The 72,089-nt window shown below is 33.4% G+C and overlaps 2 protein-coding genes across 3 annotated transcripts; one reads left to right on the forward strand and one right to left on the reverse strand.

The window, feature by feature from the left end:
- Nucleotides 1-11,349: 11,349 nt before the first annotated feature.
- Nucleotides 11,350-14,041, reverse strand: LOC123682734 (ATP-dependent DNA helicase PIF1-like). 2 transcript variants are annotated; one of them, XM_045621502.1, is made up of 3 exons: nucleotides 13,383-14,029; nucleotides 12,790-13,216; nucleotides 11,350-12,732 (listed from the first exon to the last, which is right to left on the reverse strand). In XM_045621502.1, the coding sequence occupies exons 1-3, from the start codon at nucleotides 13,862-13,864 to the stop codon at nucleotides 12,724-12,726; spliced, it is 918 nt and encodes a 305-aa protein (XP_045477458.1). In that variant the 5' UTR covers nucleotides 13,865-14,029; the 3' UTR covers nucleotides 11,350-12,723. The 2 variants fall into 2 exon arrangements, with proteins under 2 accessions (XP_045477458.1, XP_045477457.1); XM_045621501.1 differs by having other exon boundaries at nucleotides 11,350-13,216; nucleotides 13,383-14,041.
- Nucleotides 14,042-22,493: 8,452 nt separating this feature from the next.
- LOC123681785 (ATP-dependent DNA helicase PIF1) lies at nucleotides 22,494-59,082 on the forward strand. Its single transcript, XM_045620074.1, has 4 exons — nucleotides 22,494-23,176; nucleotides 23,343-23,769; nucleotides 43,858-44,358; nucleotides 58,125-59,082. The coding sequence occupies exons 1-4, from the start codon at nucleotides 22,695-22,697 to the stop codon at nucleotides 58,641-58,643; spliced, it is 1,929 nt and encodes a 642-aa protein (XP_045476030.1). The 5' UTR covers nucleotides 22,494-22,694; the 3' UTR covers nucleotides 58,644-59,082.
- The last annotated feature ends 13,007 nt before the right edge of the window (nucleotides 59,083-72,089 follow it).

A 72,089-nucleotide genomic window follows, 5' to 3' on the forward strand; every position in this document is an offset into this window, starting at 1 on the left:
TGAAAAAGCTGAATTGAAGAAAAGAACATCGAACTCACTCGATGAAAATGGGAAAGAAGAGGACCACCTAAAGATTTTGGAGATAACTGTCCGAAAATTTAATGAAAATGGTCATTATTTGGGAAAAAACTTGAGAGTTGCGGTTTTGATGGACAATTTATGGAGAAATATTTCCAGAAATGACGAATCAAATAATCAGTCACAATTGGGCTCTCACTAAAAAAAAAAAAAAAAATAAATACTGTGAATTGCTCCTTTTGTTCATCACGTATATGAGTTATTATGTGTCATACGAGCTCCAGCTAAGGTCATGAGGTCGTCATAATTTTATATAAAATGTTTTATTATTATGTATATATTATGAAAGAATGAAGAATGAATAAACTATATTATATATATATATATATATATATATATATATATATATATATATATATTATATATATATATATATATATATATATATATATATATATATATATATATATAGTTTATTCATTCTTCATTCTTTCATAATATATACATAATAATAAAACATTTTATATAAAATTATGACGACCTCATGACCTTAGCTGGAGCTCGTATGACACATAATAACTCATATACGTGATGAACAAAAGGAGCAATTCACAGTATTTATTTTTTTTTTTTTTTTTAGTGAGAGCCCAATTGTGACTGATTATTTGATTCGTCATTTCTGGAAATATTTCTCCATAAATTGTCCATCAAAACCGCAACTCTCAAGTTTTTTCCCAAATAATGACCATTTTCATTAAATTTTCGGACAGTTATCTCCAAAATCTTTAGGTGGTCCTCTTCTTTCCCATTTTCATCGAGTGAGTTCGATGTTCTTTTCTTCAATTCAGCTTTTTCATCATTTTCCTCTTTTGAAACGGCTTCAAATTCATCAACTGAAGAAATATAGAAAATTAATTGTGAATAGTACGAAAAATAATTATTATAATGCTGACGGTTTTCATATTCGGATTTTTCCTACAATTTCAGAAAAATTTGGGTTTTTGTAGTAGTCCCGTCGATTTTTCAACTAACGTTTCGTTTACAATTGCAGTAGAATTTTGGAAAATATCTACTGTAATAATAGGCAAAGCAAAACTCATTCGAAATACAAACTCAACTACGAAGAATTACTTTTGCAATTAATATAATATGTTGAAAAATATAAATATCCCACCTAGATCATTCCAATCTCTCTTTTCTTCTGAAAGTTTACTTAATTCATCAATGGAAGCCATTTTTGCTAATTTTATAGTTGTTTGACACTCAACACTAAAATATTAAATTGGTCCTCACCGAATGATTACTGCTTTATATACCAAAAACATGACTAAAACTACAACCTTGCATTAAGGGGATCTGATTGGCTACACGTTCCGTATATTGAAGTATTTAATTAGTCATTAAATAAAACTTATCTTTACTGCAACTAGATTTATAATTTTTGCATCAATATTTTGGCCTTAGTATTTGAAAGTCAAATAACTCAAGAAATTAGTTATTTTGATTTTTTTAAAGTAGAAGAATGACTTGAACGAAATCTATCAAATTAATTTTTCTATTAGAGTAAAAACAATGACGGACCTACATCATATGAGATAGGTATAATTTCAGGCTGAGAAAAAATATTTCAGTTATTACATCGCAAAATGGCTAATTTTGATATATTATTTTATTCGCTGTCCTCAAGTTCAATTCTATTTTAAATGAAGAGTCCAATATTTTATTTACCTGTCTTCAAAATAAACATACATCTCAAGATTATTAGTGGGTGATATTTTTCGAAAGACAGTCAACTCATAGAAAATTTGATTTATGCCCTCCTTATTCGGATGTGTAAACATATTTTCATTAATAATTCATACAAAAACATTTATAACTATTGATAACTGAAGAATAGATATGATGAGTTGATGAAGGAAGGTAAACCGTGTAAAATATCTCACTTGAGACACTGACTTGTCTCAAACACTTATGATTTAGAAAAAAAAATTTCAACAAATTTTTATCAAATGATAAAATTGAATTGAATTGAATTGTTTACAATTCACGTATTATTAAAGAACACTTAAAATTTTCATATGTTTTCTACATATATCGAAACATTCAGACTACACAAAACAAATATAAAAAAATTTCAAATTAAACAATCAATGATATACTGAAAGTAGAAAAGCATAAAAATTAAATTCATGCTTTATCGTCAAGCAGAAAAAGTGTTCTTATCTCCATTTTCTATCGATATATTACTTCAGTTGGTTTTTTTTCTGTAGAAAAACACTTTCTCTCCGTTCATGATTCTCGTTTTCTTTTGAACTTCTCAGTATTATGTGAGCACCACTAAGGTTATTTTCGTTTTTCTTTCAGTATTTCTTTATTATTTTAATAGATTCTCTCATTCGATATAGATCTAGCAAGTTGATTACGTTATATCTTACTTTTTTTAATATTTATCGAGGATATCTATATCGCTCTTTATTTTCAAATCGGTTAAACTGTCTAGTGCCAATTTCAATTCGGGACTATTATCTCTTGGGTTACTCTGATTAGTGATTGGACAATTTTATCAATAATTACTGAACAAATCTAAGACTTCAGAGTAAAATAATGATGAGACCCCCACTCATAGGAGTTTCAATATGCTTTCTCCTTCTTGAGTCTTCAGGTCATTAAAAAGCAATAATTCTGAGTAGTTTTAGAAATTGAATTCTTTCATCATTGCAACGAACTAATAAAATTTTCATTACTTACAATCTTATTTCATCTTGAATGATAATGTTCCTTCTTGAGTCTTCAGGTCATTAAAAAGGAATAATTCTGAGTATTTTTAAAAATTGAATTCTCTCAGGATTGCAACGAACTAATAAAATTCTCATTACTTACAATCTTATTTTATCTTGAATGATAATTATTGAAAAATATATTTTGCATTGATATTGTCAATGTTTTTCTTTTAGGGAATTCTGAATTTTTTAATAAGACAATAATGAATTCAATATATAAAGAATATTTGAAATGTCTTTTTTTTACTCAAAGATACTTAGCAATTCAACATCTAATTATGGAAAAGTATCATTGCAATCGATAGGTAGCTCTTGTCTTTCTATTTAAAATTGTATTCATGTTATTGATTCATAAATTTTCATAAATTGATTTAATCTTTCGATAAAACGAATGAAAGTTTGATTGAATTGGTAACATCACTATGATCTAGTGATATTCTAGAGGTAAGAAAAAGAAAAAGGAGAAATGGCACTCATAGAAAATTTGATTTATGCCCTCTTTATTCGGAAGCATAAACACATTTTCATTGATAATTCATATAAAAACTTTATAACTGAAAATATATATGATGAACTGATGAGGAAAGGCATACCGTGTCAAATATTTCACTTGAGTGACCGAATTGTCTCAAAAACTGTGCCATTTCTAAATATTTTTATAATAATAATAATAATAATAATAATAATGTCGTACTCTCAGCGTAGTGAGAGGAAGAATACAAGATGAACCGATCACTCTCGCAAATGGACAGCAAATAGAATCAATGAAGTCGGATGATCTTTATAAATATCTTGGAATGAAACAGAATCGACGAATCAACCACCAAAGAATGAAGCAAGACTTAACGACTGAGTTCATTAGGAGAACCAAAAAAATCTTAAAAACAAACCTCAACAGCAGGAACATGACGAGAGCCATCAACACATATGCATGTTCAATTCTAACATACTCATTCGGTATAGTTCCATGGAGCAAAACAGACATCGAAAACTTGCAACGTAAAATGAGAACGTTGATGACAAAAGCAAACAAGCACCATCCGAAAAGCAGCATTGAGAGGACTACACTGCCGAGAAATAAAGGAGGCAGGGGTCTTACGGACATCATGGAACTTGCTAGTGGGCAGATAGAAAGCCTACGGGAATACTTCAGAGATCAAGCAAGTACATCAGAGTTCTACAAAATACTGTGTGAAGCAGACGAATCTACACCTTTACAACTTCACAAGGAGCAATTTTCATACAACCACCAGACAAACCAAGAAAAACTGGATAGATGGAGAGAGAAGCCCCTGCATGGAAGACATTTCAACGAGGTGAACCAGGATCATGTCGACATTGAAGCGTCGAACTATTGGCTCACATCAGGTGCAATGTACCCAGAAACAGAAGGTTTTCTTTTAGCCATCCAAGATCAAGTGATCTCAACTAGAAATTACTGCAGGCATATCATAAAGGATCGAACTATTACCGACGATCGATGCCGATATGGGTGTCCAACAAATGAGACAATACAACATATCACGGGTGGATGTCAGATGTTTGCAGGAAATGAATATAAAGAGAGACACGATGCAGTAGGGAAGATATTACACCAAGAAATGGCAACTAAATTAACACTAATTCAATCTGAAAAAGTACCATACTACAAGTACCGACCGGAGACCATCCTGGAAAACGAACGCTATAAACTGTACTGGGATCGTACAGTTTTGACTGATAAAACAGTCCCTCACAACAGGCCAGATATATTGCTAGTTGATAAACATCAAAAGGCAGCTATACTCATCGACGTAGCAATACCTAATAACAACAACATGCGTCAAAAAGAGGTCGAAAAAATTTCAAAATATAGGGACCTCGAATTTCAGATAAAGCGCCAGTGGGGAATGATATCAACGAGAACTATTCCAATTATCATCTCAACAACAGGAATAGTACCCAAAAATCTCAAGAGAAATATCAAGCAACTAGGGCTTAGTGAGTATATATGTAATGTAATGCAAAAAGCTGTTCTTTTAGGTACTGCAAGGACGGTGAGAAAATTCCTAGGAAGCGAAGGACAGGTCCAAGGATCGCGTGTAAGAGGACCAGAAGTTCGACGACAACCAGGGGGACCACAAGGACCGGACACGACCGAGCTCTACCCTTCTGATATTTTAAATATCTGGGATTGAGTGAATGTTCCTCTTAGCGAGGAGTGAGAAGCCGACGGCGAGGAGAAATCCTACGCGTATAGGCAAAAGTCGATAATAATAAGTTTATTCAAAAATTTCAAATTTGAGTAAGTAATGTTTTTTACATGTCAAGTATAATTTGGTAAAAGATATTCTCTATTTTACATTGGAAATTATCAGTATTGAATAGATAACAATATACGAATTATATAAAACACTAAAAATTTTCTTTTAATGTTCAACATATCAAAATATTGAATAGATCACCAAAACTTATATAAAAAACCATCTAATTATTCATTCAAACATGTACCTGCTGAAAAAGGTACGGGACATAATAAAATCGTACAACAAATAACCATTCAAGATATATTTTTGATATGCGTATACAGTTATGAATATCTAACATTATTTACATTCTTTGAAACCTTTTTCCTATCATGAACGTATATTAAGAGTGTTATTATAATAATAATAATATATATATATATCGGGTGTCCCAAACTCGATGGCCTATTAGACGTTTCTGGAAAACTGATCATATTTTTGAGCTGAAAATTTGCATATTGGGGTTTGAGACAATGATCTTTCTCCCTAGTGTAGCTAGAGGGTATATTTGTATTTTGTGGTTTCTGTAATCTGCATTCCGTGGTTTCATTTTAAGCGTGGTTATATTCATAGATAAATACAAAAGTACCCCTTATATCAGGTGTCCCAAATTCGAAGGCCTATTAGACGTTTCTGGGAAACTAATCATAATTTAGAGCTAAAAATTTTCATATTGGGGTTTGAGACAATGATCTTTCTCCCTAAAATATTTTCAGATCTCTACAACTTCCGGTTATACCGGAAACAGACTACTACTTCCTTATTTCGAATGGCACACCCAAGATATTATTGCATCATTAGATAGTTTTTTTGATGGCAATTTCGGCACTATGCCATACCTTGGGTAAAAATTCAACGGTTCATGAGTTATTGGGATTCTTATGAAAAAAAAGGTGGTGATGAGGACTCACATCTTTTCGAATATTTCAGCAGAAAAAGCCTTTTTCCAAAAAAATTTGTTCTGTTTCGTTTACGCAAATACGTAGTATTATAAGACTGTTTTCGGCTTGGACCAAAAATGTACAGGGTGTTTATAAGAGGATCATGAACTTGGACAACTCAAATTCATCAAAACTCAAGATTTTCAAATTAGAACCTATATTTTTTATTATTTCTGTCGATTCTACGTACAAAAATAGAGGGGGTTACTTCAGCAAACCCTATACCTAAATGAATACTTCAAGAGTTATCGGGGAAGAACTTCAAATGAGGAAAAACCGCTATTTATAACTGTGGGAATAACTGTCTGTTATTTCCGTAAAACACAGAAAGAAAATAAAATTCGATGTTTCGATAAGCCACTTCTGTTGTTGATTTCATTTGTTCATTATTTCCTTCAATGTTTCTTATTCTAACACTTTTTATCGTATTGCTGAGGGACGAAAGCTTGACCCACGTGCTCTAAGGAAACCACTTTGGTATAAGGGACTGTTCTTATTTCCTTTTTTTTTGTTTAAAGAACAATTATCTATATATTATATATATATATATATATATATATATATATATATATATATATATATATATATAAATATATATATATATATATATATATATATATATAAACAATGGTTTAAGGGGTGTTGGAAAAACTTCAATTGTTACTATCTTCTTTATTTCATCAGTCGACGTTTCGATCCTTGGTTGGGATCTTCTTCAGGACTTCTATAAAACAAACAACATACAAATATAACACAAACATTGCAGAAAAGACAACATGTTAAAACGCACCGAAATGCGAAGAGTTACCAGATCTTAAGTTGCACTGAATCTTATACAGATTTGGAGGAAAAAATTAATTATTTTTGAACACAAAATAGTCTTTAATACAATAACGTCTTTGATGTCACACACTTCCTTATTCTCTTGAAAACTTCTTTTTAAAAAACTTCCTTCATCCATCTGACAACTGCGTAAAAAACGAAAGGGGTTAGGTCGGGTTCATAGAACATCATAGATCTTCAACTGACATTCGAGAACATAGAACTTGAGATCAACAACTCACTCTCACTAAGTTGGTTTGAATGTATTAGATATGAATAAATGTTGCTTATATTCTCTATATCCTTTCTGTAGTTCATGGAATTTTCATGTCCAACACCCCTTAAACCATTGTTTATTAATTACTTTAGGAAATTATCACATTCTGTATATATATATATATATATATATATATATATATATATATATATATATATATATATATATATATATATATACAGGGTGAGTCTTTGACTTGTACATATATTTCAACCGAAGATTCCTGAGGTCAATAGAAACCCTTTTTTCATTTACCATTTTTTCCGATTCGGCCCGGTTAAAAAGATACAGGCTGTTGAAAATCGATAAAAAAATGTCATTTTCCGTTATATCTCGGAAATGGTTGTATAGAAAAAAATGAATTTCGGGATATAGTTTTTCATGTATGTGATGAATCTTCTCCGTACACAAAATTTTATCCACATCTCCCCGTTTCTTCATTATGAACACTTCATCCCATAAAAATACCAGAAATTCAAAGAACCGAACTCTTAAAAGTAACTAGGACGTTCATTGAAGGATATTTAGCTAATTTGAAAAATAAAAGCATTCTTCATATTTTCTCGTATATTGAGCCGTTTTCGAGTAATATGTGTTTAAAAAAAAAAAAAAATCTGTGAAATTCAAAAAATTGGGTACTTTGGCTAATTGCAACTCTGATAGAAAAGACTCACAGAAATGAATATTTGCTACGTTGTCAGGTCAAAAATCATGGATTGAAACACTGAATTTGCATTGACAAGTGAGGGAACCAGCCGACTTAGTTTGAAAATAAAGTGATTTGAATAAGCTCACCCATTGAGAAAATTCAATCCTTACGAAAGTTCTCTCATTTGGCTGTCTCCTATTTGGAAACATCCATAAGCTTCTTTAGCTCTTCTCGCTATTTTTCCATTTGTGAAATAGCATTCCAACATATCTACCATCATCTTCTGGTTAGAATACATTCTGCTAATTTCCACTTAACACACTTAAAGAACTTCACAAACAAACACTTTACACTAAACAAACACCTTACACTAAACAAGCTAAACACACTTAACACTTAACAAGTTGAACGCACTTAGGTAACACTTAACAAACTAAATACACTTAATACTTATCATTTACATTAAACAAAGCAACAGAAATCAAAATACCATAAATTCGAATTTCAATTGTTTTCGGATCATTCTATGCGCATGACCGATCGACATAGAAGAATCTGGAATAATTGTTTAAACAAACCATCAAATTTATGAATTAATAAATTTATTTTATTATGAATTTCATTAAATGTAATAATTAGTATCATCCGAAATGTTAAATCGAATTTTGTATAATAAAATAAGTCATAATATGCTAGATTACCGTATGTGTATGTTATGAACGATTCGAACTATTGCGCATGGCCTCAGAGTTTATTACTCTATGCGCATGGCCAAACTGAAAATTTGAGAAATCTCGAAGAATTGTGGTTATGTTTGGCAAACAAATGGAACAATTCGATATATGATTCGAAAATATTTTATGTTTCAATAAGAAACAACATAGTTCGGCGTAAGTAAGTTACTAAGTTATATAATATAAATAATATATTGAATAGTTATTGTATTTTTTCAGATCTCCTAATAATTCATCGAATCATTCAGAAAAACACCACAATGAATTTAATTGGACGACGATTTTCCTACGTGAAGATGATTGCCCACTAGATACAGATAGATAGACCTGTATTTAAAGAGAATCTTGAACCCCTTCAAATTAAATCCAACCGGAAACAGTTTGCTGTGAGGTGTTCATGATTTCATAAGGATAATTTTTCCATATAATGAATGGAAAAGTAAATTGATTAATTGAAATAACCAAAAATCTAAAAATCTACAATACAATGATTCTGTTGATAAATTCAACTACTTGAATAAGTGAAGCCCTAGTTCTGTAATGAATATTTATTCAAACTTCATACTCATCGATGTACTGAAAAATAATTTCAAAGTCACTGATTTCACCATTAACGCAGATCCTATCCTATTATCTAGTACATGTACTGATCCAATCCATATGTTTCAGAATCAATAGCTATTGATATTTTAAGGCATATACATGGTTTGTAGTTACTGTCCGTGGTTTATATTATTATAATAATATAATGAATACATCTGAGATCAGGAATCATTGAGAATTAATTCGAATAATGGCAGGCCTAATTTAATAATTATTGAATGATTTTTATTTCGCACAATCCATCTGAGGCTAAATGAATCTACGTAAGAAGTATAAGAGTAAAAAATGTTAAACCTGGTTATTTATAAATTAAATGAAAATAAAGACAATTTATTATTATGGTAGTTTCTACTTCAATTCCTGTTTTTTGCTATGCATTTTTTTGTTTCAGTAATGAAAATTCTTTATTTTTGGAGTTACCTATTGGGTATCAAATTTTCAGACAGAATATTGGCATTAATGAACACTAAGAAGAAAAGGATTTCAAATATTTTCATGATAACAAATTACTGAGCTTTGGCACAGCCCTATAATATGAGGATATTTCATTAAAGTTAATATTCTACTTTGAATAATTCTGATCGAAACTCATTTTCAAGTGAATTTTCATAAACTAGGCTCCTTATAAAATAACACCTATCAAGATCTGAAATCCCATTAATAACGGCTGCTACCAAACATTACTATAATCTTCTTCCAGTCTTCTGAGCTTTCATCGATACATAACAATACATCCTAAAATTTCATTTTTACGTGATTGAATACTTCTATACATTTGCTATTCGATAATTTCATCCTAGAACATTTGATTGACATACTTTTAAGAGGGCCAAAATTGTTTTAACGTGGAAATAAATAAAAAACTTCAGTGAGTTGAAAGAAGCAGAATATTCAATAGTGGATATTCATATTGAATACCACCATTTCATTTTTAATACAAAAATCAAGATCAATAATTAATCAATGATGGAATATTGAAGATTCATGAAAATTATAAGCTTCTAGGATGAGAAAGGAAAAAAATTCAATTCCTTCTGGAAATTATTTATTCCTCCTCATACTACTGTTATTTTTAACAAGATAAAATCGGAATTTTTCCATCACAAAATTACCTCTGTGTGATACAGAGGTGATTCCATCTTCCACATAAATCCATTCATGAAACTGCCTTTTCATTTTCGAGCTAAGTTATTGTGTAGGTACTTAGATAAAGTATTCTGGGTTCATTCAATCCTAAATGCAAGCGTTCTTACACTTCTTGCTACCCTAAAAATTTAAAACTTTTCTCACTGATTCCATGATAATAAGAATTCAAATTGGACACTTTTTTGCTGACCTCTAGATAACAAAATATACTCAATTAGCCCAAATTTCTAGTAATGTACAAAACTTCAACCGTTTGTTGGGTTTCTTGAATTTTATTGACAAAACATAACATAACCTTTAAACATAACATTACAGATGCGAGATGATTGGTATTCATAGGTACATAGATTTAGCTTATTATTCTGTAGGTTTTTTGTCATTATAGTGTTTTGTGATTGTAAACTTGGCAACGTGGGAAGTCCACAGATGATTATCATGTATGTTTATTTACCAATATGAAAATGAAAGGTTATATGAATAGGTAACTCTTTTATGAAACGAAGTGAAAAAGCGAAAATAAATTATTGGATATGAATATCAGATTTAATATGGGTGGTTGCAAGCTGAATTTTTTATTATTATCGAATAGAAATCAAGAGAAAAATAATCAACATATTTATCTCCCACGAAATTGCTATAACTCATTTATTACTTATATTGAAAATTATACTTCGGTCACCAAAGGGAATGGAAAAAGTGAGTTTATGCTTGTTTTGCTAATATAGTAACCCATTTTCAAAGTTCAAATGGTATAAATTTATGCTTGGGAAAACTTCAGTGGGCTGATTTCCAGGTTCGGCATAGCTCATTATGAAAACTTAAAATGGCCATATCTTTTCAACCGAGCCGAATCGGAAAAAATGGTAAATGAAAAAAGCGTTTCTTTTGACCTCAAGAATCTACGGTTAAAATATATGTACAAGTCAAAGACTCACCCTGTATTTTTTTTTTTTTTTTTTTTTTTTTTTTTTATATATTATATATATATATATATATATATATATATATATATATATATATATATATATATATATATATATATATATATATATATATCGATATTTATTTTATAGTCCGCTAAATCAGCATTTTCCACCAAAGTATAATATGTTTCGTGAGGTCAGAATCATAATGCGAAATATGAAAAAATATCGAATTTGATAATGTAATCTATATAAATATATCGATAAAATATGGGTTGAAAATATCGATATTTGATAGCATCGGAATTAAAAATATCGCCGATATTGATCGGAAATTTTCGGAAAAAACATCGATATTTCGATATATTGATAATGCAAACCCTCCCCAAATTTACATACATTACGGAAATAACACAAAAGTGAAATACCCCTAAGACCAATTATTGGCTGTGTTCAAAGTCCTATTTACAAACTTTCAAAATACTTAGCAAATTGTTTGACTCCAATACTAGGAAAAAATGCTTACTACGTAAAGGATTCCTGGCAATTCAAAAAATTCATAGATAAAATATCATTAAAACACAATGAAAAACTGTTTTCACTAGATGTTGTCAGCTTATATACAAATTTACCACTCAACGTGATAAAAGAATTGATGATTAAAAAATGGGAAAAAATAAAAGAGCATAAAGACCTACCAAAAACAGAATTTATAAAAGCTATCGAATTATGCTTTTCATGTTCGTATTTTCAATTCAAAAACAAATTTTAATAGAAACTACATATCTTGCTTGCACACATGGGTACCGCATCTCATTATCATTGTTATTCCATGTACAGATTTTTCTACTGAAATGATTAAAGAAGGCATGCCTCTTAAATTCAATCGACATCCATTTTTCCAAAATATTATTGTTATTGAAAGACTTGTCTAAATTGTTGGTGACCCGCTATTCCGAGTTTTCAAAGATTTTAAAATTATATAGAATTTGACTACATGAGATGTTTTAATGAAAAGACGTGAAAACACCAAAAACCTCAATATTCAGTGAGTTAAAAAATGTATATTTGTAGCTTTGTTGAACCAAACCTTTTTTTTTTTTGCGTGATACCTTTTTGAAGTTATTTCAAGTTGTGTAAAAATGTAAGAAGTGTTCCATATTTATAATTTTTATATATCTTGTAGACGCCCTGAAGATGGATTAAAATAAATCCGAAAGCTTGGCAAAGAAAACCAGAGTAAGCGTAAGAGTAACTAGCATAGCATAGTATAACATCTGATGTAAACTTTTCTCCACACTAAGATTCCAAATAAATAAAAATAAATGTAAAAATGAAAAACAGTTCAAAAGAAATATCTTCAAGTTTATAAATTACTCTAAGCCATATAATATTTCAGACTATTTGACCTATTGTAGATATTGATGTGAAACTTGTTGACAGAGTCTTCCTAATGTACCTATGTATGTTTGTGAAGAAAATAAAGATATTCTATTCTATTCAATCAATATGAGAATACATGTATAGAGTCTAAATGAAATAAAGCTATTCCTCCTAAAACACACACTCTGATCTGGGATATCTCACATTTGAAAAATATGTTTGGTTTACCTGGAAGTAATCTGCTTCGATCATAGATACTTCATCTATGATGAGATGCTTACATTTCTTCCATATTATAGAAGAGGCACTTTTCATTGCCATATCAACACAAGCATTAATTGAAGCAGTGCCTAAACCAATACCTGCAAACTGATGCAGTGTGATGCCTCCTATATGACAGGCTGCAACACCTGTTGATGCAGTTGCAACAGTAACATCAGCAGGTAAAGAACCAATTATTTTCCTTAACAAATAACTTTTGCCTGTGCCTGCACTTCCTGTAAAGAAAACATTTCTTCCTGACAAACATGTTTCCAATACTTCTTTTTGTTGTATATCTAATGGAGTATCTTGAATTGTAGATGATGAAGTATAAAGCCTTTTAGCAGATGATGGTCTTGAATCAGATGATGAGTCACTCAATTTACGTTTGCGTCTAAAACAAAAATAGAGAAGTGGTTAATTAGATCCTATAGTTGTGAGGCAATTTTCAATTCACTGTATTATTGAATCATAATTTCTTTAGCCTTAAGGTTCTATAATTTCAAATTGATATTGACAAAAATTTTTAAATAACACTTTGTTATAAAAAGTAAACATACATCGGTGAAGGCGTAGTAGTAGATTTTCCCATAACGTGTTTTTGAACCCTACATAATTTTCCTTTGGTTACAGGACTTATTTCCTCAAACTGTTGTGGTTTGTTTGAGAGAAGTTGAGTTCTTAGAGAAGTGGCCTTTTCATTTTTGGGGGCATTTCCAGTCATTTTCACAAACATTGTTCTCAAAAATCCTATTAACTGAGATGGAGGAGCATTTGTCAGAAAAGCAGTACATCCAAATTCTTGAAATTTGATAGATGCTCTGCCTTCTTTCATAAAATTTTTATGAACAGACAATCTCTTCAAGGGCAATTTAATCGGTGATGCTTTGTCATATCTTATTTCCACATAAATAACTCGACTTTCATCCCGCATCAGTCTCAAGGTTGCGTTTTTAGATTGGAGTTTTCTATTTATTATTCCTTGGGAATTTGTCCATTCTAACTTCAATGAACAAGTCAATGAAGCATCGTCAGTATCCATGATTTTAAATTAATATTAAATTAATTATAACTTTGTTCTATATAATTTTTTTAGCTGAAAGATTCAACAATTTCAAACTTTCAAACGTTAACGAACTAATAACATCATAAATGGCTAACTAGCACAGATTACAGTCTGTGATAATAGGTTATGTGTAACCTTATTTGTCTATGTCTGTAACTGTCATGAGAAGCACAGAATACTATATTTAGTATTCTGTGCTTTTTAATCTTCTTATATATTTATAAGAAGATTAAAAAGTGCTAACGCAGGGCTAAATGATGGTGGATTGATGCACCGTACCTAAGAACTAAGATGCATAGAATACCTGGTGTGTTTACTGATTCGATTTTGTTTCAGACTTTTTGGGAGACTGTTGCTCTGGTGGTCTGCTTCACCAGAGTTCTGTAAGGGGGCGCTCTTCAAAAATTTTCGAATTCCCGCTATCTGCTTGGTGCTGTTTAAAAAGAAAATACTGATTTTAGACACTGCAAACATTCACAATAAATTACAATTCAGTTCATATCAAATTTCCAATCAAATGAATGGAATATAATGACAGACCATAAAATATAAAATATTATTGTTCTATACTCAAAGTTCACGACAAAAACGTAGAAATAGGGGGATACTGGGGGTAATTACACGGTGTTCCTAAATTGGAGATACAAATGAAAATGACAGATTTCCGGATTATTTTAAGAAAAAAAGTCCTATAATATGAGTCCACAAACATTTTGTTTTTGAGATACACGTGTTGAGATAGAGGTGTTAAAGTTTAAGTTTTTTTCTCGTTTAACCTTCCCTTCACAAGATATTTAATTTGAATTGGCCATAGATATTCCAGTTTAAAGTTTTCACCATTTGATATGCTAATTTTGAATGCAAATCTACAGAGTGATATTTTTTCTGGAAGGATGCCTGCTTCCTTCCTCCAAAACTATATTTTGGTGAATGGCTGTTAGTTTAGAAAGATGTAGAAAATAACAATTGGTCCAGTACTACACTTTGTTTGTTATAGTTTTGTCATATCTGCTATCGATTTCTAGAAAAAATCTCTAGTAATCCTCAAGAAAATCCAAATTATTATAAAGATCCAGCTAGTAAGCTCTAATGAATGTATTAATTATAAGTTTTGGTATTTATTTACCCAATCTGTAGCGAAGGTTAATAAATATTTGATAAACTGTACGACACACTAGAAACAACCTGTATATTGAAAGCAAGGCGTTTGTGGGCTCATATTCATAAAACTTTTTTTTCTCAAAATTATCCAAGTAATTTCTCATTTTCCTTCGTAACTCTAATTTGAGAACACCCAGTATAAGGTAAGAACAACCGAATTAGTAACAAAATAAATTATTTCAGGTAATTTGGTTCGAACTTCATTATCAAACTTCTTTTTCTAACATCACAGATATGAATAAAAGTTGCGTCAAAAATTTTTTTCCGATAATCCCCCACCAAGAAAAAAAAACTAAGCCCTTGGTTCACAAGAGTCGAGAATTGAGAGAAATGTCAAATGTAAACGATGTATGCGCCATCTGAAACAGACCGCGATCCAGAGTTGCCGTTCGTACGATAATTATCGTTTTGTACGATAATTTGCTGCTCAGTACTATGTACGATACCGCATGTACGATAATAGCGTTTTGTACGATAATTTCAGTGTACCTATCATTTGAGCTAAAGGGACCATAGATACTAAAAATAAAATGAAACTCAGTATGGCCAGTTTTTAGTAGGAAGAAATCATTTGGTGGATTTTAGTTGTTCTAAAAAATCTAACCGAGACGGTTGGGAATGTCTAGACTCTAGAATGTTCCGATTAATCAATTCATCGTTCATTGGGGTTCTACGTGGCTCTAGAAGAACGAACCTACTTAAACATAATAAAATCATAAAACTTCTTTGGTGGCTGTCGGCTGAAAATAAATACAAAGAATCATGGAATATCCGAAGGGTAGGTACCTCATTAAAAACAGATGGTGTTCAAACTTCAGTTGAAAATATAGGTACCATTATCTCATATTTGGTATTCTATTTAGTGCAAAAAATTGTTGTAACAGGAATTTCATTGACATATTTGAGTGGCTGAATATTTTAGATTTGAATATATTCATTTCACACAACAAAATCGTTTTTTTGATGACCTTTATTTAATAGAGAATTTTTACGAACATATTTCTTCGTATTTCCAATCAATTCAATTATTTGGATTTATATTATTTTATAATATGTGGCTATAGGCGAATCAAGATAAGCGCTACGCCACCTGGTGACAATCAGAGTAACTATAAATGTTGCCATGGTTTGCTATGGCTCTTACCTGAGAGGTAGTCAGACCTTTTCATTCCTCTGAGGTTCTTGCATTCTGCTGTGTTTTTGTGTGATATTCCACAAATATTTATATTTTTCTTAAATTATTTTAATAGTTATGAGTCGTTCGAATCGCTATTGTTCAGTTCCTCAGTGTTCTTCCTGGGAAAAAAAGTACAAATATCAAGTTCCATGCTTTCCCTCAAACTGGTAATAAATATCGTGTTTGGGTGAAAGGGAAATTGGGGAGTAAAGTGCTGATGGATCGACAAAAAGCTTGGCAACTGAACTAAAAATCGATAAACCAGTGACAAGAAATATGAAACTATGTTCCCTGCATTTTATCGATGATGATTATTTTTATCGAGGTAAGCACTGACAGCACGTGAAATTTTAGATTATATTTATGGAGATAATAATAATCGTTTACAGATTCCAGTTCTACACAGAAAAAATGTTTGAAAAAGACTGCTGTGCCTTCCAGAAATCTTCCTGTTGGATCTACTACCACAAAGGAAGAACCTGAATGTTCTAGTAGTAGATCTGAAAGATTGAAACAAAGAAAAACTTGTTGCTGAAATATGCTCTTGTGAAGAAATCGAACCTGCTCTACAATCTACTTCCCAAGATGGAATCAAAGCTATACAAGGTCTATTACAGCTTCTTCAGGGTCAGCCTGATTATAATGGGCCTAAAACTTTCAAGGATTTCGAAGTGCAAGTGAATACCCCTAAAGTATCTTCTTTGTATGACCTGATAACAACAGATAGTGCTCTAAACAGTTTTACTGGTCTCAATAATATGAAACTATAAGATACAATAGTAAAAGCAGTACAATCTATTTACAGTGATCAAAGATCAGATCGTTTAACAATCAAGCAGTGTATTGTTTTAGTTTCAACAAAATTGAAATGTGATCTTTCATATGTGACATTATCTGTTTTATTTGGCATTTCACAAGAATTGTGCCAAAGATACATTGTCTTCAAATCTAAGGTACCTTTACACAATATTGGAAAAATTCCTCAGAAATATTTGGACATGTACTCTGAAATTCTAAATATTTTTTTTCAGGGTACACTGATGATACTTCTCTATCACATTTTAATTATTTTAGAATAGTTGTATAATATGCTGAATATATTTTCAAAATAAATACATTTCATAAGTGAAATATTTTCAATTGAATTCTCATTATTTTTGATGATTCATTAGTCAAGCAATAATTTAATTCGATATGAGTAGTTTCAAGTAACCTAGTTATATAAATTTATTTTTAGAAACATTTTATGTAAATTGAATTATCTCTTAATAAATAAATAAAAATGGGTATGGGACTTTCTGTAGTATTCCCAAAAATATTCAATACATTAGCATTTGTAATATTTTGTTGGGACTGTATAATGGAAGGGTAATGTGAAATGATCAATTCGGATAAGTAAAAAAACCTTTCAACTAAAGTTTATTAGTCATGCAAATAACATGTAACATTTTTATTATGTGACCAGCATTTAAAACTTCTTCACCTTCATAAACACTTCTAGAAGTGTTTGTGCCTTTAAGATACCCCAAGTATTCTATTAAACTCAGTCTTGCCATTTGGACCTAAAAAAGGTACTATTAGAATCCTGTAGTATAATAATGTTGACTGAACCGTTCACATATTATATGCACACGATTTTTATTCGTTATTTATCGAAGTCTTCCATCCTTGCACAACTTTCAATATCACTAGACTGAACTGAAATAAATGATGATACCTACCGCCTTTACCTAAAATGAAAATATTATATACACAGTAACATACTTGTTCACTATAGAAGTCTAAAAAGTTTTTATATTCATTGTAAAATCAAATTTTAATAACGCAAATACACACACAACTAATACAACCAAACACTCCAATGGCAACATTTATAGTTCTACGTTTGCTCACCTTGTCGCTGCATTCTTAATCTCAGATGCCTATGGGAGCAAATGTTCAATTGTTGAAAGCACATAACAAAGACCATTAAAAATATACTGCCATTTCAATTGAAAAGGGCGTATTTGCAAAAAAGCACACTGGAGATATTTAATTGAATTAATATGAAAACGGAAAACATGACAATGCATGTTAATTAAATTCATTAATTTTAATTCAGAAAGACTATTGAAGTCAAATATAATTATCAAAATATCAAAATTGTTACTTGAAATCGTACTTACAAACTTCAACCCTAAGTATATGTATAGGTATCATTAAATAATAGGATCCTTGAATTATTTCCGACAAACGTATTTTTCATTAGTATTTCAGATTCAATTTCGAAACGTATCTAATACCTCGAACACTCATATTCAAAGAATTTTGTATTTGGGTATTTTTTATTCGGTTTCTTTTACATCTTCATCGACGAATGCATTTTTTTTGCAATATCCAAGTTGCAAAAGAACTTTTATGGAAATGAGTAATTTCTGAAAAAAAAAACGAAAATAATAGAAACAATTTTCACGATGTCATAAGTAAAATTCGATCCATTTTTTCACGATTTCCTCAAAAAATTTCTTGTTTTATTTTCGAATCTGTACGCATCTCTACTATCTATCCTATTCATGAAGTAAAATTTAACCATAAGAGACATTAGAATAAGGTGTATTCTGAATAAACTGAAAATACAGACAATCTGTGAATAGGATTATACAGGTTCTCTGATCTTGTCTGATAATTAATTAATTATTCATTAACCGTTTCGTCTAAATATAAAATATATTACTTGTTCGATACATTGCTTGTTTTTTCATCCTTGTCCACAAATGATCATATTCTCGCAAAAATTTCCTTTATTTCGAATGTGTACGATAAATATCAGTGGGATACGATAATATGTACGATAAAATGCGATAATTTTAAACACGCGGTACGATATTTTAGGCTTGTCGACCTGGCAACGCTGCCGCGATCCCTCGAAATCAAGTAGGTATAAATCTGAAAAGTCTCCCGTCTTGTCTGAAAGTAGGGATGGGCAATAAATATCAATATATCGAAATATCGATGTTTTTTCCGAAAATTTCCGATCAATATCGGCGATATTTTTAATTCCGATGCTATCAAATTCGATATTTTTTCATATTTCGCATTATGATTCTGACCTCACGAAACATATTATACTTTGGTGGAAAATGCTGATTTAGCGGACTATAAAATAAATATCGATATATATATATATATATATATATATATATATATATATATATATATATATATATATATATATATATATATCGATATTTATTTTATAGTCCGCTAAATCAGCATTTTCCACCAAAGTATAATATGTTTCGTGTGTACCGCGTGTTTAAAATTATCGCATTTTATCGTACATATTATCGTATCCCACTGATATTTATCGTACACATTCGAAATAAAGGAAATTTTTGCGAGAATATGATCATTTGTGGACAAGGATGAAAAAACAAGCAATGTATCGAACAAGTAATATATTTTATATTTAGACGAAACGGTTAATGAATAATTAATTAATTATCAGACAAGATCAGAGAACCTGTATAATCCTATTCACAGATTGTCTGTATTTTCAGTTTATTCAGAATACACCTTATTCTAATGTCTCTTATGGTTAAATTTTACTTCATGAATAGGATAGATAGTAGAGATGCGTACAGATTCGAAAATAAAACAAGAAATTTTTTGAGGAAATCGTGAAAAAATGGATCGAATTTTACTTATGACATCGTGAAAATTGTTTCTATTATTTTCGTTTTTTTTTTTCAGAAATTACTCATTTCCATAAAAGTTCTTTTGCAACTTGGATATTGCAAAAAAAATGCATTCGTCGATGAAGATGTAAAAGAAACCGAATAAAAAATACCCAAATACAAAATTCTTTGAATATGAGTGTTCGAGGTATTAGATACGTTTCGAAATTGAATCTGAAATACTAATGAAAAATACGTTTGTCGGAAATAATTCAAGGATCCTATTATTTAATGATACCTATACATATACTTAGGGTTGAAGTTTGTAAGTACGATTTCAAGTAACAATTTTGATATTTTGATAATTATATTTGACTTCAATAGTCTTTCTGAATTAAAATTAATGAATTTGATTAACATGCATTGTCATGTTTTCCGTTTTCATATTAATTCAATTAAATATCTCCAGTGTGCTTTTTTGCAAATACGCCCTTTTCAATTGAAATGGCAGTATATTTTTAATGGTCTTTGTTATGTGCTTTCAACAATTGAACATTTGCTCCCATAGCCACATATTATAAAATAATATAAATCCAAATAATTGAATTGATTGGAAATACGAAGAAATATGTTCGTAAAAATTCTCTATAAAATAAAGGTCATCAAAAAAACGATTTTGTTGTGTGGAATGAATATATTCAAATCTAAAATATTCAGCCACTCAAATATGTCAATGAAATTCCTGTTACAACAATTTTTTGCACTAAATAGAATACCAAATATGAGATAATGGTACCTATATTTTCAACTGAAGTTTGAACACCATCTGTTTTTAATGAGGTACCTACCCTTCGGATATTCCATGATTCTTTGTATTTATTTTCAGCCGACAGCCACCAAAGAAGTTTTATGATTTTATTATGTTTAAGTAGGTTCGTTCTTCTAGAGCCACGTAGAACCCCAATGAACGATGAATTGATTAATCGGAACATTCTAGAGTCTAGACATTCCCAACCGTCTCGGTTAGATTTTTTAGAACAACTAAAATCCACCAAATGATTTCTTCCTACTAAAAACTGGCCATACTGAGTTTCATTTTATTTTTAGTATCTATGGTCCCTTTAGCTCAAATGATAGGTACACTGAAATTATCGTACAAAACGCTATTATCGTACATGCGGTATCGTACATAGTACTGAGCAGCAAATTATCGTACAAAACGATAATTATCGTACGAACGGCAACTCTGGATCGCGGTCTGTTTCAGATGGCGCATACATCGTTTACATTTGACATTTCTCTCAATTCTCGACTCTTGTGAACCAAGGGCTTAGTTTTTTTTTCTTGGTGGGGGATTATCGGAAAAAAAATTTTTGACGCAACTTTTATTCATATCTGTGATGTTAGAAAAAGAAGTTTGATAATGAAGTTCGAACCAAATTACCTGAAATAATTTATTTTGTTACTAATTCGGTTGTTCTTACCTTATACTGGGTGTTCTCAAATTAGAGTTACGAAGGAAAATGGGAAATTACTTGGATAATTTTGAGAAAAAAAAGTTTTATGAATATGAGCCCACAAACGCCTTGCTTTCAATATACAGGTTGTTTCTAGTGTGTCGTACAGTTTATCAAATATTTATTAACCTTCGCTACAGATTGGGTAAATAAATACCAAAACTTATAATTAATACATTCATTAGAGCTTACTAGCTGGATCTTTATAATAATTTGGATTTTCTTGAGGATTACTAGAGATTTTTTCTAGAAATCGATAGCAGATATGACAAAACTATAACAAACAAAGTGTAGTACTGGACCAATTGTTATTTTCTACATCTTTCTAAACTAACAGCCATTCACCAAAATATAGTTTTGGAGGAAGGAAGCAGGCATCCTTCCAGAAAAAATATCACTCTGTAGATTTGCATTCAAAATTAGCATATCAAATGGTGAAAACTTTAAACTGGAATATCTATGGCCAATTCAAATTAAATATCTTGTGAAGGGAAGGTTAAACGAGAAAAAAACTTAAACTTTAACACCTCTATCTCAACACGTGTATCTCAAAAACAAAATGTTTGTGGACTCATATTATAGGACTTTTTTTCTTAAATTAATCCGGAAATCTGTCATTTTCATTTGTATCTCCAATTTAGGAACACCGTGTAATTACCCCCAGTATCCCCCTATTTCTACGTTTTTGTCGTGAACTTTGAGTATAGAACAATAATATTTTATATTTTATGGTCTGTCATTATATTCCATTCATTTGATTGGAAATTTGATATGAACTGAATTGTAATTTATTGTGAATGTTTGCAGTGTCTAAAATCAGTATTTTCTTTTTAAACAGCACCAAGCAGATAGCGGGAATTCGAAAATTTTTGAAGAGCGCCCCCTTACAGAACTCTGGTGAAGCAGACCACCAGAGCAACAGTCTCCCAAAAAGTCTGAAACAAAATCGAATCAGTAAACACACCAGGTATTCTATGCATCTTAGTTCTTAGGTACGGTGCATCAATCCACCATCATTTAGCCCTGCGTTAGCACTTTTTAATCTTCTTATAAATATATAAGAAGATTAAAAAGCACAGAATACTAAATATAGTATTCTGTGCTTCTCATGACAGTTACAGACATAGACAAATAAGGTTACACATAACCTATTATCACAGACTGTAATCTGTGCTAGTTAGCCATTTATGATGTTATTAGTTCGTTAACGTTTGAAAGTTTGAAATTGTTGAATCTTTCAGCTAAAAAAATTATATAGAACAAAGTTATAATTAATTTAATATTAATTTAAAATCATGGATACTGACGATGCTTCATTGACTTGTTCATTGAAGTTAGAATGGACAAATTCCCAAGGAATAATAAATAGAAAACTCCAATCTAAAAACGCAACCTTGAGACTGATGCGGGATGAAAGTCGAGTTATTTATGTGGAAATAAGATATGACAAAGCATCACCGATTAAATTGCCCTTGAAGAGATTGTCTGTTCATAAAAATTTTATGAAAGAAGGCAGAGCATCTATCAAATTTCAAGAATTTGGATGTACTGCTTTTATGACAAATGCTCCTCCATCTCAGTTAATAGGATTTTTGAGAACAATGTTTGTGAAAATGACTGGAAATGCCCCCAAAAATGAAAAGGCCACTTCTCTAAGAACTCAACTTCTCTCAAACAAACCACAACAGTTTGAGGAAATAAGTCCTGTAACCAAGGGAGAATTATGTAGGGTTCAAAAACACGTTATGGGAAAATCTACTACTACGCCTTCACCGATGTATGTTTACTTTTTATAACAAAGTGTTATTTAAAAATTTTTGTCAATATCAATTTGAAATTATAGAACCTTAAGGCTAAAGAAATTATGATTCAATAATACAGTGAATTGAAAATTGCCTCACAACTATAGGATCTAATTAACCACTTCTCTATTTTTGTTTTAGACGCAAACGTAAATTGAGTGACTCATCATCTGATTCAAGACCATCATCTGCTAAAAGGCTTTATACTTCATCATCTACAATTCAAGATACTCCATTAGATATACAACAAAAAGAAGTATTGGAAACATGTTTGTCAGGAAGAAATGTTTTCTTTACAGGAAGTGCAGGCACAGGCAAAAGTTATTTGTTAAGGAAAATAATTGGTTCTTTACCTGCTGATGTTACTGTTGCAACTGCATCAACAGGTGTTGCAGCCTGTCATATAGGAGGCATCACACTGCATCAGTTTGCAGGTATTGGTTTAGGCACTGCTTCAATTAATGCTTGTGTTGATATGGCAATGAAAAGTGCCTCTTCTCTAATATGGAAGAAATGTAAGCATCTCATCATAGATGAAGTATCTATGATCGAAGCAGATTACTTCCAGGTAAACCAAACATATTTTTCAAATGTGAGATATCCCAGATCAGAGTGTGTGTTTTAGGAGGAATAGCTTTATTTCATTTAGACTCTATACATGTATTCTCATATTGATTGAATAGAATAGAATATCTTTATTTTCTTCACAAACATACATAGGTACATTAGGAAGACTCTGTCAACAAGTTTCACATCAATATCTACAATAGGTCAAATAGTCTGAAATATTATATGGCTTAGAGTAATTTATAAACTTGAAGATATTTCTTTTGAACTGTTTTTCATTTTTACATTTATTTTTATTTATTTGGAATCTTAGTGTGGAGAAAAGTTTACATCAGATGTTATACTATGCTATGCTAGTTACTCTTACGCTTACTCTGGTTTTCTTTGCCAAGCTTTCGGATTTATTTTAATCCATCTTCAGGGCGTCTACAAGATATATAAAAATTATAAATATGGAACACTTCTTACATTTTTACACAACTTGAAATAACTTCAAAAAGGTATCACGCAAAAAAAAAACAGATTTGGTTCAACAAAGCTACAAATATACATTTTTTAACTCACTGAATATTGAGGTTTTTGGTGTTTTCACGTCTTTTCATTAAAACATCTCATGTAGTCAAATTCTATATAATTTTAAAATCTTTGAAAACTCGGAATAGCGGGTCACCAACAATTTAGACAAGTCTTTCAATAACAATAATATTTTGGAAAAATGGATGTCGATTGAATTTAAGAGGCATGCCTTCTTTAATCATTTCAGTAGAAAAATCTGTACATGGAATAACAATGATAATGAGATGCGGTACCCATGTGTGCAAGCAAGATATGTAGTTTCTATTAAAATTTGTTTTTGAATTGAAAATACGAACATGAAAAGCATAATTCGATAGCTTTTATAAATTCTGTTTTTGGTAGGTCTTTATGCTCTTTTATTTTTTCCCATTTTTTAATCATCAATTCTTTTATCACGTTGAGTGGTAAATTTGTATATAAGCTGACAACATCTAGTGAAAACAGTTTTTCATTGTGTTTTAATGATATTTTATCTATGAATTTTTTGAATTGCCAGGAATCCTTTACGTAGTAAGCATTTTTTCCTAGTATTGGAGTCAAACAATTTGCTAAGTATTTTGAAAGTTTGTAAATAGGACTTTGAACACAGTCAATAATTGGTCTTAGGGGTATTTCACTTTTGTGTTATTTCCGTAATGTATGTAAATTTGGGGAGGGTTTGCATTATGTATTTTCAATTCATTACACAGTTTTTTAGGTAGAATATTCTTTTTTTCCCATGATTTTATTAGTTCATTATTTTTAGTTTGAATTATTTTTGTTGGATCTTGTTTCAGTTTTTTATAAGTTGCTTCGTCGTTTAGGATATCATACATTTTTTCATCATAGTCTCTTGTGTTAATTACTACTGTTTTGTTTGATTTATCTGGCTTAAGAACTGTTATTTCAGGGTTATTTTTGAGGAATGATTTTGTTTTCTTGATCTTGTGATTTAATTGTTATTTTTTCTTTATTTAGTTTTGTATCTCTTTTTTTTGAATTATTCAAACTATTTCGTATTTCAGTTTGAGTGTCGTTATCGAATTTGTCAATTCCTGCTTCTATATTTGCGATGATATGATGTATGGGAAGATTCTGTTTTTCAACCGGAATGCAGTATTTTGGTCCTAAATTCGAAACTTCTTGAACTTGGTTAGGTATAGTTATATCAGAGATGTTCACAATCCAATCTTTTTTGGCTGCTTTTCTTCAATTTTGTGTTTTAGTTTATTGATTTTATTTATTTGTGTAGTTCTGATTTCATCGAAAAGTTCCTCTATTTTTCGGTTTGGTTTTTCCAATGTTTTCGTTACCCACTCTCTGTTATCACTCTCTAGAATTTGATTTGTTGCATCAGTAATGCTTTTTTGTAGAATCCTGATGTTATACAGGGTGTTTCAAGTTCGACGGCCTATTAGACGTTTCTGGAGAACAGGGCTGATTTGAAATCTGAAAATTCGGAATAACATTGTTTATGATGCCCTATTCAGCTAAAATATTTTCAGAGTTCCGGCACTTCCGGTTATACAAGAATTGCAAAAAAAATTTTCAAAAAAGACTTTTTTTTTCCATTTACTGTTCCAGATATTATCAAGATTTCCATTCTCAAATATTCTTTTCTAAAATTATTGCGTTGGTCCTTATAGTTTTCAAAATATTAAGAAAAAACCGAAAAAAAGGAGGGAATTTCCATAGTCATTATTACGTGAATTATTTTTACTGTGAATATCCTATGCTTATATTCAATTCACTTTCTCAAACTCGAATGATGTTGGAACATCGTGCATATCTTGAATTTGAAAAATATGATCACAGGGTGTTTCAAAAATTGTGAACAAAATTTTATCATAACTTTCGATTTTCAAATTAGAACCCTATTTTTTTGTGATTTCGTTGGATTCTACGAAAAAAAAAGGGTAGTGTCCAAACATGATTATGCTCCCAAATTCAATAATTCAAGAGTTATTCGAGATTTTATGAATTTATGTTATACGTAGGGTCAATTTCATTCGATCTGTTTCCAGACAGACTAGTAATAATACTCTATGACCATAGAAATTTAAATATCTAATTTACATGTGACAGATGTTTTCATTATCGAAGCTAAATTTCACGAATTGAATTTCTGATATTCAAATAACAAAATTCTGGATATACTTTTCTCTAATTATGTGGCAAATCAGTTCATTCCGGCACATCTTGTGGAACAAAATAGACTAGAACGGATTTATCTATTATCTGTCAAATTTGTGAAATAGAAAACTGTTCTGCCAACCAATATTTTTCAATGCAAAAATCACTAATAGATATTTATGGAAATTTCCGTTAATTTCAATAAAAAGGCAGTGAATTCGGGAAAATAATGTTTAAAACGCGTACCGAAGGCTCATTCTAGCACTCGTTCATTTTGAACTCTTGGAAGAATATCAATTACTTCTGCACTTGTATTAGTAGTAGTAGTAGTAACAGTACTTTATTGTTCATAAACAAACAAATGGCCGTCGACCTAAGATCCTTCAGCCTTCTGATTTATACATATCCATATATAAGTTTTTTTTATAACTAAATATAATAGTAAGTAATAAGTAAGTAATTTCTTTATTTCAAATGAATCTGAAGCGAACAAATGAAACTGTGTCAACATAATAACAATAGCGTATTATTCATAAAAGTCTTCGATCTTGTATGGCTCAATTTGTATCAAGTGTTCATGCACGGCCTTCTTGTATTTCCTGAAGTTTTCTTCCTTCTGTATTGTTTCTGGTAGATGATTAAAAAACCTCAAACACCTATATTCTACTTGGTTCTGTGTTCTTGTCAGATGCACTGTTCTTGTCAGATGCACTTTAGGGTATGTATAGTTTAAATTTCTTATACTGTATTTTTGTTTTTGAGTGTTGATGTGTTGCGAAAATAGCTCTTTGTTTTTATGAAGGAATAGGAGACATTCTTGAATGTATATTGCATAGACGGTTAGCATTTTAATTTTTTTTTAAAGTTCCACGACATGATTCCATTCTTCCCAAGTTGAAGAGTATTCTGACAGCCTTCTTCTGCAGTATGAAAAGTGAAGACATATTTCCTGATCCATAAAAAAGCATTCCAAATCGAATTCTTGACTCTACTGTGGCATAGTATATCGTCTTCAATGTACTTGAATTCAGGTACCTGGATACCACCCTCAGTCCATAAATGCAGGAAGATATCTTTTTTGAGGTATATTCTATGTGACATTTCCAGTTGAGTTCTTTGTCTATGTAGATTCCAAGGAATTTGACATGATCTTTCAATTTGTAGTTTTCATTCTGCAGTTTGATCTCACTTGGATTTTCATCTCCTGATGTTATACGATGAAATATCATAACATTGGTCTTATCTGTGTTCAATATCAAGTTGTTGTTGTTGAACCAGGAACTTGCTAATTCCAGTACTTCTGCAGCTGTATTTTTCAGTTCTGGCCAGTTCTTCTCTTTGATGATGACACATATATTGTATTGTATTTTACAATAATAATAATACAGTTATTATCTAGTGTTCGCTAGTGTCTCAAATAGGGTCTGTGTGGGGTATTTTCTGTGTGTTGAAAGATGTTCCTCTCTGTGGTATATTTCAGTTATTGTAGTGATTTCCTTTAGTCTGTTGTAAAATTTCTTGTTGAGTTCAGTGAATCTACTCATTCTTGGTTCAATCCCAGTTGACGAATATAACAGTTGATTAGGTGGGTTGTGCAAAACATTGTTGGGGTGCCTTATTCTTGAGATAATTCTAAGTGGTTTCTGCCATTTGAAGATTTTTTAATGCTGGTGCAATTTATATATATTGGATGCGCATATTCTATTAGGGGCCGACATATAGTTTTATATATTTTGGTGACATTTTTTTAATTAATTCCTTTTCTTTTGTGTGTGAGTTTAGAGAAGTACTTGGCCCCTTGATATACTTTCTTCTTTATTGTTTTTGTCTGTAGATTGAAGTTTAGTTTGTTATCAATTTGCACACCCAGGTATTTCATTGAAGCTGATGGTCTAATGTTTACTCCATTAATACGTACACTGTGTGATGTTGGGGATATTCTGTGATTGAATATCATAAAACTGGATTTGTGTGTGTTTATCTTCATTCTCCACAACTGAAACCACAGGCATATTTTCTCGGCAAGCAGCTCTGTATTCTTGATGCAGTTATTGATAGATTTCTCATGTGCCACTAATATTGTATCATCTGCATATTGTAAAATATACAAGTTAGGATCAAAAGTGGACATCATATCATGGCAAAAAAAAATGAACAAAAGTGCCGAGAGGGGACTTCCTTGAGGGGTACCTTGCTCAGGGTTGAAATACTCTGATATACATGTTCCAATTTTAACTGCTAGCTCTCGTTCAAGTAGGAATTGTTGACATATTCTGATGAGTTGGTAGGGAACTTTATTTTTGTAAAGCTTGTATAGTAGCCCTCCACGTCACATGGTGTCAAAAGCTTTCTGGATATCTAGACTCATTGCTGTAGTTTTATAGTTCTTCAAAGTGGCGTTTTGTGCGTTAGACACCAAGATTGTTAGTGGATGAGTAGTTGATCTTTTGTTTTGAAAACCAAATTGGAACTTTGGAATACAGCTTTCGATATGACTTTTTAGTAGTTTTCTTATTATTTTTCGTACAATTTTCCCAATACCGGTAGCAGGGTGATGGGCCTGTAGTTTCCAACATTGGTGTTATCTGAGTTTGGCTTTGGTACATTTATTATATAACCTTTTTTCCATATTTTCGGGAATATACTATTGTTCAAACAGTATTAATAAATTTTGATTAGATTTTTATGTGTTGTTTCCATCAGCCTTTTTACTATCAACCAGGAAATATTATCATTGCCAGGGGAGCTGTTTTTACTGCTATGAAGTAGTTCATTGTAATCTGCTTCTTTTATTGTGAAATTGTCTCCGGTGTCAATGCGATTATGGAAGAATTGATCATACCAGTTATTTATGTTCTGTAAATTTTCTTGATCATAGCTGTTATCTACACCAAATTTGAATATGTTTCCATAATAATTAGCAAACACGTTGGCTTTCTCTTCATCAGTTTTATACTCTATATCATTTTCCACTATAGTAGGAATTTTCTGTTGAAATTTATACTTAGACAATTTATTCACTTCTTGGTAAAATTTTTTCCCTTTTGATTCATTTATCTTGTTACATGCATCAATCCACTTGCTCTCCCTATACTGATGTATCATCTGCTGAATATTCTTATTATATCTGTTGATGCCTCTCTTGAAGTTTACATCTTTATTTATGCAATATTCCCTGTATAGTTTTCTTTTATAAATAATGGAATTCTTCATATCAAAAAGACTACATAGCTCAAACCAACATGGATGCTTGAAAGGAAAATCAACACAAACAGCAATATTCCAATTTATAAAAAGAATTATGGAAGCCTTCGAAGATTGTGAACTGGCACTAGGAATATTTCTGGACCTGTCCAAAGCATATGATTGTCTTGACCCAGAAATCCTCTACCAAAAACTTGAACACTATGGAATACAGAGAAACGCATTCTTCTTCTTAGTACGCCGTCTCCTAACGAAGGTTGGCGATCCATCTAGCAATCAAAACTCTAGATGTAGGTGCCCTAAAAATGTCTGTGGAGGTGCAACCAAACCATCTTCTCAAATCCTTCAGCCAAGAATTTTGTCTTCTCCCCACCGATCTTCTGCCCTGTATTTTTCCTTCTCATCTACCTAAGAAGCTCATATTTCTCACCCCTCATCACATGTCCTATGTATCTGGTCTTTCTTTCTTTGATACTGATAAGGAGCTCAAGTGGTTTACGCATTAAGGAAAGTACTCTCTCATTGGTCATTTTTTGCACCCAAGATATCGGCAACATGCGTCTATAAAGGTACATCTCAAATGCCTGTAGTTTCTTCTCTGTAGTTGGATCGAGAGTCCATCCTTCACACCCATATAACAAAATGGAAAACACATAGCATCTTACCATTCGCATTCGGAGGTCCAGTGCTATCTCAGGTTTCGTAAAGAACTGTTTCATGTTCATAAAGGCCTTTCTGGCTTGCTCAATACGTGATCTTATTTCTATTTTAGGGTCGCATTGGCTGTTGATGTTCGTGCCCAAATATTTGAAGGAATTTACCTGTTCTATAGTGCGCCCGTTTATTTTTATTTGCGCAGTTATACTTGTTTTTGAAAAAACAAGTAGCTTTTTTTCGCCTGATAAAGAGACCATATTCTTCACCGGATCTAACAATATCGTTCATCAGTATTTGCAGATCCTCTAAATTATCTGCAAGAACTACGGTATCATCGGCGTATCTTAAGTTGTTGACTACGACATCATCTACCTTAATGCCTTCTGATCTTTTCTCTAAAGCTTCCCTAAAAATAACCTCGGAGTAAATATTGAACAGCAACGGAGACAGGATGCAGCCCTGCCTTACCCCCCTCTTAATAATTGCTGCTTCAGATGATTGATTGTCGACTCTAACTACTGCTGACTGATTCCAATACAGCTGGGAGATGATGTTGATTTCCTCCCTGTGATTGCCGGTCTTACAAAGAACTTCCATAAGTTTATCATGTTTCACGCAGTCGAACGCTTTACGATAATCAATAAAACAGGCATACACGTTCACATTCATGTCTCTACACCTCTGAGTCAGGACATTCAGCGAGAAAAGAGCCTCACGAGTGCCATAGCCGTTCCTGAAACCAAACTGCGCCCTGTCTACTTGAGAGTCACATTTTTTGAAAATACGTGTGTGGACAATTCTCAAGAAGATCTCAAGTACGTGTGACATCAGGCTTATCATCCGATATTCGTCGCAGTTTGAATCGTTTGGTTTTTTAGGCAAAGTTACAAAGGTGGACCTGAGCCAGTCGGATGGAATAACACCCGTTCTGCGAATGGCATTGAATAATGATGTTAGTATATCCAATCCGGTGCCTTCCTTGTCTCCAATCAACTTAATCAGCTCTGCATGAATGTTATCCGGTCCGGTTGCCTTTCTATTTTTTTGTGCTTTCACAGCATGTATGACCTCACTTTTCGTGATTTCTGGCCCTTCCTCATTCAATTCAATGTTTATATCAGGGGGAGTTTCTGGTCTGCTATCGTGAAAGAGTTTCTCAATGTATTGCTTCCATCGTTCTAGTTTCCCCTCTATTCCCAGGATGATATCACCATTTTCATCTCTTAACCCAATACTAGCCAGAACTCAAATAGAATAAAAACGGGTATTTTTTTTGTATAAACTAGTTTTTGAATGTTCTCTCATGAAATATTCACTAAAATTTTGAAACAAAAATTTCTCAATCCGCAGAAAATTAGCGTCCCATTTTTGGGACGATGGCTGAAAGGGAATGATATATAATAAAGATCTATTTGGATAAAAACAAGACGAAAATGACTTTTAACCACTTTGGTAGCAACATTCATTCAATTAATTCATAAAAACATTATATACAACAAAAAATAAAAAAAAAATTTTTTCAGAAAAAAAAATTTTTTCAGAAAAAAAAATTTTTAGGAAAAAAAAAATTATTTTTATGAAATGGTACGAAGCAAATATTGTGTAGGGGTACATCACATTTTTCGCAAATTCTTGTGTTATCTCGAGAAATAATATCAGTTTTTGAATATGTCACTTGCCCTTTCGTCCACGTTGGAGTTTCGTTACTCTTTGGAATTGAATGATCACAGTTTGTGCTCTTTTCTTTGGTCCACTTTACTATTTTTTCAGATAAAGGTTCGTCGTCACTATCAAATTCGGATTCGTCAATAAGGTTAGAAGTAAACAGTTCCATCGTACCTGCAACATCGACTATTTCTTCTCCTTCTAAGTCGTTCTCTTCAAAATTTTCTGTGTCGGTTAAAATACCCGGGTAAGGAGGAATTATGGCTACCTCAAAATCTTCAATATCCGTATCTCTCCAAAATTCTGGATCTTCAAATATGTGTTCAATGTCACGGACAGTCATATATTTTTTGCTACTCATAATTATCACTTCCAGCCAATGTCCCAAAATTGGGACAACAAACTCAACAACGAATTAGTAACAGATTACGATGTGAATAATTTCAATTTCGTTTCGTATCGCACAAGACACTATTCATTTAAAAACTGCAATGGTCTAATTATAATTTCTTCGGCAGGAATACATTGAAAACACTATGCATGTATCACAACCTGAACGCACCAGACAAGTGCCAACTTGTTGAATCAGTAACGGTTATTTTATTGTTGCTGAGAGCCATCTGAAAATAAATACGGGAAGGACATACTTTAATCTATAAAAAAATACCACTTCACTGTAGATTTCAGTGATCGTATTGAAGAAAGCCGGAAAAAATGGCGCGTCCCAAAAAAGGGACGTTGGCTGGTATTGGGTTAAGAGAGTCACAGGACGTCTACGATGTTGATTTGTCAGCTCTTTAACCTTTTTATGTACAGTGCATCCCATTTTAGGTGAGACTGCCAGGTTTCTCGCTTGTTATTTAAGATAGAGCCTTGCGGTTTTCACGTTCCTGTCCTACTTTTTCGTGAAACTCAAGTTCGTCTAATCAGATTGTGCATAACTGTTTCCGTTCAAAAGATACAGGGTGATTTTGGAAATTGATACTTTTCGGACCCCTTCTTTATCTCCGAAGTTATTAGAAATAATGCTGAGGTAAAAACTACTTCTGAATCAGAATTCTGCGTAGAATCCAGTGGCGTACTCATTATTTTTTTTCGGGGTATGGTTTAGAAGATTCAACACAAACTTATGTTTTTTTAAATGGAACACTATGTGTATCATTACTTCGTTGAATTCGTTATTTTTTTCCCTTCAAAATGATATATGACACTATGTAGGTAGGATGTTCAGAAATGTTAAAAAAACACTAAAACATCAAATAATGATGATTTTTTGTTAATGGGCAATGGATTTTCCATAGAAAAGAAGAATCAATAATAATAACAATAATTTATAGCGATGACAGCTAGATCAGATTGGTTTTTTCCCTCCAATGCCTACTTGATAAAACAATGCTCCCAAATGCATAGTAGCCACAATAACAACAAGGATGTTTGTGTCATCAATGACCTACTATTTTAAAAAATCGAAAGTAATAATCCTCTTATTGAAACATAGAAAATTCATGGCCCATTTACAAATAAATCATCATTATTTGACGTTTTAGTGTTTTTTAACATTTCTGAACATCCTACCTACATAGTATCATATATCATTTTGAAGGGAAAAAAATAACGAATTCAACGAAGTAATGATATATAGGGTGTTCCATTAAAAAAAATATAGGTTTGTGTTGAATCTTCAAAACCTTACCCCGAAAAAAAATATTGAGTACGCCACTGGATTCTACGCAGAATTTTGATTCAGACGTAGTTTTCAGCTCAGCATTATTTCTTATAATTTCGGAGATAAAGAAGGGGTCCGAAAAGTATCAATTTCCAAAATCACCCTGTATCTTTTGAACGGAAAAAGTTATACTTCTGTATAACTTTTTCCGTTCAAAAGATACAGGGTGATTTTGGAAATTGATACTTTTCGGACCCCTTCTTTATCTCCGAAATTATAAGAAATAATGCTGAGCTAATTAGACCAACTTGAGTTTCACGAAAAAGTAGGACAGGAACGTGAAAACCGCAAGGCTCTATCTTAAATAACAAGCGAGAAACCTGGCTGTCTCACCCAAAATGGGATGCACTGTACATTAAAAAGATCATGCTTTTTTTGGAAGTGCTCTATTTCTTCGCATTTTTCAGAGAGCCATAGTTCCTTGGCTTTTCTACACTTTTGGCGGATGATTTTATTCAGTCTTTTATATTTCTCGACATCTGTTTTGTTTTTTCTCCTATCCACCATAAGTTCCAAGATCTCTGATGTCATCCACTCTTTCCTTCCTTCGCTTTCCTGACGTCCTATATCCTGTTCTTGTATCTCCACAACAGCTGTCTTGATTTTTGTCCACGTATGCTCTATTCGCAACGGATTCGAAACCTCTATGTTCTTAAGCTTCGTCTCAATTTCTTCCAATGTGTCTGGGTTTCTCAGTTTATCTAAGTTAATACTTTTCCTGGAGATTTGTCGTTTTATGTTCTTAAAACGTTTCATCTTGAAGTCCATCACGGGTACTGTATGATCACTGTTCACGTCTGCCCCAGGGTAATTTTTCACCGATTTGATGTACTTCCTGAAAACCGGCGCTACCATGATAAAATCAATCTGGTTTCTCACGATCTTTTCTGGGGTGTGCTGAGGCGAAGTCCACGTGTATAATCTTCTCGGATGTTGTTTGAAAAGTGTGTTGGCTATTAAAAAGTTATTCTCCACGCAGAACTGGACCAGCCTGTCTTCACGCGTATTTCTTGTGCCCAAGCCATGAGCCCCAATCAAGTCCCCTTCTGCACCTGATCCGATCTTTGCATTCAAGTCACTGATTACCATGGTGATCTCTCCTTTCTTGGTGAGGTGCAGAATCTCAGTTACCCGATTGTAAAACTCCTCAACGTCTGCTTCCGGCTTTTCACCTGTAGGTGCTTATACTTGAATGATGTTCATTATTCTATGTGTTGTCTGGAGCCTTATCATCATGATTCGGTCACTCAGTGGTACGAAGTCGATGACTGATTTTGCAATATCTTTTGTGAGTAGAATGGCCGTACCATATCTGCGTGCAGAATCTGAGCCTCCCGAATAATATATGCGTCCACCACTAGTTTCTGCTCTCCTGTGCCAGGCCATCTGACCTCGCTGATACCTAGAATATCGATATCTAATATCTGCATTTCTGCTTCAACGTTTGCTAGTTTTCCAGGGGAAACGCATTAAGATGGATTAAATCCTATTTCTATGGACGTACGCAGCAGGTAAAAATTCGGATAAATGGATCAGACATTAAATCAGAAGAACGGCAAATCAAGATGGGGATACCACTAGGCAGCGTAGTAGGGACAGTAATGTTTCTCATTTATATTAACGACTTTGGTCATATTTCTCTGATCGAGGATCGAACAGAAATAACAAATGTTCACTATGTAGATGATACAAACCTTCTAGCAGTACAACCATTATGGCCTGATCTCAAGAGTATAACTGAGAAAATAATGCACTACACTGAAGAATGGTTAGAGAATAACAAGTTAATACTCAACAAAACGAAAACCAAGATGATATTATTCCATCCAATATACTCTAATATAGAAAATCCTAGAAAAATCAACATAAACAAACAAGAATTCAAGATATCAGAACATACAAAATTTTTAGGTATATACATTGATGGTGATATGAAATGGAAAACACATATAGCAAACTTAGAAGACAAAATTGCATCATCATTGTATGCCTTCAGAGTAACAGCTAAATATCTAAATCCTGAAGTAACGAAAACTGTATATTATGCAATCATGGAATCAAAATTAAGATATGGACTGATATTTTACGGATCTGGAAACATACAATCCCTTTTCAGGCTCCAAAAAAAAGCTGTGAGGTTAATATGCAGCTTGAATTACAACCAATCATGCAGAGCATTTTTCCGACAGAAAAGGATATTAACATTATATGGCTTATACATACAAGAATGCATTCTGTTTATACATAAGAATAATGAATTATACTAGAACACAGAATTATAACTATCCCAAATATAGACTAACAACAACCCAACAACAAGCAGAATACAGATGTCTACTATTATACTATCATCTACCAAATGAAACAAAGAACATCACAAACTACAAAATATTTAAGAAGAAAATATTCTCGATGTTGATGGATATGGTACCCTATTGCCTACAAGATTATTTAGGAAACAACTAGAAAATATACTACTTTTTTGACACTATTTCAATTTATGTTGTGAACTTGAGACGATTCTGAAATAAAGAGTATTTATCCGACTTTTGCCTATACGCGTAGGATTTCTCCTCGCCGTCGGCTTCTCACTCCTCGCTAAGAAGAACATTCACTCAATCTCAGATATTTAAAATATTAGAAGGGTAGAGTTCGGTCGTGTCCGGTCCTTGTGGTCCCCCTGGTTCTTGTCGAACTTCTGGTCCTCTTACACGCGATCCTTGGACCTGTTGTTCGCTTCCTAGGAATTTTCTCACCGTCCTTGCAGTACAAATACTGTTCTTGTAAACAGCTTAAGTACAAATATATTTTATTACTTTTACTATTACTACCTAAAAGAACAGCTTTTTGCATTATATTACATATATACTCACTAAGTCCTAGTTGCTTGATATTTCTCTTGAGATTTTTGGGCACTATTCCTGTTGTTGACATGATAATTGGAATAGTTCTCGTTGATATCATTCCCCACTGGCGCTTTATCTAAAATTCGAGGTCCCTATATTTAGAAATTTTTTCGACCTCTTTTTGACGCATGTTGTTGTTATTAGGTATTGCTACGTCGATGAGTATTGCTGCTTTTTGATGTTTATCAACTAGCAATATATCTGGCCTGTTGTGAGGGACTGTTTTATCAGTCAAAACTGTACGATCCCAGTACAGTTTATAGCGTTCGTTTTCCAGGATGGTTTCCGGTCGGTACTTGTAGTATGGCACTTTTTCAGAATGAATTAGTGTTAATTTAGTTGTCATTTCTTGGTGTAGTATCTTTCCTACTGCATCGTGTTTCTCTTTATATTCATTTCCTGCAAACATTTGACATCCTCCCGTGATATGTTGGATTGTCTCATTCGTTGGACACCCATAACGGCATCGATCGTCAGTAATAGTTCGATCCTTTATGATATGCTTGCAGTAATTTCTTGTTGAGATCACTTGATCTTGGATGGCTAAAAGAAATCCTTCCGTTTCTGGATACATCGCACCTGATGTGAGCCAATAGTTCGACGCTTCAATGTCGACATGATCCTGGTTCACCTCGTTGAAATGTCGTCCATGTAGGGGCTTTTCTCTCTATCTTTGCAGTTTTTCTTGGATTGTCTGGTGGTTGTATGACAATTGCTCCTTATGCAGTTGTAAAGGTGTTGATTCGTCTGCTTCACACAGTATTTTGTAGATCTCTGACATGCCTGATTTGTCTTTGAAGTATGTTCGTAGACATTCAATTTGCCCATGGACAAGTTCCATGATGTCTAGCAGACCTCTGCCTCCTTTATTCTTCGGCAGTGTCGTCCTCTCAATGCTACTTTTCGGATGTCAGGATGTCTAGGGTCAGGTCTATTTTGGATATGTTTCTTTTTATGTTTGTTGTATAGAGTATCAAATCCGGAGTACTGTCTGCATTTCTACTCATCAAAAATGTCGGTTCTGTATCAGCTTTGCTGAATTGGCTATTTCTTAGAAAGCTGTTGATTTGTTTTTTTTTTGTAGTTGTGTTGGCATTAAAATCTCCAATAATAATTGCGTATTTATACAATGCCGCTTTGGTGAAAACTATCTCTTCGAGTGAACATAATGGATGAAAGTATACCAAAAAAATTTGCAACTTTTCGTTCTTAAATGGAATTGAGAAATGTATTACTTCATTACTAGGATTATTTAAGGATGGTGCATTGTCTTTACTACATTTCAGTGCTGGATGACATTGTACTATACTTCCTCCTCTGGTATTTTGCACAGTATAGCCAATTTTTTTCATTGTTGTCCAGTTTCGGTATTCAATAGCGTGTGATTGATTGATTTTTCCTTCAACAAACATGGCACATGTAATATCGTTATTTTCAATGAAATTATTCACAATATTTTTTTTGGGATGAAGCTGTTTATGTTATTGTAGAGGATCCTAATTGTTGATGTGAATTTGCCTGTTAATTTCGTTGTTAATTGGTTCTGTTGGAGAAGGTTCTTCAGGGTCTTCCAGATCGAACATCAGTATATAAAATCTGTTTCCCGAAAAGATAACTGTTGTGTCTATGTTGAATTGATTGATGAATCTCTTTTTTAATTTGACTATTAGTTCATTTTTGTCGGTGTTCTTCGGGTTATTTATCTTGCGATTGTAAGTGTTTATTATTTCATTGTGTATAGTTACTGGGACATGGATACGGCTTGTCTTTTTATGTAGTTCTTCTATTTCTCTTGTTTTTTTGTTAAGTGGTTTAACAAACGTGTTTGGAATACCTTCTATTGGTTTTTTAGGGTGTTTTGGAGATTTAATTGACCATGCTCTGTGGTCCTCTGCACCACAAGATAGGCATTTAGGAGCATTATTAGTTTTGCATTGGGACATTTTATGTGATCCTTGACATTTTGAACATTTTGGTAAACTCTTGCAAGATTCAGTTTTGTGATCGAATTGTAAGCATTCGTTGCAAGGAATTGGAGTTGGATCCGGAGGGTGGCTGGGATATACTAGATAGCGCAGGTTCATGAAGAAAAATCCATTATTTAGAAGTGCCTCAAATGATTCTATTACGCCAGTGATAATTCTTATATATCTTGTAGGTTTTGAGAGAGATCTTGAGATTATCCTTTTGCATTATCTATGTTGAATTTTGAGGGATTGGAGATGTTGACTAATATCTTCATCTTTGATGCATATCTCTACACAAATGTAGAGACATGCATCAAAGATGAAGATATTAGAAGAGAACCTCGGCAGACATATTCGGTGGTAATATCAAAATATTACCACCGAATATGTCTGCTGAGGTTCTCTTTTGGTGTTTGTTATTTTCTGTGCATTTGTTTCTTTATAGCTTAGAATTTTCTTTTCATTTTTGAGCTCAATGGGAGCTTGTTCCAATTTAGTTTTATCATTGTTTGATTTTAGGATGAAACCTAGTTTTGTTTTGACGATTAATCTCGGGACGACGGAAATTTTATATTCCAAATAGTTGATATCTGTATTCTGTCCATTTCAACATTTTCAGTATTTATGTAAAATTATTTCGCATATTCAATCTTTTTTAACTCATTCATCTTAGCAGAGAAGTTTCTGTTCATTGTTTTCATAGGAAAATATACATTAGTTTTCATTGTTTGTTGTTGTATTATCATATGATGTTCGTCCATTATCTTCCTTATCATGTTGTATTTATTGATGTTTGGGATTGATTGGAAACAGATGCTGATTGTTTATCGTTTTCTCTTTGTGCATTCATTGTTGGATTTATCAAAAGTTGTGGTGGTTTGAAAACAATATCAGGGGATTTATTTTCGTTTTTCTTTTTTGTGGATGAAGTATTATTGGTTGGCTTTTTCTTCCGTTTTTTTTTCTTAGTTGCTTCTTGAGAAGGCGGATCTTTTTGTTCTTCTTCTCCTGAAGAGTTATAGGTAGAAGTGTCACCGACTTGAGACATTTCTGATTCGTAGAAAATCTCAAATTCCGCGGCGCTGGCCGTAATTCTTTTAGCAATTTTGATTCAACGTATTTTATATGGAAATATTTTCATCTATTTTCGTAAACACAGCGCACCTAACGCACATCTGCTCTTTATCGCGGACGACGTCGAACTGGACTAAATTGGACTAAATATTATAAATATCTAATTCCATATTCACGATGAATTCAATAGAATTATTGGTATAACTCATCGAATTTCAAATCAGAAATTTCCTCATCTTCTTAAAAGGATGTTTCATACTTTATGAATATCCATTATATTGGAGTACCTACCTAGAAGAGAAAAAACCTGTACCTACCTACCAAATGAGATACAATCATGCAGGACTCCTATGTGCCAATTCTATTCATATAAAAAACAATTTATGAATTCAGGAAAAAATCAGGGTGGTGATGAAAAGGGAGTAACAGAAAGTTTGAAACATACTTCCGAAATATCTTCTCGTCAATTGGTGGTAAATGTGGATATTTCTGATTGAATGCTCGACAAGTTCCAGAAACAATTTTATTGCATTCACCGTGTATATGGAATAGATCCAGAATTTCATTATTTGAATAACGGGAATTCATATCGTGAAATTATAATCAACTAGCTTCAATAAGGAGTACACCTGTCACTTTGAAATAATTGCATATTTTAATTTATATGATCATAGAATACTGATTTGAAACGCACACTAGAAACAGATTGAATTAAATTGACCCTAGGTATAACATAAATTCATAAAATCTCGAATAACTCTTGAATTATTGAATTTGAGAGCATAATCATGTTTGGACACTACCCTTATTTTTCACCGTAGAATCCAAAGAAATCACAAAAAAAAAATAGGGTTCCAATTTGAAAATCGAAAGTTATGAATTTTGTTCACAATTTTTGGCACAATATTTGAAACACCCTGTGATGATATTTTTCAAATTCAAGATATGCACGATGTTCCAACATCATTCTAGTTTGAGAAAGTGAATTGAATATATGCATAGGATATTCCAGTAAAAATAATTCACGTAATTGTGACTAAGGAAATTCTCTATTTTTTACGGTTTTTTCTCAATATTTTGAAAACTATGAGGACTAACGCAAAGAGAAATTGAGAATGAAAATCTAAGACAATGATAACATATAACATAAAATGGAAAAAAAAGTTTTTTTTGAAAAATTTTTTTTAATTCTTGTATAACCGGAAGTGCTGGAACTTCGAAAATATTTTAGCTGAATAGGGCATCATGAACAATGTCATATTCCGAATTTTCAGATTTCAAATCGGCCCCGTTCTCCACAAACGTCTAATAGGCCGTCGAACTTGAAACACCCTGTATATACAGGTCTTTAGTGTTTGTATTAAGCCCCCAGAAAATAATACCATAAGCTAGAATTGATTGTAAGTTAACATAGTATATGTTTTTTTCAGAGTTTTGGTATCTACAGATTTCCTGAAAGAATTAATCTTATACAGAACTGAATTTAATCTTCGACTAATACATTCAATGTTGACTTTTCCATTTCAAGTGTATCTTGAAGTAACTTGCCAATAAGTTTGGTTCTGATGATGGTTTCATTATTTCCATGAATATGAAAATTCACCCTGTAGTTTTCTAAGGAAAGGCAGACAATTATTTTTTATAGTCAATCCATAATCCCCATGTCCTACTCTAGCTCTGATAAGAGTATTTACAGTTACTCCAGGAACACCCTGTATATAGACACCCAGGAAATTTTTGGTTTTAGACACTTTTATAGTTTCATCTAGAGTGATGTCTGGTGTGCTGATTTTCGATTTGTCAGTGTGAAACACCACACATTCTGTTTTGGAAGCATTTAGTTGTAGCTGATTTATGGTACACCACTCCTCTTTATATGACTCATTGAGTTTTCTATAATATTCTTTTTGGCTGGTCTTTAGAGATTTGATCATTTTTGTATCATCAGCAAATATTATGAACTTCACAGATCGGTTGATAGATGGTGAAAGGTCATTTATATTTATTATAAATGATAGGCTACCAAGGACACTATGGGGCACCCTTTTATTCATCAAAATATCGTCTGGGGTGATTTTGTTCTTATGTTAACATTATGTTTGCATTCTGTTAGATAACTTCTAATTAGCCTAAGTTGATTGTTTCTTACTCCATATGCCTCTTACTTCAACAGGAAAAAGTCCTATAGGAACTCCTTTTTCAATTTCAATATGTTCTGTGTCAGTTGAGAAATGGCAGTGCTTGTGCTTTTTGTACTTAGGAAAACATGTTGTGCTTGTTGAAGAACTGTAATAAACAGTTGGCAAGGATTCTTACAAATATTTTGGCAAAGGATTTTAATATATTTAGAGATCCATAATTCCCAAAGTCTTCCATGGGTCCCTACTTGTGTATTGGTACTGATTTCTTTTTTGAGAGCCTCCGGCATTACACCCATAACAAAAGCTCTGTATGCTATACAATATATATTCCAAAGGTTCTAACAGATTAAATGTTTTAATTATAGTGCTGGGCATCTGATCATATCCTATTGACATTCAGTTGTTTGTCAGTTTTAATAACTTCATTTGTTTTTATTTCAAAAATTTAGAAAGACTGGGTGATTCTGGTTATTCCCAATAAGTCTTCATTTTCTGTTCCTGGTATTCTTTTCTGCATTATTCACATAATAATCATTGGGCCGTATTCATAAAACTAAAGAATATCCTTGTAAGTATAAGGTTTTGAATTGAAGAAAAAGGTAAAAGTATAAGCATTTCCTTTTTTTCGTATTCATAATGATAACCTCATACTTGCAAGAATATCCTCCAAGAATAAGTAGATGGTTGTTGGCATGTTGGCTTGTGACTGTTCCGCGGCAGGTGTCAACATGTTTTCGATGGTTTTTTTATTGACGGTATTTCTTTCGCATCGGTGTTATTTGAGTACAGTACTTCGATCAGATAAAATGAATTTGTCAAGCAGCGACAGTGAAAGTACAGAAAAAGATAATGCTACAACAGAACTGCAGTTCATAGCAGATGAAATTACCAATGCCCCCGTGATATTGGAAAAATCCCAAATACCAAAAATAAAAGCTAGAAAGGATGAGACTTAGAAATATTACCAGGAAGTACGAGGTGACATTTGGTAAAGCACAGGATGCGAAAGGCTGTTTAAAGAAAATATCGCCGTATCGAACAAGTACAGTTCAAAGAGAATATTATGAAAAAAAGTTGGAGAGGCTTGCATCACATTCAGTGTAGGATAACCTTTCCGGTTGGCATACTCATCACCATGGCGATTTGGTTTCAGAATTCCTACGTGGGTACAGTCAACTACGCCAATTGCTGTTGGAAACCTATATTTGCTTTGCCATAACTGTTTGGCATCCATAAGTGCATTGTTCGTAGACTGAAACTTTATCCAGTAATTTGATTGCGCCACTATGCTGTCAATCACGGCAGTCACTGTACGAGATACTGTCTTGACTTACACCCAGTTCTTGACCAATGCCTTTCTGTTACCCAGGATCACTGATTATAGCGTAAACATATCTGCATTTTTAGGACGGATGATAACGCATCTCCTCGAGTTTCAGCATTATTTATTCCCAAAAATCTATTAGCAAGCCATTGCACATTTTCCTCTTGAAACCGATATAATTCTTTGTAATCACGAACAGGTGTTGATAAACGCTCTTTGTAGTGTTTAATCTCTCTCAGTTTCACAACATCTGCCATCGCTACAACTGATCACTATACGACTGAGTCTGCTACTGACTACACTCGAAATTATTGGAGGATATCCTTTCATTTAGAGTAAAAGGTTTATGAATAGCCAAATACTTTTTGTGAAGGATATGCTCATACTCTATTAGTATAAGGTTTTACTCGGAATATTATGAATGTGAGCTGAAGGATTTCCTTTATATTCTGCAAGTATAAGCATAACCTTTTTTTTTATGAATACGGCCCATTAAACAGGTTAGTTAGTTTTTCCGGTTCTCCTGGAGGTAGATTGAGCTATATTTACCTTTGTACTCCCCCTTTTTAGTGTTTTTATTACAGTCCATGTTTTATTGGTGGAATTTATTATTTTGTTTTTGTAATATTCTTGTTTGAGGCTTATGAATATTCTGTTATTCCTTTTTTGATATTGTATATGTATATTTTTGATATATTATATGTATATTTTTAAAAGCATTGTTTTTGTTTTTTCAGAAGGTAGAATATGTAGCTCGCAAAATTCGGAAAAGTGATAAGCCTTTTGGTGGAATTCAGCTGATATTATGTGGTGATTTTTTCCAACTTCCACCAGTAAGAAAATGGAATGATAAAGACAAAAAAAAAATAAATTTCTGTTTTATGAGTCAAGCATGGAAAAAATGTATACAAGACACCTTTGAATTGAAGAAGGTCCATAGACAAGAGGAGCAAGATTTTATTGATATCTTAAATGAAGTGAGAATAGGAAAAGTTTCAATAGAATCAGAAAAAGTGCTGGCAGCCACCGCTTCTCAATGTATTGAAAAAGATGGGATTCTTGCAACACGACTATGCTCTCATACTCAAGATGCAGATTTAATTAATGAAGGGAAATTAAAAGATTTACCTGGTGATATAAGAATATTTGAAGCACTGGACAGTAATCCAGCTTCAAGTAAAATGCTAGATAACCAGACCACAGTGCCTAGAAGGTTAGAATTAAAAATTGGAGCACAAGTGAGTAATTAATGGTTTCATTAAATTTGTAATAGAAAATATTACTGGGTATGATGCTAGAATTCATGTCAACAAATAAAGGACCCCGCACGTTTAGTACGGAAAATGGCTTTCCGTGAATTTGGCTGAATTTTTGATATGTTGTAGTTCTTAATGAACTGATCAGAAAAGTCCTTAGCCACAAAGCTCAAAAATGGACAGTTTTCGAGATATGGAGCTTTGAAAATGGATTTTTTGCAATTTTTGGGGTTTTTGCTCATCAATCGGGGAGCTCTCATTTCTGGTTTTGATGGAATTTGGATGTTCGGCGGCCAGAACCCGACTGAGAAATGATCTACCTTGGTTATATTAGGCACCGCCATCGATAATTTTTTATACACTGCTCCACATTGGCTATGAAATGAGATATAAAATCCAAGATCTTCCATACATCTTTTCAAGCCACAAGATGACGCCAGAATAATTCACATGACCGAGAAACGACATATTGTGAGATTTTTTTAAGACAGGCCATAATATCTGAATCCTCATATATCTGATGTCCAATAATATCAAATATGTTAGCCGAAATGTTCATAACCAGGCATCGCGAGCTGTAATGGGGGAAAATGGGAAAATCATAATCATATTTCCTCGGGGATAACAATTGTGATCACTATTGATCTCATTTACATATGATATGTGATTTGTTTCTCACAAATCTCGATAATCTGACAATGGGGTGCCAAGACATTTTCCTTGGAATGTCTCGAAATTGATGATAGCATCTCACAGACAAACGAATCCGTGAAAATGTCTGCAGTTTTGATGCAATATAGTACTATACGGGTAGAATATAGAAGTCCAAGTGTTGGAAGCTAACTATGAATGGAACATCCGATATTAACCCACGAATTCTTGAAAATAATTTTTTTTTCTATGAACTTTTTGAACTTCACACATACGAATGAATACTATCTAATAATATGATCGTTGGCTAAATGAATGAGTAGATCAATCAAAACAATATAATAATGAGAGTGACATTCATAATAATAATAACAATAATGATAATAAACAAAAAACAATTTGAAATTATATTAGCAATCGCAAAAAATCATTTAGAATATTATGAATCGAATCGAGGGCAAAATTATCATTATTGTTATTATTATTATGAATGTCACTCTCATTATTATATTGTTTTTGATTGATCTACTCGTTCATTTAGCCAACGATCATATTATTAGATAATATTCATTCGTATGTGTGAAGTTCAAAAAGTTCATAGAAAAAAAAAATTATTTTCAAGAATTCGTGGGTTAATATCGGATGTTCCATTCATAGTTAGCTTCCAACACTTGGACTTCTATATTCTACCCAGATAGTACTGTATTGTATCAAAACTGCAGACATTTTCACGGATTCGTTTGTCTGTGAGATGCTATCATCAATTTCGAGACATTCTGAGGAAAATGTCTTGGCACCCCATTGTCAGATTATCGAGATTTGTGAGAAACAAATCACATATCATATGTAAATGAGATCAATAGTGATCACAATTGTTATCCCTGAGGATATATGATTATGATTTTCCCATTTTCCCCCATTACAGCTAGCGGTGCCTGGTTATGAACATTTTGGCTAACATATTTGATATTGTTGGACATCAGATATATGAGGATTCAGTTATTATGGCCTGTCTTAAAAAAATCTCACAATATGTCGTTTCTCGGTCATGTGAATTATTCTGTGTGGCATGAAAAGATGTATGGAAGATCTTGGATTTTGTATCTCATTTCATAGCCAATGTGGAGCAGTGTATAAAAAATTATCGATGGCGGTGCCTAATATAACCAAGGTAGATCATTTCTCAGTCGGGTTCTGGCCGCCGAACATCCAAATTCCATCAAAACCAGAAATGAGAGCTCCCCAATTGATGAGCAAAAACCCCAAAAATTGCAAAAAATCCATTTTCAAAGCTCCATATCTCGAAAACTGTCCATTTTTGAGCTTTGTGGCTAAGGACTTTTCTGATCAGTTCATCAAGAACTACAACATATCAAAAATTCAGCCAAATTCACGGAAAGCCATTTCCCGTACTAAACGTGCGGGGTCCTTTCTCAAATATGTCTTCCTGTTTCTGAATTTTATATATCTATCTTTTAAGGAGGGTATTCCACACAGTGTTTATATTTTAAACAATATTGGTAAACTTAATTCGAAAATTATGGGATCAAGCCTTAACCACCATTCATGATAATTTTTAACTTCTTAGTTTGGGCAGGCACTAACATAGAATATAAAATATTATTATTCCTTACTCAAGGTAACAAGAGTCGAGAATTATGAGAAATGTCTAATATAAACGATGTATGCGCCATCTGAAACTCTAGTGATGTCTCAAAATCAAGTAGGCATAAATCTCCCATTTTGTCTGAGAATTTACCGGTATAAGTATACAAACAGGTTTCTATTACTGCGTTCGGTATATGCCCACCGTGCGGAGCGTGCGGTGTAAGGTTTAAACGGTTGATAGGTCACGTGACCACGGTACAATAGATGCGTACTTGATTTGCCGAACGATGACGGAGCTAAAGGAGCTGATATCGAAGAATTTTTGAATGTGTTTTGTGAAAAGAAAAAAAGGAATTTCGTCGATTGAAATTATTGGAGACGGCCAAACTAGAACTAATTTGTCTCCTCGTGATATCAGGATGTATTCTACATAATGTGTTCATCTTGAAAGAGTTGAAAGGAGATAATCCTGAGGATATTGTTGATGAACCACTTGATGAAAAAGTTGGAAATTTTGTAGACATCAAAAATATGTATCATCGATCAGGGAACCAATTAGAAGAGAGTAAAAGGAATTTCATAATATATTCTACAATTATGTACTTCGTAAAATAAACCTTCATTTTTAATAATAATATTCATTTCCTAATTGCCTTCAACATATACAAACATAAGAAAAAACTCTAAATATATAAAAAGATTTTGCATAATAAGCTTATAATTCATGATTATTGTATTTCCAAAATTCTCAGATTCGTGCATGATGTTCAAAGACAACCAATGCATGTACTTTTTTTCAAACCAATCCTCAATTTCTAATTTTTAGGTTCAAAGCTTAATACGATCTACGGGATTTCAAGAGAAAATTAATATAATCAAAAAAGGCTTCAATTGTAATATTTGTAATGCCCGGTTCAGTCTCCTCTATAAAAATAAATTTATTTCTTATTGTGAAGCCTCCAATTTTCATTTGTATTGTCCTGAATATAAAACTTATTTGTGTTCAATATAAACTCTTGAAATCAAAAATTCCTATCCCACAGAATTTGGCCCACTTCTTTTCTTCATTTTGATGTTAATATTATTGTAATCTATGGTCCACAGTTCGCACCCTCTTCTCCGTCTACCTAGGCGGTGCGAAAGATTAAGCCCCGGTTCATTCGGTTGACATTTACCGAACGCCGAAAAGTGTAGACGGTGCGAAAGGTGGGATTTGCCGAACGCTTAGGCCCAGTTCCACCAAATGCTTTAATCTAGACTTGGCTCTTAAGTGAGGCCTTAGATCACGATTAATGTAATGTAGCGTTTCACCACTCTCCAAAGCGCCATTTAATCGACCAATCGCGATTTAGCACTAATCGGCCATTTTTGGAGGATTATAACCTTTCAAGCTGAGATTAATAATTATTTATCAGTATGGAACTCTTGCCTATGTAATTATTTTTCCGGAAATTTCTAATTTTTGGATCAATTTTATCAAAATATGACTATATGTATAGGATCAATATTTCCCATTTAAAATACACTTAAACTTTGTGTTTGTGTTTTATGAAATTTATTGCAAAGAATAATTTATTGATATGTTTGATTGGAATATTTTTTAAGAAGCAGTTAAACTTGTTAATAAAAATAAATAAGTTAATAAAATTACTTATATAGTTTTTTTTCCAGAATGTGTGGTTTTGTGAAATGGGATAATTTCTTTTCAACTTCTGCAAGTTTCCGACATTTCGAAGCACATAACTCGACATTTTTGGCAAAAATTAACTTTGTTTTTTGTTTACAAGATGACAAATGTTTTGAAATGTTATGAGTTATGAATGAATGACACCTGACACCTAGCGCCAATGGTGGTCATCACTGCTAATACGATACAGAACACTATACAGGGTCTTTCACGAGGAACCTCACCCATATTTATACGGGAAACTACTGAACGTATTTTCATGAAATTCAGCACTTATAAGTATTTCACGATGCTGATGAAATCTAAAATATTTTCAAGGCATGAGCACCTCCGGTTTTTTCCGGAAATGACGTCAACTTCCGTTTTTCAAATTAGAACACCATTTTTTTATTGCAGAAATAGATTCCTTAGAAAATTTCAAGTTATTTTGATGTAACATTTTTCAGTTTTGGTTGGAAAATTCTCTCTGAGCGGGAAAATTCGAAAAAAAATCGAAAATAGAGCTCCGCTGAAACAAGAATAACTTCGAGGTTTTTGGATGGAAAATTTTCATTTTTGGGATTTTTCAAGATGTTAGATTGATGTATCCACTTTAAAAATCGAAATCGCGATTCATGATACAGGGGGTGAAAAAACCGCTTTCAAAGTTAGGGATGACAAAATCGTGAAAAATTTTTTCAAATTAGAACCCCATTTTTTTATGGCAGATATTGAATCTACGTTAAAAAATAATGTGCCCTAAAATGGATATTTTCTGAGTTATTCACAAAAAACTGTTTTTCGTCTTGAATTTTCAGCTATTTCTTTTCCCTTCACGCCAAAAAGATGAAATTTTCAGGAACTGTTATTTGAACCATGCTGTAGATTTTTCACCCCTTCTTGAAACCGACTTAAAGTTACTATTAGGAGAACCATGGCAAACTCTCGCAGTTATAACTAGAGAAGATGCTCAAAGTTTTGACCGTTAATTTCTAGACATTTATTTATACGTCTCAGGAATGCTTCGTGCGTTGCTCTTCTTATTTCATCGGGAGGAAGAGATCTGCAAAAGTGTTCAAAAACCAAATTGAGTTTCAAAACTATGAATCTAAAAATCTAAACAAACCTGAACGCATTTCTGACTCGTTCTATGCAGTCAGTCAGGGGAGTTGAGTAGACAATATTTTTTATCCTACCCCAAACATAATAGTCTAAAGGAGTTAAATCGGGAGAACGTGGTGGCCAAAGATGTGGACCCTTGTTCGCCAACCATCGATCTTCAAATAGCCTGTAGAGGATATTTGACACATTGAGTGAATTGTGTGGAGGCGCGCCATCTTGTTGATACCATAAGTCATTATGGTTCTGTACTAGCGGCTCAATTATTTGAGTCAATATGTCAGAATATCTATCTCCTAAGGGAGAACACTCTTTAAATAATGCAAACATGTGTAGTGTTCTATCTTACCAGTTAAAGTCCCATCATAAATGTGAACATCGAGAATTGCATTATTTTTGATGGCGCAAAAAACATTGAAACTCCAGGTCTCTTGAAAGTTCCATTGTCTGAAGTGGTGGTTGTTCTCTTCATCCCAATAATGACTGTTATGCCTATTGAAAGAACCATTCTTTGTGAATTTAGATTCATCTGTCCAAATTATATAGTCCAAAAAGTTTTCATTCTCTTGAAATCGAATCATCATAGCTTCGCAAAACTCTGTTCTCCTGACGAAATCAGTTTCCTTCAAATGCTGTACCCTATTGAATTTATATGGGTGCATTTTATGTTTTTTTAATATTCTCCAAACACTCGATTGAAATAATCCCAGATCAATCTCGGCATCTTTCAGAGAATTTTGAGGATTCACACGAAAATATGCAAGAACTGTAATTTCGTTGTTCTCATCTTCTACTTTTTTCTCTGTGTACAGTTTTCTTAACAAAAGATCCGACATTTCTCAAGTTTGTCATGGTTCTGTTAATGGTATCTCTCGTTGGTCTGGGTCGGTCAGGAAACCTCTCAATGAACAGTCGAATCGTTCTATCTACAACTTTATTACATTCTCCATGAAGTAGAATGAGATTTAAATAATCTTCATTGGTAAAATTAGGCATAGTGATCGATTTTATAACTTAATACGAATTATCACCAAATTAATAGTAAACACAAAATGCTACTGAATAAAGAGGAATTTGGCAGATGTAATTAAAGATATCTATCATTAAAAAAAAAAGAATGTAAAACATGGTACGTTTTTGCATATGGTTCATAAGGAATTATTTATTTATCACTGGAGAGAAAACCGATGGCCGATTAGTTGAAATAAAGAGGTTTCCGATACAAATTCGAATCAAAATTCGCCATCTATTTAGGAACAACCTGTAACTTTTTTCTCTTGCATATTAGGGTAGTAAAATCTAAAACATGGTTTAAGTAACAGTTCCTGAAAATTTCATCTTTTTGGCGTGAAGGGAAAAGAAATAGCTGAAAATTCAAGACGAAAAACAGTTTTTTGTGAATAACTCAGAAAATATCCACTTTAGGGCAAGGGTGTAATGCATACACTCACATTATTCTTTAACGTAGATTCAATATCTGCCATAAAAAAATGGGGTTCTAATTTGAAAAAATTGACTTTTCACGATTTTGTCATCCCTAACTTTGAAAGCGATTTTTTCACCCCCTGTATCATGAATCGCGATTTCGATTTTTAAAGTGGATACATCAATCTTACATCTTGAAAAATCCTAAAAATGAAAATTTTCCATCCAAAAACCTCGAAGTTATTCTTGTTTCAGCGGAGCTCTGTTTTCGATTTTTTTTTCGAATTTTCCCGCTCAGAGAGAATTTTCCAACCAAAACTGAAAAATGTTACATCAAAATAACTTGAAAATTTCTAAGGAATCTATTTCTACAATAAAAAAATGGTGTTCTAATTTGAAAAACGGAAGTTGACGTCATTTCCGGAAAAACCGGAGGTGCTCATGCCTTGAAAATATTTTAGATTTCATCAGCATCGTGAAATACTTATAAGTGCTGAATTTCATGAAAATACGTTCAGTAGTTTCCCGTATAAATATGGGTGAGGTTCCTCGTGAAAGACCCTGTATAACTTTGTGTTCACAACGTTGCCAAATGGTTTGACTATTTAATCGCGATTTGGTTAATCGCGATCATCTTCGGACGGGTTGATGCATGGTGAAACAGAAAACACTGTTAAGCCTGCTTTAGTAACAAGCGGAGTTTAATCAATCTGGGATCAAGTGCTGTTTGGTGAAACTGGGCCTTAGGGAGCTTACGGTGGGAATGGTGCGAACGGTGTGGCATATACCGAACGCAGTATATGTATCTTGAATCAAGCATGCATCGAGAGAATAGAGAAGGATTCGACATCACGTGACTTAAAGCGGTACCAGTACTCGGTTAACTTTTGACCAATAACATTTCATAGCATTGAACAGATCCGTATTCACAAGTTTTGCATATCTGCATATCCATCTTCACTATACTCTAAAAATATTTAAATTTATATGGCAGGACATGTTGTATATTATTTTAAACAAAAGATTGTTTGTGAACAATGCTTGGACTGTTTAAAATGTGATGAACACGGTTTATTTTTGTATTCCTTCGTGAAAGTTTACTTAATCCGACCCTGATCTTTCCCCCACTCTAGTAAAGGAATTGACCATATTCACCGTCGCCATATTGGGCGCGTTCAGCAGACACAACAGTTGTGGAACAGTTGTCAATATTCTATGATTTTTCTGCTGAACGCAATTTATCAGTTTCCGCTAGGGAGCGTATGCTACGGAGCAGTCGCCATTTTAGGTAGCGAATTTATTTTAGGCTACTTTTTGGGAACATGTTGAGTAACTGACAAGTGATGTAATAATGCAGAATGCATGCGGTGAATATAATATCACAACCTGTTTCTGGATTCCCTATATCCAAATATTTCAATTTCCTAAATTTGCCTTTAAGTGGCCCTAAAGCTCTTTCTGTCACTGCTCCCCAATGTATATACATCCAAGAATTTCATGCTTGAATCACATATTTCTAAAAATGTTCTCGTTGTAAAAAGCATAAAACAATTCAACTTAAAACATACCTTGGAGAATTATAGAATGGTAATTGAATCTATTATAATAGTCGTGGGCATTTCCTGTAGGCTGCCTTCTTTCTATATGACTACCATCTATAGCACCAACAACTCCTGGTATTTGATACCTTATATAAAATTCCTGAAAAGATATAAGAATTAAATATATCGTAGAAAAAGGAAGAAAAAGTACATACCTCTTCCACTCGAGAATAATCATTAGGCCAAGTTATATAAGAGACTGCCAATCCTTTTATCAAATTGATAATCTTTGAATACAACATGATCTGTACTCTTGGAAATTCCAAAGCGGTCACCAGTAGCTAAAAAGCATTCCTGCTTTCCCATCATCCAAAGGGTGAATACAATAACAACAATTAGAAGATCATATAAATAATAATAATAATAATGTTTATTCAAAATAAACATGAAAAAATATAAAGTATCTATACATACCTCAAAAGCTATTCGGCACACTCTGAAATGTTCTCTGATTAGATATCCCATGTACAGAGGAATTGTATCTTCGAAAAAATTTTCATTTTTTGGAATAACGGCTTTACTTTCCAAATTAGGCAAGGGTTCAGCCAATTCTAGAACAGATCCAATGATTGTGTTGATTATATCTTCGTCGTCATCAAAAACGAATGGAATAACTCTCATATCCATGATCAATTTTTCGAAGGTGTCGAAATGAAAAAGTAATAATACCGAAAGGCGAAATTAAAATCAATTATAACCCAAAATTCTGTCATCATAACATAACCTTCAAGAAGAACCCACAGAACATATTGCTATCAAGAAAAGGAGCAACCCGTCCAGCAGAGAAAATCAACATTACCAAACTGATACCTATCAGTAGCGCAGCTACTTACGCTACCGATCTTTCTGCTGAAAGCGCCCATTGTTGTGCGACAATACCAACTACCCAGGGTTCTCAACATCGAATAACGAAGGTACTAATTTCTTAGGACCGCCAAAGTTTAAATGAGAATATTTGTAAAATGCATTACAAATTCGTTAACTGAAAAAATGTCAGGTGAGAGGGAATAAGTTGATGAGTTGAATTATATTTTTAATGCTAAGTAATACAAGGTGTCCAAAAAGGGTATCGGGTATTTGTAACTTCGATAAAACAAAAACTAGTTACAATTAAAATAAAAAATTATTGTTAATTATTACAGCATGAAGTGGAAAATTATTTGGAAAAGATTATATTATCTGAATGGTGACCGTTACGCTGCTAGCACTCTTCTAATCGGGAACGAAAATTGGCGATCACACGCTGACACATAGCTCTCGATATTGCTGCCATTTCTGATCTTATGTTTTGCTTCAATTGGGTCAAATTCGTTGGATTATTCTCATACACCTTACTTTCAATGTACCCCCATGCAAAATAGTGGACTAAGGTCGGGGCCAGTTGATGTTACCCCTACGCGAAATGACCTTATTAGGGAATAATTCTTTAACAGCTACCATTGCTTGATTTGTTGTATGGCGAGTGGCCCCATCTTGTTGAAACCACGTTCTTGAATTATAACCTTGAAATTCCAGTAACTCTGGACCCAAAAAGTTTCGCAGCATATCGCAATAACGGTCACTATTTACATTCAGTGGTTGCCCTCGTCGATTTTCATGAAAATAAGGACCGTTTCTTCGTCGCGGACTGAACGAGGGCGTTCAAATTCTTGAATTTTGATCGTCGCACCTGTATTTTCGAACATTCGGATCCATTTCCTAATGGAGTCATCACTTGGTGCATGGCGTGTACGATATTCCTCACGATATAAACGTTGAGACTTGAGAAGCTACTATTGAATCACCGTTGCGATAATACTCTCGTACGCAAAAAGCGCGATGCGTTCATGGGTACTGCTCCATCGTCACTGAAACTCCAAAGAATTGCGGACATCACGATCCCCTTGACAATCCTCCCCGTCACTCATTCTTAAATGCAGCGATAAAACAAATACCCGATACCCTTTTTGGACACCTCGTAGTTATGAGTCTTCCTAATGGGCCGTGGACAAAAAACCTTTTGGATTTTCCAAAAACATATAAAGAATATGATATTTTGAAATTCGAAGAGAAATCTACAGAAGGCAGTGTTAAACATCACTTACTGGGTTATCGCATGTATAAGGCAAATAAAGTTGAAAATGTTTTGCTAAGGTATAGTGCCGATGGTGTTATCATAAAAGCTCAGGTGAAAGCGGCAATGAAAAAACTTATGTATAAGTGTAATGTTCACTTGAGAAGCCATGGAGAAGTATTAAAAGGTGCCTGCTCCTGTATTTCAGGAGTCTCAGGTCGTTGTAAACATGTTTATGCACTTCTATGGCAGTTACTTGATTACGTTAGAGAAGAAAAATCGAATAAAGTTGATCCAATAGATATCCCCTCAACTTCACAGCCAAGACTTTGGGGAACTGGTTCCACAGCCCTTTCAAATGTTGAATTTCATAAAACCGGATCCATATAATAAATATAAGAAGACGAAATAAATATAGATAAAAGACGAATAGTTTTCGAACAACATTTGAAAAATCCTGTACACAATACTGATATCCAACAATTGGCAATTATTATGATGAAAAATGACTTCTCCATGTTTGGTGAAATATTGAAGTGCAATGGATACAATCCTCTTCCAGTCAACAATTTATGTAGATCATCCACAGACGAAATGCAAAATGATATATTGGTCATTCTAACAAGAATAAAATGGACTAATGTCTACATCAATAGCCTATTGACTGATGAAATTCCCAATATTGATTTAATAGAAAACGTTAGTATTTCCTTGAAAAATGCAAAACTATACTAGAGAAAAAACCAGATTACAGAGTGATTGTCCAGCCTGGTATTTGGAGAGAAGGAGAAGAATATCCAGCCGTTTTCACGAAATAATTAACAGAAGAGTTGAAATTAATGGTGAATTGATCAAAAGAATTTGGCCACAAACTAGTAAACTCAATGTTGGGAACACTGGGTTGTTGGTATTGTCGCACAACAATATGGCGACGGTGAATATGGTCAATTGGACCTGCCTAGTGGACACATTTCTTTTAGCACGATAACTGCTCATAGCGTCTCCTTCTATTCTATCTTGATGAACATATGTAATGTCAAATTCGTCGCCATTTCACAGAAAAGAGAAGTTTCAATAAGAAATACTATTCTAGAGCCATGTACAACTACCAGCCTTCTGGTAGTTGTTCACCTTTAAATGATTTTTGTGAATGAACATATTATATTATGTTATATAATATTTTGAATAAACATATTATTATACAGGGTGTACACTTTCAACACGGTCTAACTTGTATACACTTTCAAAACGGTCTAACTTCAAGAGGAGATTATACAAGTGATTTGCAACAAAAAATGTCGGTTTGGCGGTTATTCTTCAATTTAACATTTTTTGATTTTACGAATTTATCACTTTTTTACAGTAAAAACTTCTCCATTTAGTAGGTTTTCGGACGACAAGTTTTGTGCTAGCTACTTTCCTTCTGCTGTAATATCATGGCTAACATGATGACAATGAAAAAGACGAAAATACTCAAACTTTCCTTGCCCTATTTCAGAGCTTCTTTCGATTGGATAGTGATATAATTCTCATGTAAATTATTAATTTCTACTAAACTTAATATTTCATATAAACAGGTATTTTGAAAAGATAAGAAAATTTGATTATTAAATACAAAAAAATGAACTAAACAGATAAAAACACTAAAGTAATTGTTTAAAAGTCCTTCCCTTTGTTCAATACATTTGCCACATCTTTTTCTTATTGAATCCACCACCCTACGTTTTTGACACATTTGTTCACAACACGAGTGAATTCTTTCAATAAGATCTTCCTGAGTCTGAACTGGAATTTTTTATACTATCTTTTATAGTGTTCCACGCATTAAAATCTAAAGGGGTCAGATCGGGTCTCCTGAGTGGCCATCTCACTGGACCGTATATTCCGATCCAATTCATTCCAAAATGTTGGTTCATTAATTCCGCTACATCCCGACTGTTATGGGCCAGGCAGCCATCCATCTGAAACCAAACATTTCGTCTGGTAACCAGGGGCATTTGGTCTAAGGTGCCTGGTAGGTTCTCTGTGATAATATTTTCGAATTCTTCAGAATTGAGACGATCAGGAAGAATTACTGGACCAAAAAGTTCTCCCCTCATCAGTTCTAACATACTTTTACCCTATGTTATGTTATGTTTACCCATGTTGGAAATGGGTAACAACAGTCGCTTGTGGGTTTTTCCTTTTCCATAAATGGTTATTTCGAGTAGCAGGTGGCAGTTGAACTTATTTGGTTTAATCATTTTATTCAGTAAAAATAACTGGAATTTAATTCACTTATTTATAAAAAATTGAGTTCGATAGAAACAAGTATTTCCATGAGAATTATTTCAATATCAAATCATAAGCAGCTCTGAAATAGAGCATAGGAAAGTTTGTGTATTTTCATCTTTTTCATTGTCATCACGTTAGCCATGATATTACAGCAGAAGGAAAGTAGCTAGCATAAAACTTGATATGTCGTTCGAAAGCCTGCAAAATGGAGAAGTTTTTACTGTAAAGAAAACATATTCTCATTTATAGTCTTTCACTCAGAAAACTATTGGAAAGATACGAGTTATTTCGCTCTTTTCCGTATATTTATATTCACCACTTCACCATACTCGTCAGTAAAACTCTTTTGCCACTCATGACTTATAAAGGAAAATTTAATGCTATTTCGGAATATATGATCAAATTCGATGGGGATGCAGAAATGAATAAGATATAATTGGTTTTATGGAAAAAAGTGATAAATTTCGTAAAATCAAGAAATGTTAAATTGAAGAATAACCACCAACATTTCAACCATGTGTTATATGACATTTTTTGTTGCAAATCACTTGTATAATCTCCCCTTGAAGTTAGGCCGTTTTAAAAGTGTACACCCTGTATATACATAATGATGAAATTGAAAATTTCAGGTAAATATATACAGGATGTTTCCTAAACATGCGGTAAAAATTCAGGGGGTTGTTCCTTGGACTATTTTAAGCATGTTTTGTCCTTGGATGATTTTTGAAAAACCTCTTTGTTTCGAAGATACAGGGCGAACAACATTTTTCATATTTTTAAAATTAATAATAGTTTAAATGAAAATGCGTACCGCACTGTGTTTACTAAGTAGGTACAATTTATTTTTAAGTTTGTTTAACAACATTCCAATTACTAAAAACGGCCAGTTTTTTGACTAAAAATTGATAAGTGCAGATGGTAAAGGAATACAGATTAAACACGGTTTTCATTTGAATTCGTTTTGTGATGATTAGCAATTTTTAGTCAAAAAACTGGCCGTTTTTAGTAATTGGAATGTTGTTAAACAAATTTAAAAATAAATTGTACCTACTTAGTAAACACAGTGCGGTACGCATTTTTATTTAAACTATTATTAATTTTAAAAATATGAAAAATGTTGTTCGCCCTGTATCTTCGAAACAAATAGGTTTTTCAAAAATCATCAAAGGACAAAATATTCTTAGAATAGTCCAAGGAACAACCCCCTGAATTTTTGCCACATGTTTAGGAAACACCCTGTATATTGATGGTATTGAGTATAATATTCTTACCACAACTCCTAGCGTTTATAGTTTTGGAATTAAGGATTTTTGAAATTTTGACAGATATTAAGATATTTTGTTACTTTCAGGTAATGCTTTTGAAAAATATTAATGTGTCAAAAGGACTAGTAAATGGAGCTCGAGGGGTGGTTAAAGAATTCAAGAATGAGTTACCATTGGTGAAATTTAGGAATCAATTATACCTTGCCCAACCTGAAAGGTGGAGTCTGAAGACGTCTACTGGTGTAGTAGCCAGGAAACAAGTGCCACTTCGCCTTGCTTGGGCATTCTCCATTCATAAGTCACAGGGACTCACATTAGATTGTGTAGAAATGTCTTTGAATAGGGTGTTTGAAGCGGGTCAGGCTTATGTGGCCTTGAGTAGAGCTCAAAGTTTGAAGACATTGAGAGTCCTAGATTTTAAGACATCTCAAGTGTGGGCAAATCCGGATGTTATCAATTTTTATAGCAAACTAAGAATTCAGAGAGATTGTTCAAATCTTGTTCCTTTGGGTATCAAAAATAAAAACACCAAAACAAATAATAAAAATTTATTGAAAGGGAAGTCAAAATCCTTGATGAGCAAACCTCTTCTCAACATCTTATAGTGATAAATATTTGGTTAATATTGATTTTATTTAATATTGTGTGTTTAGAAAAAAACTAGCCGCAGGAGCCTATAGAATTCTTAATGCATGTCTTAAGCTCTTATCATCATTGTGATTCATGAGAAATAAATAATTTTTGTAACCCAAAGCCAGGAAGTCCATCACACAACAGGCTAGTTTATTCTGAACACTTGATAGAGCCGAATAATTAATTTTAAGAGGAAATGAACTGATAGAGTTAATACAATTGAAATTCAACATAATATTTTTAAACATTTGCAAATATTTAAATGTATATTTCATTGATATTAAAATTTTTTTAAAGGAGAAAATTCAATATAATGATAAAAATATGACTACCTCTTTTTTTATGTATTCCAACATCATGTTAATTATTCGAAAATGTATTTATTTCAATAATAATATTTGAAATTATGAATTTTTATGTTTGTATAGACCAAGTACTTCACATTTCTTACTTTATTGCAATTCGGCTAACAACAGAATCTAACAAATCATTATTTTGGAACTCTTCTTGGCTTATTTTATAAGTTTTTTTCCACTAGATTGACGTCAGTTAATTCACTGATTCTATTCACATTTTCTTCTCCATCGTTTATAAAATCAATAGTTTCTGCAGCTTCATTAATTTTGTTTATTAATATTATGCGTAAGTCCTTGTCACTGTCACTCGCTCCGAAAGTTTTTAAACTGGCCGTTATATTTTTGAATAGATAGATAGATTGAAGAGAATTTCCGAGTGAACTGTTTTCGTTTTGAATTCTTTTGCTGTTGATGTTTTGTTAGCTGCCACTACTACTTGAAACGGATCGACTATAAGACTAGGCTTTATTGCACTGCATTTTAGTTTTCCTTCAATCATTATTTTTACAATATCTTCTGCTTTTTTTCACATTTTTATATAAACGCATGTATATTTTAGTTGGCTGTAGGTGGTGGGAGTTATATATCTCGTTCTAAGACCATAACAACAAGATAAGCAGACTAAGGAACAGAAGATATGTGTAACCTGACCGCTTCGTGGAAGATGGCTAAGTCCGCAATTCTTACCAGCGACACGGACGCTCTATCTTATCTTAGTCTGTAGTTAACATCTAATAAGAACACTTGTATATTATCCCAATAAAATTCTATCGTAGAATTAATTTGTATTAGCAATAGTAATATTTAAGTTTTTAAAAACTATCTTGCTGGACCAAAAAACATAAGTGGCACAGTCGACGGAGTTTTCGCGAGTTTTCATTGTGAAGGACTTTTGAGTTTCAACTCATTAAGCGAGAAAACGAACCCATCAAAAAGACTTGGTGCAACCGTGAAGTTCCATCGAGGATACAATCACGCAACGAGGCATTAAGATTTTGATGTTCAACTGGATCCTGTAAGTGAATTGAATATTACCATTGTTTATGTCAGACTCCTCTGATTCCAATCCTATTGATTCAATTTCCGAAAACAATTCTATTGAATTAGAGACAATTCTCGATTTAACAGAGCCGTATCTAGGTACTCTTGCGCCTGTGGCAAAATGTTAGACAGCGCCCCCCATTTTCGAAAAATTTTTTTCACCCATTATATTTTCTGATAGTATTTTTTTATTCATAATTTAAGTCATATAATTTCGTTGGAATTTTAAAATAAACAATATTATACAGAATAGTTGAATAGTTTCAAAAAAATTCAGGCAGCAATAACTTGTCAAAAAATAGGGTGGGTCTTTCATATAAACTTTTTCTTGCCTTCCTCTCCTTAGCAACAGCCCCCTAAAGATGACTCCCGACAAGTAGTTTTCAATTTGTGAACAGTTTGTAATTGTTTTTTTTTTCATTCATTTTATATTTGTATCATTTCTCAAAAATAATATCGTTTTGACATCCGCCTATTGCATAAGTTTGAGGTCGAAAATAATTCCAACCTCCACAACTCAGTCGTATTATCTGTTGATGTTTTTTTTCTCAGAAACTGTGAATAATTAAAAAAAAAATTCAAGAGACCTTATTTGTTATGAATGGATAAGTCTATCCAAAATTAATTCACTTATAGTAAAATATGAATAAAGAAAAAGTTATTGCGAAACAAGTTTGGAGGGAGGTTTTTTCTACCCCTTGGAATCATACTTTTCATACTTTTATTAACAATATAAATCATAGAGGAAAACCACCGACAATTTTTTCGAATGCCTTCTCGCTCGCATGAAATGTCAGCTCAACTTCATTTTTGTGAATTTTTTGGTTTTCAAGAGAAAAATGATGTCAAAACGATATTTTTAATGAGCTCAAAAAAAAATTTATTTGAAAGACCCACCCTCTTATTAGAGAAGGAATCTCCCCCTAATTTTTTCACAACTAATCATAAATACCCTGTATATGTACTTATTTTTATTGAAACCATTGAAATTCATATAGGTACCTACATATAAAAAGATAACTCCTGAAGATCTAAAAAACCGATCGTTATAAAATTGTATCAAAGAAAAAGAAGCCGCACTTCATTCAAAAATAGATGGTACCGTTTGTCGAAGAAATACCGACAAGTTTGATGAAGCCCAAAAAACTCGTGAAAATTGGGGTAATAACACAGGTCGACGCTCAACCGTAATATTTATGATCTGAATGTGGACCTTTCTTCATGTCGACGCTCAACAGATATATTTATGACTAGATTACGGCACGCTTGAATTAAGCCATACTTATATTATTTCTTTCCTTAAATTGAAGTTTTCTTGATCTTGATTCTTAATATTATTTTAGGTTTAGTAGGCAAATTCTATGGAAGGCTAGCAATAGTTTAAATGTTTTCAAATTCATCGGCATCGCTCGTTGCTAGGCGTATATATAGATGAAAACCGAGTTATTTTTATTTCGCCTGGAGCTCCAATATTTTTTCTTTTGATATTTTTGGGCGCCCCTATGGGCCTTGCGCCCGTGGCAAATGCCACCTTTGCCACGCCCTAGATACAGCACTGCGATTTAATTAACACATTTGATAATTTAAACATTACTGAAGAAAGTAATACAGTAAATATGGCCTAATTTGGACACAAAGAATCTTTGTATTATACCGGAATTTGACGGTAACCCAAATAAACTACACAGATTCGTAAAAGCTTCTGAATCGCTTTTACTTCACTATTTTGATGTTAATAACCCTAATAACTTTCAAAATACCTTACTGATTAATGGAATTTTGAATAAACTTCCAGGCAAAGCCGAAGAAGTAGTAGCTATTCACGGCGCAACTAATAGTTGGGAAGAAATAAAAAATTCTGTTATTCTAAATTTTGGAGATCAACGAGATGAAAACTGTTTGAACCAAGATTTAGTTAACTTGAGGCAAAGACCCGGAGAATCTCCCCAAAAGTTTCATGAAAAAGTTTTAACCCTTCTTAACACCAATTACGCTACATACGTTGTTGAGTGCACACGTTTTAGTTAACTTCTCCATTTAATTTCAAATAAGTTGGTTGAAAGTCTCTGATTTTCTCTCAAATTGGTTTATAACCAAGTCTTAAAGCCGATCGTTGATTTGTGCGGTTTCTACAGAGTTTTGTTTTTGAGTTTTCTTCAAAAATGCCCTTAACACGACAGCAGTTGAGCGAGGCGAAAAACGCGACCGATGTGATGGTGAAGACGATATGTGGAGATAAGGCATTCATAAAAAGATTGGTCGATTCTGTTTCATCCGGCATATTGGAAATTCTGGGTGAAAAACTCGGTGTACTCGAGAAGAAGGTGGATACCTTAAACAATGATATGCGTAATATGAGGCTGAGTCATGAAAAGGAAATAAAAACCCTCAATGATAAAATCGAACAGCTGGAGCAGATGACACGTTGAATTCTCCGAGGGATTCCACACATACTATTCAGATATTGGAGGAAATCGAGGAAATTAAACGTAGAGAGAATAATGTTGTAATTTTTGGAGTTCCGGAGGATGAGGACGATCCGGTCCGGTGATTGTACGTGATATAATTACCAATATTATCCCTAACGTCAATATGAACAACCCGCAAATGCATAGATTGGGTAAACGTTTTCCCGGGAAGTCGAGGCCGATAAAACTTACTTTACCTAACAAAGCAGATATACCTCTTCTTATTAAGAATAATAAAACTCTGCAAAATAATGAAAAATTCCGAAGTGTATACATCAGACCCGACCAAACGGTGAGACAGCGTGACTACTTCTTGACACTTCGTCGAGAATTGATGGAACGTCAAAAATGTGGAGAAAATGATATTATGATAAAATATCGAAATGGACACCCACATATAGTAAAGAAAAAAAACCTCTAAGCTCATCCAGCAGACGTTCAGACGAGAAGACATATACCAGCGCACTAAAAATTTATTACCAAAACTGTAGGGGATTGAATACCAAGACGCACAAATTTTTGCAAAATGTACTGACCAGTGGCCACAGTGTGGTTGCTATTACTGAGAACTGGTTGAGGGAGGGTGTACTCGATGGTGAGTTATTTCCACAAAACTATGCAGTTTATCGTAAAGATCGTAGTACAGGGACTCGCGGAGGAGGAGTTTTGCTGGCAGTTAACAGTGATGAATACAATTCGGAAATCTACGAGATTGACTGTCCTATTCAGAAAATTGATGTCCTGGCGGTGAAAATTTCTGGAGCTAATTATATTCCAGTGATTATATTATTAGTATACATTCCACCAAATATTTCTATGAATGAGTATGATTAATTTTTTGAATCAATAGAAAATAAGGAAGATATAGACAGAATAACAAGTATGGGTGACTTCAATATTCCAGAACTTCAGAATTTTTATGATTGTGATCTCCAAACTAACTTGACAGCCCGTTTCAACAGCTTTCTCAATTTTTGTGATATGAAGCAATGTAACGAGGTTAGGAACCATAATAATAGAATGCTGGATTTGGTTCTCACAAATAAATAAACAATTTGTGAGGTGCTACCCCATGACGATCCATTGGTGCCAGTTGATCCACATCATACAGTATTTATTGTGCAAGTTCCAGCATGCCCCACTGTCCCTAGAATTTTCTCCTCCAGAGCAAAACGGTATGATTTTAGAAATTTAGATGATCAAAAATTCTGTCGGCTTCTCAGTGAGGTCGACTGGTGTCAACAATTAGGTAAAATCAAGATGTAAACTATGCTGGTGATATTTTTGACCATATTATTCAGAATATAATTGCAAAGTGTGTACGCTTAAAAAAATGCTGCTCCCGTAATTATCCATTGTGGTATTCAAATGAATTAATTACTCAAATAAAGACGAACAATCATTACCTAAAAATGTACAGAAAACACAAATGACTTTTTTATCTCGAGCGTTTCAAAAGTCTGAGACGTTCGGTTAAGCGCTCAGAGAGTTGGTCAGAGAGTTCATTCAAAGGTCTGAGAACGATTTGAAGGGGGATCCTCTGGGATTTTGGAACTACGTAAATTCTAAAAAAAACAATTCTCGAATTCCCGGACAAATGCACTTTGATAAGGAGACTTTAACAACTCCAGAGTCGATAGTCAGTGCATTTGCAAAAAGTTTTAGAAGTGTATACGTCATGAATGACGATAATAATCTGTCAGATATCAACGGTGGAAATGAGGAACTTGTTAACTCCAACAGTTTTTTGAATATTTCTAACGTTTCCGAGGACCTTGTCATATCAGCATCAAAAAGGCTTAAGAACAAACTGACTGTGGGACCAGATGGTATCCCGGTTAGACTCGTAAAGTCTCATATAGATTTGTTCGCCCGACCTCTATGCATTATATAGATATAGATTTAATGATAAAATCCGGCATTTTTCCGAATATCTGGAAAATTTCGCGCATTTGCCCAATTTTAAAGTCGGGAAAGAATTCGGAGATTGTTAATTACAGGCCAATTGTTCTTATATCAGTTTTTTCTAAGTTGATCGAGATAGTTTTGTCTGATATAATTTATGACCACGTTAGAACATCATTATCTGAGTATCAACACGGTTTTGTCAGATCTCGGAGCACTGCATCGAATCTGTGTATTTTCACTCAATATGTTTCCAAGTCACTCGATTCTCGAAATCAGGTAGATGTGGTCTATACGGACTTTAGCAAGGCGTTCGATCGTGTCTCGCATCAACAGCTACTGAGGAAGCTGTCCAACTTTGGTATTACGGGTGCTCTCCTGTCTCTGCTGGAATCTTATCTAAGAGATCGGAAACAATTTGTAGAATATGAGGGAGTAAGGTCGTTTTCATTTGTTTCGACCTCGGGCGTACCACAGGGTTCTAATTTAGGACCACTGTTATTTCTCCTGTTCATCAATGACATTTCGAATATTTTTTGTTCTCAAAAATTACTTTTTGCGGATGATTTAAAAATTTACAGGGAGATTGGGGATCGCCGGGATTGTTTATTGTTGCAAGGTGACCTCGACAGATTGCATACATGGTGTGTGGAGAATAAGTTATTCCTAAACATAAGTAAATGTAAAACTATGACGTTCACTAGGAGGTCATCCCCTATTGCTTATTATTTCCACCTTAATAACACGCTATTACAAAAAGTAAATGAGTCAAGGGACCTGGGTATAGTTTTCGATCCGAAACTCACGTTTTCTTCCCATATTGCAAATATAACGGCAAGTGCTATGAGGATGATGGGTTTTGTGATTCGTAATTGTAGGGAATTTTCATCCTTTGAAGCAATTTACTCTGTGTACCAAGCTTTGGTGAGGAGTAAATTGACATATTGCAGTTCAGTGTGGAATCCTTGCCAGGCAAAATATGTAACTTGCATTGAGGGTGTACAGAGGAGGTTTCTCAAATTCGGTTTTCAGAGAAAACATGGTTTTTATCCCGTTAGAGGATACAGTTACGACTCTCTTTTGGATGAGTTTAATTTCATTTCGCTCAGAAAGGTCCGCGAAATTAATGATTTGGTCTTTCTTTATAAGATGATTCACGGACGGATCGATTCGACAGTTCTTCTTTCGTCAATATATTTGAATGTTCCTCGTTTTACATCCAGATCACATTTAACTTTTCATATTGATGTACCTAATACTCAGCATCATTTTCATTGTCCACTTACGTCAATGTGCAGAAGTTATAATAATCTTCAGAGTGTGGATATATTTTTCTTGTCTTTATACCAATTTAGGCACTTATTGTTCAGTGCACTTCAGAATTAAATTATATTTTTAAATATTTTTTTGTAGTTGGCTTATCATGATTTGTTTCTTTTTGTTTTGATAGTATAATTATTGTATAACTTGATAATATAGTTTAATTATGTACACCTGTAATTGGGCTTTACGGCCTGTTGGATGTATTATTTTCAAAATAAAATATATAAAATAACACCATTTGCAACTACATTGACCTTAAATGCGCAGGAACAGAACGTAAAGCCAAGAGAGAATTTTTCACCAAACAAGCTCTCAAAACATTTTTAGCAGGATTAAGAGATCCACTTGGACCAATGATACGCGCTATGAGACCTAATAGTTTAGCTGAGGAACTTCAATTCATCATTGAAGAAGATAATATAAAACATTATCAAAGTCCAAATAATTTTCAAAATTTGAGAAAACCGAATCGACAAAATTTTTCGACACATCAGCAATTTTATCGATCACAAAATAGACCAATTCTGACCCAACAACAATACATTCATCCCCAAAACAGCCAAACAAATTCACCAAATAATTCTAACTTCAAATACCAGCAATTTCCTAGTGTCCCCATAAATCTCCAGAGGAATCCAAATTTCGTTCCGCAACGATTCCCAACCAACTCCCAAGTTTTCAAACGATCCCAAAATTATCAACAGAATAAACCTACACCAATGAGCATTAGCAGTTCCCTTAATAGTAAGCAGCGAACTCAAAGAAATTTCCAAAATCATGATTGTGTGATCCTCCGCACTGAGTAGACACATTTTGTTGAGCTCCCCAGTTTTATAGTTAAATTCAGTGGTGAAAATAAGTTTGGAAGTACATATCTGCCTATTAGGGTAATTCATAGAACATTTATTCCTTCTACCTACTCTGTAATATTTCGTTCATCAAATTAATAAAGAAAATGCCAATTTCAAAACAACAACAAGAAAATATAAAACAATGCATTCTCGAATGCCTGTCAGATAAGGAATTCTTATCAAACCTGGCGATAAAAGTAGCCGATAAGGTAACATCCACTGTCCAACAACATCTGGACCGCCTTGAAGAACGTGTTCGTGAACTCGAAGGGAAATCCATAGATAATGAAGTAAAGATAAGTGAATTAAATTTAAGACTGAATAAGATGGAACAAAATGGTAAACGTAAACAATTGAGGCTGTTGGGGTTGAAGGAGACAACTGAAGAGAGCTTGGTAGATTCGGTGCAGGAAATCTTGGTTTCAAAATTTAAGATGGAAAAGTCAGTAATTTCGAATTGCCATAGAATTGGACAGAAGAATATCAGTCAAGATCGCCCTAGACCTGTTGTTATAAAGTTTACATCGGTATCATCTAAGAATGAAGTTTTCCGTAATAAAAGAAATTTAAAGAATTCCCAACTATTATTAGTCGAAGAACTCAGTAAACTAAACTACGAATTACTCAAAAGTGCTAAAGAAAGAGTAGGAAGAAAAGAAGCTTGGTCTCTTGATGGCAGAATCTTCATTAAATGGAAGGGTAAAAAACACATCGTCGGATCCACTGAAGAAATGGAAGATATTATAAAAAGTTGAGTATTGTGAGTGGAGTAACTCAACAACCCTTGCTGTATAAAGGGATTATAGAAATTTATTTTTTTGTTTACATTTTTTTTCTGCCTTTATTCCAATTTTTGTATTGCTTTATTTATTGTAATGTTAATTAATTGGATACATTTATTTTAAATTCTAATTTGATAAGTTCATAGATTATGAGGAGTTTGAGCATAGCGTTTTACAATGTACAATCTTTACGCGCACGTTTTGATGATTTTCGGAGTTTTCTCCATAATAATGATTTTGATATAGTCGGGTTATGCGAGACTTGGCTGGCCGATGGTGTGCCTGCGCGCCTGGTTAACATACCTGGTTATAATTTTATAAGAAAAGACAGAGGATCCAGAGGGGGAGGCATTGGTTTTTTTATACGCGATAGTTTAGGTTATGAGATTTTGCATGGGGGAATTACTAGTTATCTCGAACAAATGTGGATAAAAATTGGGATTAATGGTAAGTCGGTAATTATCTGCGTTATGTATCGACCTCCATCCGGTAGTTTTTCAGAACTTTTTAGTTCTTTTGAGGACCTTGTTTTAAGATATCATCCTTCGAGTAGTGATATCGTTATCGGTGGTGATGTAAATGTGGACTTTTTAAGAGTTGATGACTTTAGGGTCCGGAGATTGTCTGAACTGTTCGTTCAGTTTAATTTGGCACAAATTATTGATTCTGCCACAAGAATTACGAACAGGTCTGCTACGCTGATTGATATCATTTTGACTTCATCTGAGAGTGAGGATCTCATCCATGGAGTGGATACTGTGGGACAGTTGTCCGACCATTCTTTGGTTTATGTTAGGTTGAACTTCGATCGGAAAGTACTAGAGAACCGTACTTTGAAATCCAGATCATTACGTAGAGTGGATCGTGATGTTCTTGACCAATTATTTTCGGTCACTCCGTTTGACAGTTTACTTTATGTTGATGATGTCAATCTGAAGGAAGCAACATTCACCAAACTTCTATGTGATCTTTACGATCACATCGCACCAGAGAAGTTGATAACCATAAACAATAAATGTAAGCCATGGTTCACTGAGGCTATCAGACTGATGAAAAGGCAGAAGGACAAAGCTTATAAAAAATTCAGGAGGACTAGTTCCCCTCACAATTGGCAGTTCTACAAGCAGGTGAGAAATGCTACTACAAATGCAATAAATGCAGAAAAAGATCGTACCTCAGCTGCTCCACAATAAAATCCGGTATGAAACACGTTTGGAAGCAATTGAACGAGGTGGGAGTATATAGCAAAAAGACGAGTTCAGCAGCCTTACCCGAAGCTTTGAATGACCCTTCCTCTATCAACAACTTTTTCCTACAATTTCAGAGACTGGGGACTCCTGATCGAGATTTGTTGAACTTTTATTCTACCATGTCCTTGAGACTTGTTGAGGAGGAACTTACTTTCACCCTTGTTGGTGAGGAGGAGGTTATCTCTATAATTTCATCAATGAAATCAAATGCTGTTGGATCAGATCGAGTGAGTATGGAAATGATAAAATTGTGCTGTCCTCGAGTTGTGCCGTTCCTACTCAATATTTTTAATTCGTGTTTACTGAAATCAGTGTTTCCTGACTCTTGGAAAACAGCCCGAGTGATACCTTTGCCTAAGAAAACTGAAATACACAATCTGAATGATCTCCGCCCTATAGCTATTTTGCCCACTTGCTCTAAGATTTTCGAAAAAATAATTGCTTCTCAAATAAGGGCACATTTGGAGAAATACAACATTCTACCTCAGCGGCAGTCGGGATTTCGCAAGGGTTATAGCTGTGGTACTACACTCCTGGATGTGGTTGATGAGATCTTACGCGCTATTGATTCAGGTAAAACGTGCATTCTTGTTCTGTTGGATTATTCGAAGGCGTTCGATCAAATTGATAACGTTCTCTTATTGGCAATTCTTGGGCATATTGGGTTTGCACCTTCGGCGGTTGAGCTCATTCGCAGCTATTTGATTGGTCGTACTCAATACGTCGAAACAGATAAGGGTTCTTCGACGCCGGAACCAGTTCATTGCGGTGTACCGCAGGGGTCCGTGCTTGGTCCCCTGTTCTTTTGCATTTATACATTCTTCCTCACGAACGGCTTGAAATACTGTATCGATTTCCGTTATGCAGATGACACCCAGATACTCCATACTTTTTTGTCATCAGAGGTGGAAAGCGCATGTGAGAAAGTGAATGATGATCTGAGTGCTCTCGCTTGCTTTTCTCGTCGGCATCACTTGAATTTAAACTCGTCTAAAACCAAGATGATTGTATTTGGCAGACATAAGGAACAGGTTCAATCGCGACTGAATATTGTATTGGATGATGTTAAGCTGACTTGCGTCAGCTCTGCGAGGAACTTAGGACTTGTGATGGACTCAGAATTGAGATTTAAGGAACATGTAATATTGTGCATTCAAAGGGCTTATGCAAACCGAAAAAGATGATACCCTCACAGGCATTATCTGACAACAAAATTAAAAATTTTGCTGACGGAGTCTCTGGTTCTTAGTCATTTCAACTTTTGCGACGCAGTTTATGGTCCTTGTTTAACCAGAGAGTACATTAAGAAGATACAGAAGGTACAGAGATCATGCCTGAGGTTTATATATGGGATCCGGAAGTTCGAACCAGTCATTCACAAACTCAAGGACTGTAACTGGATAGATATGGAAAAGCGTAGGAGGCTCCACTCGATGATTCTTTTTCACTCGATCATTCTTTATAAAACTCCACCATATCTTTTCAATAAAATTAAATTGCGCTCGGATGTTCATACTTTGAATCTCAGACACCGTGGTCTCCTCTCCGCGCCCACCCATTCTACAACCACTTTTTCTAGGTCGTTCACGTTCAATATTGTTTCTCTCTATAATGGTTTGCCTCTTCCTCTGAAATCCCTTAGTTTATATAAATTCAAAAAGTCATACACACAATTTTTCTTGACAGGTTCACCTTAGGCTTAGGTCCTAAGCTATGTGGACGCAGGCTTGATCTCCGATGATTTTTTTTTCTCTTCAAGTTTTTTATTTAAGTTCACTAAATGTACGAAAGGAATTTTTTTTTCTCAATGTATCCAACTATATGCTCAGTGCTGGAATCTTTTTTTTGTTCTTGGTGAACTTTTGGGAGCTTACATATAAACAGTCTTACTGTCGTAAGTCTCCTTTTTGCAGATAAAATTATAGGATATATAGAAGTATGTTTTTTGATTGATTGGTTATTTTTGTTGCATATTATCTGCAAATAAAGTTTATTATTATTATTATTATTAAAATACACCCTTCTAAAATACCTCTCAAAAACCAGATTTTATTAGCGAAGAACTTTTCAATACTGAACATTACGATAACGGACAAGAAAACATAGAATTCGACGAAAACATTGAAATTGACAACCCCGAAGAAGATTTACCAAATTATTATTTCCCCGAAAATTTTCAGACGGACGCTTTCTCTCGGAACAAGAGACTTAATTGAAACATATATATATATCCTTATATATCCTCGGATAAAAGAGAACTACCGTATATTCAGATAAAAAACCCTCCTTTGAAACTACTGATAGACACTGGATCAACAAAATCTTACATTAACCCAAAAATCGCTCATAAAAATTATCCAAATCAGATTTTACTAGAACCATTCACAATTTCTACAGTTTTTCAATCAGAAACACATCAACATTGTGCCGACATCCCAATCTTTCCAGAATTCAAACAAAATATCAACCTTAAATTTTACCTTTTCAAATTTCATAATATTTTTGACGAACTCATAGGATTAGATAACCTAAAGTTATTGAACGCCCAAATCGACTTGATAAACTCCAAATTAATTACCCCTGTAACTACTATTCCCATTAAATATCAACCCAAGCCAAGTAAACCAAATTTTCAAATTAAGAATTAATCCTCAAACCCAAGTTATTGCGAACGTACTCGTGAAACAAAACAACGGCGATGTTCTTGTACCACATCAGATTATTCAAAAATGCGAAATACTGGCAACACTTTCGAAAGCTCAAAACGGTTTTGCAAAAATTCAAATCTCTAACAAAACAGACGAAGATATCATTATGAATTTAGCACAACCAATTAACTCATTCCCGTTTATAGAAAGCAACTACGAATTTTATCACTTAGACTCACAAAAAACCGGCAATACTAAATTCAACGCAGAAAAATTAATCAGAACCTCGCACATGAACGAAGAAGAAAATCCTATATCCTAAAATTATGCACTAAATATTCCGATATTTTCCACATCGAAGGCCAACGTCTCACCTTCACAAATCAGATCAAACATTCCATAAAAACAAACGACGAAATTCCTATTTATACTAGATCCTATAGGTATCCATTTGTACACAAAGACGAAGTAAGGCGACAAATGAATTCCATTCTAGAACAAGGTGTAATTAGGCCAAGTAATTCACCCTGGTCTTCTCCAATTTGGATCGTACCCAAAAAGAACGACTCATCCCTATAGAAAAAATTTAGAATCGTGGTAGACTTTCGGAAACTAAACGAAAAAAGTATTGATGTATTGATGACAACTATCCTCTTCCGAACATCACCGATGTTCTCGATAAACTCGGGAAATGCAACTATTTTTCAACCATCGATTTAGCCAGTGGTTATCACCAAATTGAAATGAACCCTGATGACATTCCTAAAACCGCATTTAGCGTCGAGAACAGTCAT

The sequence above is a fragment of the Harmonia axyridis genome, chromosome 6 (genome assembly GCF_914767665.1).
Source record: "Harmonia axyridis chromosome 6, icHarAxyr1.1, whole genome shotgun sequence".
In the NCBI taxonomy this organism is placed as follows: domain Eukaryota; kingdom Metazoa; phylum Arthropoda; class Insecta; order Coleoptera; family Coccinellidae; genus Harmonia; species Harmonia axyridis.

Bases quoted from the DNA above. Each gene is read 5' to 3' on its own strand.
- LOC123682734 (XM_045621501.1), bottom strand. From the start codon at position 13,864: ATGGATACTGACGATGCTTCATTGACTTGTTCATTGAAGTTAGAATGG. The intron at 13,217-13,382 runs GTATGTTTACTT...TTTTTGTTTTAG, and splicing joins ACTACTACGCCTTCACCGAT to ACGCAAACGTAAATTGAGTG.
- LOC123681785 (XM_045620074.1), top strand. From the start codon at position 22,695: ATGGATACTGACGATGCTTCATTGACTTGTTCATTGAAGTTAGAATGG. The intron at 23,770-43,857 runs GTAAACCAAACA...TTGTTTTTTCAG, and splicing joins TCGAAGCAGATTACTTCCAG to AAGGTAGAATATGTAGCTCG. The intron at 44,359-58,124 runs GTGAGTAATTAA...TGTTACTTTCAG, and splicing joins AATTAAAAATTGGAGCACAA to GTAATGCTTTTGAAAAATAT.